Raw genomic sequence first — 72,089 nt, 5'->3', positions numbered from 1 at the left:
TCAGAATTTGGCACAACTCCCCTTGAATCTGTAACTGCTCCAAATTATTACTGAAGATATTTTTAAAGAGCCTAAGGCAACGGCCCCATCACTCGCCTCTCAGAGTCACTCAGCTGAAAGGGGTCCTTCATCCCAGTTGATACCAATGTTTTGCAGCTGACTGGTCTCAAGATGATTTCTATGTAGAGAACAGAATGCTGTCTGTGCATGCACACATACGCCCCACTGCCCTACCCCTGCCCTGGATCCCCTGACTTCCTCCTGAGTATTTGAGAATAAATGAATGACAAGTTCTGGTGCTGCCTGAGAAAAGTTGTCAGTCTTAGCTGAAGTCCTATCCTGGTTTAAAGATACCTAAGCCTTGAACTCCCTTGGAAACCTAGTTCTAACATCTGATCCATTTAAAATTGGGAAAACCAGGGCTGGTATTGTGACACAGTAGATGACACTGTCATTCTAATCGCTATGCCAGTTCGAGTCCTGGCTGCTCCACTTCCAATCCAGCTTCCTGCTAATGAGCCTGGGAAGGCAGCAGATGATGGCCCAAGTATTTGGGCCTCTGCCACCCAGGTGGGAGATCCATATGGAGTTCCTGGCTCCTGACTTTTTAGCCTGACCTAGATCTGGTTGTTGCAGCCATTTAGGGAGTGAGTCGGCATATGGGAAATCTCTCTCTGTCTCTGTCTCTCTCCCTCTCTCTCTGTCACTCTAAATTTAAAATAAATAAACAATTATTTTAAACAAATAATGCTGGAAAACCCTGTATGGAAATTGAGAATGACAGTTCAGCCTACTTTGCTAATAAGCTGCAGGTCACTGCTGTCATACCTATGACTTTCCAGCCTCTATCACTAAAGTTACCTTTCCTCAAAGAACATCTAACAATTGTTGATTTTCTTATCCAAGTTCCTGCAGTGTTTTCTATGTGTCCTTTAAAAATATAGACTTGCATTAGCTGCGACAGTGGGGGTATCCTTTTTCTCATCTGCAAACACAGGTGGCTGGATCTGATCTGGAGACCTGAGTTTGCCAACTGCAGTCTAAGAAAAACAAGTATTCTCTGAGGAGGTCTTAAAATGTATATTATGAAAAAAAACTATATAGAGATTGCAAGTTTTTGTACCAAAATAAAGTTACCCTTTAATTCCATTTTCCATGAACATTTAAAGCAACCTCACAACTCTACGTCTCTGTTCCTGCCTCTGTGTTCAGGCTCAGATTTTCTGAAATGACCAACAGTCACTCAGCAAGTAGCTGGCTTGGAAAGCCCTCATTTGCTTATGTATACAACACACACACACACACACACATACAGTGGTGGTGGGAAGCCAAACTGGCTTTTAATTCTGACTTTCAGGGTCAGTGAGGACCTATAGTTTCACTTGCTGTGTTTATTTTTTTTTAAGATTTTTATTTATTTATTTGACAGGTAGAGTTATAGACAGTGAGAGAGAGACAGGTCTTCCACCCGATGGTTCACCCCCCAAATGGCCGCAACAGCCAGAGCTATGCCTATCCAAAGCCAGGAGCCCGGTGCCTCTTCTTGGTCTCCCAAGCAGGTGCAGGGGCCCAAGAACTTGGCCATCCTCCACTGCCTTCCCGGGCCACAGCAGAGAGCTGGACTGGAAGAGGAGCAACCAGGACTAGAACCCAGCGCTCATATGGGATGCCGGTGCCACAGGTGGAAGATTAACCTACTGCTCCATGGCGCCGGCCCCTCACTTACTGTGTTTATAATGAGAATCGATTTTTAGATTTCTTGGCCCTTATCAACAGCTATGACCACAAGTGAATGAGAAAAGTGTTCTTGACCTCCCTATTCAAGGCATCATGGGCACTTATTAGAGAAGCACAATCTTGGGCCTCCTGAATCAGAACTCACGTTTGAACCAGATTCCTAGTTACCCCTGCACTACAGTTGAGAAATCACCACGCTCCTCTAATAGGCATGGAGGACACGGAGAAAGGCCAAAGAAATGGCTGAGGGGGATGTGGCCGGAGTTAGATGAACAGAGAGACAGGGAAGAACCTTTGGACTAGCAGCAACTGAAGCCGCCGTGAGCCCTGGGGCTGAAAAGACGCGAAAAAAGAAACAGGGACACCGCGTCTGGTCTGCGACAGAACGCAGAGGAGGGGCAGCCTGTGGAGCCCCCTCAGAGAGCCAATGCAGCTTCTGGAGTAGTCAGCGCCGAAGCAGAGAGCTAATGGACAGGAGACACCCGCCCTTCCTTCCTCTGTCCTCCAGGCCCCTGCTCCTGCCTCCCCCCGCCGAGTCAACCCCACCAGAGACAGCCAGAAGCTGTTGGCTGCGGGAACCAGCCAGTTGGGGTTTGGTTTCTCCTGAGCCCTAGGCTGCTGTCCCTCCAGTGGGTGGTTGCCATCTGCCGTGGTCTCCCTCCTGGGTAGCTCAGTTGCTGGCTTTTCCCTTTATCCAGAATGCAAAATTGCTCAGCCTCTGTTATTGCCCAAAGGAAAATACCATAAAATAAGAAAGAAAAAAAAAAAGGTTTTATATCTCTCCACACCATCTCAAGAAAACCACACCTCAAAATTGCTCTTCACTGTCAGGACCTCATCCCAATTAAATTAAAACATCCCTGATGATGCCGCCCAAGCCGAGCTAGCCGACTGTGGGCAGGACTGTCTGCTTTAGCTGCTTTCTCACTTGCACCTGCAGCACATGCTCTGAGACTGTTTTCAAGTAGGACTTCACGTTGGTTGCCTGTGTTTGTCTAGTTATTTCCTAGGAAAAGCTGAGAACCAAGAGTATCACAAAGAATGAAAGGAGGAGGCCACAGGTAGATGCACGAGGGGTTTTCAGAAAGTTTGTAGAAATGCGTCTTAGCAGGAAACTAGGGATGGGTTTCAGAACTGTCTGCACCAACATAAATTTATCTTTTAATTCCATCTTTCCAGGGACTTTTGGAACTACCCTTGTGTAATGAAGCGTCTGCCTCTTACTCACTCTGTCCTTAGGCAAATCACTTCTTGCAGCTTCGATATGTTAAGTGGAGAATTAACATAATTAATTGGGAGGCCATTAGACTCCTGCAGCTCCAGTGTCCTGTTCTTAGGTAAACAAACTGAAACCCAGCCCAGCGTGAATGGCCACATTCTAGGAACCGAAACTCAGCTTTATCTGTCAGAAACCCGCCACCTAACCTCTAACTAGGGACCTTGCCAATTAGAAACCACCAGCCAACCTAAGGACTTTGAAATGACATTAACCAGTCTCAGTGTTTTCTTTGCCCTCCTTCCATTAAAAAAAAAAAAAAAAAAAAAAAAAACCTCCTTTGCCTCCTCCTCCTGAGCCCCAGACCACCAGCCAAACTACCCACCCCACTCCTCCGCCCCTTTATCCCGTGTCAGGTCCCACCCAGATATTTGCTTGAGCTCTAAGTAGGGAGAAAATGCATTCTCTGCTCAAATAACCTCTTGAAATTTTAATGCACCTAAGTTTATTTTTAACAGGAGGTTTCATAATAGGTAATAATAATAGTATCCATCTCACATGTTGAAAAAGAAAAAAATAGCAGAGCCTCATAGGCTTAAAAATGAGCAGATACATAGCAATTGCTGTTTTTGATATTTAATAACGTTTCAAATACGCCTAGAAACATTTCTCAGCCCCCAAATCCAATCTCCACCAGGCTATGGGAAAAGAGACAGTCTTTGATCAATCTTTGCTCAAGGACAACGGGTCTCCTGCTTTTCCTGCCACACGGAGTCATGGGGACAACCTAGAAAGAAACCAGCAGGCCCTTTCCGGTTGCTCTGGTCCAACAACAACAGCCACAGGGACAGATTTCTTTGCATCACGGCCTTCCAGTCTCATCGGACTGCTCAGCTCTTGCAAGGCAAGCCATCTCCCAGGAGCCTCAGCAGCCCGTCCACACTCCACCTCCCACTCTTCTCAAAAAGAAATAGTAAGCATGTCACTCCCTCCACCATCCTTTAGGTTCCCAGCCCATTCTCTCCTAAGAGAGGCTGGAGATCAGGCTTTGGTGTGCCGGAGCTGTGCAGAGGTATTGGCAGGAAAGGCAATGCTGGGAGTCGGAGTTATCTCCACCACCTCCCCGTCTTTTCTGTTTCCAGAGAAATTTGGCCAACCATTTATTTCAACCATTTATTTGCCAAATCCTTCTACCTCCCTGTGTATTTCCCATTGTACATTCCTGTAGGCATTGGTACTACTTGTCTGAAGACATGATGGCATAGTGGGGCTGAAAGGGTTTTATTTATGTATTATCTGACTGCATTGTGTGACGAAAAAGGCAAGAAAAGAGCAGGGCTTGCCGGCGCCGCGGCTCACTAGGCTATTCCTCCGCCTTGCGGCGCCGGCACACCGGGTTCTAGTCTCGGTCGGGGCGCTGGATTCTGTCCCGGTTGCCCCCCTTCCAGGCCAGCTCTCTGCTGTGGCCAGGGAGTGCAGTGGAGGATGGCCCAAGTGCTTGGGCCCTGCACCTGCATAGGAGACCAGGAAAAGCACTTGGTTCCTGCCATTGGATCAGCGCGGTGTGCGGGCCGCAGCGCGCCGGCCGCTGCGGCCATTGGAGGGTGAACCAAAGGAAAAGGAAGACCTTTCTCTTTGTCTCTCTCTCTCTGTCTCTCTCTCTCTCACTGTCCACTCTGCCTGTCAAAAAAAAAAAAAAAAAAAAAAGAGCAGGGCTGTGGACAGACATAGGAGGGGCCTGTGTTGTGACACAGTGGGTTAAGCTGCTGCCTGTGACACCAGCATCCCATATGGGTGCTGGTACAAGTCCCAGCTGCTCTACTTCCAATCCAGCTGCCTGCTAATGCACCTGGGATACCATAGAATAGGGTCCTGAGTGGGCCCCTGTTACCCATGCAGGAGACCGGGATGGAGTTTCTGATTCCTGGCTTCAGCTTGGCTCAGCCCTAGCTGTTGCAGCCTTTTGGGGGGTAAATAAGCAGATGGAAGATCCTCTCTCTCTCTGCCTCTCTGTGTGTCTCTGTCTTTTCCTCTAAGTCTGCTTTTCCAATAAATAAATAAAATGCTTTTTTTAAAAAGAAACACAAAAGAGGGGCCGGCGCTGTGGCTCACTTGGTTAATCTTCTGCCTTTGGCACCGGCATCCCATATGGGCGTCGGATTCTAGTCCTGGCTGCTCCTCTTCCAGTCCAGCTCTCTGCTGTGGCCCAGGTGGGCAGTGGAGGATGGCCCAAGTGCTTGGGCCCCTGTACCCGCATGGAAGACCAGGAAGAAGCTCCTGGCTCCTGACTTCGGGCATCAGCTGTAGCAGACATTTGGGGAGTGAACTAAAAGAAGGAAGACCTTTCTCTCTGTCTCTCTCTCTCTCTCACTGTCTATAATTCTACCTGTCAGAAAATAAAAAATTAAAAAAAAAAAACACTGACTGCCAGGAATAAAACAATAATTAAAAAAAAAAAAGAAACACAAAAGAAAGAAGAAAGCCAAAACTATATGGGAGGAAGGAACGGGAGAGGGAAATGAGGAAGGGGACTTAATTTGATACTGCAAGGCATCAGAACAAAAAAGCAAAATAACAGACTCTTGGAGTTTCTTATACAGATTTTATGCTTTAATATTGGCTTTATTTTAAATCACATTGGAGGAGGTGCTCCCATTTCCACCCAGCCTGCACCCCAAATTATAAAAAGGAACAAACCAGGATTGTACTGGGAAGGCCAAGCAAGATATGCCCCACTTTAAACCCCATCTGCCCTGTTGTGCATGGACATAGAAGGACGAGGACACTCAGTAGAAATCCCCTGTAAGCCCGCCACATACTCAGGGCATCTGGCCATCAAACTAGTGTTCATTCCACCAAAACTTCCATTCCCAGGGTAAGCAGGTGGTATTTGTTTTTCAAAAGTTCAACACAGCTATCAAACTATCAGCCACAAAAATTACCTGAACCGAGAGGAATCCAACTGCTTGCTTTGTTTGCATCAAAGCTGCCTTTCAGAGTGCTTGGTACCAGGAGGTCACATACTTCCTATGTGAAGTAAGGGAGCCCAGGACAAACAGTATTATTTGATGTGTGTGCATGAATTGCAAAATCCGGGCTACCCAGCACAACTCCAAGGAGTTGCCAGGGTCACCAAGTTTATTTGTTAACTTTTGCAAATACGCATTTGACTCATTAAACTTGTTTTCTTTCCTAGATTAGTGTGCAAAAGTCACAGGAAAAAATTACTTAGCAGAAGAATATACTTGAGTGCTGTTTAAACAAGATTTCCTCACCATCACTTGGCAAGAGAAAAACACACAAAATGGGAACCACATTGATCAGTCATCTGCTCCAATAATTTTGGGGCATCTTTTGATTTTTGTTTGTGTGTACACTTGACCAAAAAGTAAAAGTGGATTCTAGAAAAACCAGCAAACCATAGTTTCCATGTTTTCTTCAATAATTATTAAAAATATCTTTTTTACAGTTGTAAAATATACATAACATAATTTTACTATTTTAATTATTTTAAGTGTACGGTTCTGTTACTTTAAATATGTTCACATTATTCTGCAACCATCATCACCATCCATCTCCAGAATTTTCTCATCTTCCTGAACTGAAACTTCATCCTCTAAAACAGTAACTCCCCAGCCCCTGGGAACTGCAGTTCTCTCTCTCTATGAACTTGACTATTCTGCGCATCTCATACAAGTGGCATCATATAATATTTGTCCTTTTATGATTGACTTATTTTGCTTCATTTAATGTTCCCAAGGTTTGACTCATATTGCAGAATGTATTAGAATTTCACTCCTGGGGCTGTCGCTATGGTGTGGTGGGTTGACGCCCTGGCCTGAGGCGCTGGCATCCCATATGGGTGCCAGTTCGAAACTCGACCCCTCCACTTCCGATCCAGCTCCTGCTATGGCCTGGGAAAGCAGTAGAAGATGGCCCAAGTCCTTGGACCCCTGCACCCATGTGGGAGACCCGGAAGAAACTCCTGGCTCCTGGCTTCGGATCAGTGCAGCTCCAGCTGTTGCAGCCAATTGGGGTGCCTCTCCTCTCTCTGTGTAACTCTGACTTTCAAATAAATAAATAAAACTTAAAAAAAAGAATTTCATTCCTTTTAAAGTTGAATAATATCCCATACATATATATACCACATTTTAAAATCCATTCACACATTCTTATCCATGTCTTTTTTTTTTTTTTTTAACTTTTATTTAATGAATATACGTTTCCAAAGTACGAATAATGGATTACTATGGCTTCCCCCCCATACTGTCCCACCCACATCCCTCCCCTTTCCCACTCCCTCTCCCCTTCCATTCACATCAAGATTCATTTTCGATTATCTTAATATACAGAAGATCAGCTTAGTATACATTAAGTAAGGATTTCAACAGTTTGCTCCCACACAGAAACATAAAGTGAAAAATAATAGATGATTTTTTTTAATGATGATGAAATCAGATCAGACCTATTGTCATGTTTAATCCCAGTGAGAGTCAAGTTGGGAGTTGATAGTTTCTTTTCTTTTCTTTTCTTTTTTTTTTTTTTTTTTACAGAGGATCAGTTTAGTATGCATTAAGTAAAGATTTCAACAGTTTGCACCCCCATAGAAACACAAAGTGAAATATATTATTTGAGTACTCATTATAGCATTAAATCTCAATGCACAGCACATTAAGGACAGAGATCCTACATGAGGAGTAAGTGCACAGTGACTCCTGTTGTTGACTTTACCAATTGACACTCCTGTCTATGGCATCAGTAATCTCCCTATGCTCCAGTCATGAGTTTCCAAGGCTATGGAAGCCCCTTGAGTTCTCCGACTCTTATCTTGTTTAGACAAGGTCATAGTCAAAGTGGAGGTTCTCTCCTCCCTTCAGAGAAAGGTACCTCCTTCTTTGAAGACCTGTTCTTTCCACTGAGATCTCACTCACAGAGATCTTTTGCCAGAGTGTCTTGGCTTTCCATGCCTGAAATACTCTCATGGGCTTTTCAGCCAGATCTGAATGCCTTTAGGGCTGATTCTGAGGCCAGAGTGCTATTTAGGACATCTGCCATTCTATGAGTCTGCTGAGTATCTCACTTCCCATGTTGGATCACTCTCCCCTTTATTTATTCTATCGGTTAGTGTTAGCAGGTACTAGACTTGCTTATGTGCTCCCTTTGACTCTTAGTCCTTTCATTATGATCAATTGCGCTTATCCATGTCTTTTAAGTGACACTTGGATTGTTTCTACTTTTTAGCTATTGTGAATAATGCTGCAATGAACATGAACGCACAAGTATCTGTGAAGTCCCTGCTGTCAATTCTTTGGGGTGTACATGTTCCATATTATTTTAATTATATTTGTTGAAGTGCTTTCCTCTATCAAAGAAGACCATTCTTTATTGTTGTTTTATTTGATAGGCCAAGAGACACAGAGGAGAGACAGATAAAGAGTTCCTATCTGCTAGTTCACTTCCCAAGTGCCCACACCAGCTGGAGCTGGGTTGATGCCAAGGTTGGGAGAATATTTTGCAGGCTTTTTCTTTCTTTCTTTTTTTTTTTTTTAGAGATTTATTTATTTATTTGAAAGTCAGAGTTATACAGAGAGAAGGAGAGGCAGAGAGAAAGAGAGACAGGTCTTCCATCTGTTGGTTCACTCTCCAGTTGGCCTCAAGGGCCAGAGCTGCACCGATCTGAAACCAGGAACCAGGAGCTTCTTCCAGGTCTCCCACATGGGTGCAGGGCCCAAGGACTTGGACTATCCTCCACCGCTTTCCCATAGCAGAGAGCCGGATCGGAAGTGGAGCAGCAGGGACTCAAACCAGCGCTCATATGGGATGCCAGAACTGCAGGCAGCAGCTTTACCGGCTACACCACAGCCCTGGCTCCAAGGGAGCCAGGAATTCTATCCAGCTCTCATACATGGGTGGCAGGAACTCAGTTACATGAGCCATTGCTGCTACCTTCCAGGATCTGCATTAGCAAAAAGCTGGAGTTGGGAGCCAGACGTGGGTATCGATCCCAGGCCCTCTGATATAGGATGTGGGCATTTTAACCACCAAGCCAGACAACTGCCCTCCCTGGTGTCTGTGTTTGAGAGAGCTATCACAGGTCTGGTGAGAGAGGAAGTGAGCAGCTCCCCATCCAGCACCAGCTAAGTCGACTCTGGCAATTAGTGGAGTGATAGAAGTTGCAACCACAATATCCCCTCTTTCTTCTTCTCCTTCTTCTTCTTCTTCTCCTTCTCCTTCTCCTTCTCCTTCTCCTTCTCCTTCTCCTTCTCCTTCTCCTTCTCCTTCTCCTTCTCCTTCTCCTTCTCCTTCTCCTTCTCCTTCTCCTTCTTCTTCTTCTTCTTTTTAGTGCGTTTTAATTTTAAGAGTGTTTAAATCCTAGGAACTTCTTTTAAAAAGACAGAGATTGTCTTCACCATGAAAATGTGTGGTGTGAACTCCCAACCGGCACCTCAACAGCAGAAGAAAAAATGACCAGGCTGGGTAGAGAAGGAAGTCTTAGGTGAACGCCCAAGGGCGCTGATGCTCAAAGGGGAGATGCCGGGGAAAGCTGAAGGCAATTTCTTTGATAAACAAAGGCATCTGGGATGAAGAATAAGAGACAGAAAAGGGAGATAAAGGCTCTTAGATACCAGAGAAACGTGATTTGTTTAGGAATTAGGAACAGAATTTCTGCAGGATTCTGAAGCATAGGAATCCAATAATTGATTTTATAGAATAGCCAAAATGATGGGATTTACAGTGAAGCCCTGGCCAAAGACAGAGAGAGAAGATAGGAAGCGAGAATCCAGCTTCAGTCAGTACCACACCCTGGAGAGATGACAAGACTTACAGGAGTTCAGCCAACAGCTCCAGACGGGGGCAACTGGCACGCACGTGGAAAACATTGGCCTTGTCCCAGAGATCACAGATGAGCTGAAGACTGTATGAAGAGCCAGGTCTCAGGGCAGAAGCTAAGTGGTGTCTCCAGGACGTCTGTAGCCTCAGGAGATCCAGCACAGAGCACTAAAATGGAACGCGGGAATGAGTGCACGTAGGATTCTACACCGCTTCCAAAAAATAACCACACCGTGTGAGCTGGACAAGACGTGACGAAGGCCTCACCTCACAAGGTCTCAGGGTCCACTCAGTTTCAGTCCCGGAGACCCACAGGGTCTAACGCCAGCGAGACCTCAGCAGAACATACCATGGGAAAAAAAGGGGTGGGGGCAGAGAAAGTGCCTGGAGCCAGTGAGTTCTTCCTCACATGCCCTCAAAGCCAGTTTCACTTGGTATCATCAAAGGGTGAAACCCAGACCCTGCCAAGCCATAGACAGGATTCCCTGTGATCCATGTGATCCTATTGATCCGTTTGAAGATCTCCCATCTGGCATTGATCTGACAGGTTCACTCAAGGTTGCCTGTCCACACTGCATTGCACCAGGAACACAAATAAGACCATTCCCTGCTCTCAGGGAATTCACATCTAAGGAGAAACAACCAGTGGAAATGGCAATTACAAAAGAGAGGGCCAGGAAAGAAGGAAATTGGGGGCAAATAAAGGCGCCTGGAGCTTTGGAATGTGGGAGGAGTGCATACCCCGGGGATTAGAGCCACTCCACTAGTCTGATTTCTTTCTCCTTCTTGCACAAACCTAGTGACTTAAAACAGCACAACTCTATCTTGGAGTTCTGGAGGTGAGAACGAATGGCAGGGGCTGAACCACAGCGCCGGCAGGACCTGTGCCTTCCGCAGGCTCCACTTGTCGCCTTTTCTCAGTTTCTGCAAGCCGTCTGCCGTCTGCCGCACTGACTCATGCCTTGTTCCCGCAGTGGCGTCCCTCGGACTTCCGCTTCCATCGTCTCCTCCTGTCCTTTGCTGTCATTGTGACCTCCTTCCCTCAGGTTCTGCCACACCTGCCTTCCCCTTAGAAGGCCCTTGTGATTCCATTGGGCCTGCCCAGATAATCCAGGAGATAGTTCCATCTCACGATCCTTAATCACATCACAGAGGTAACATGTTCACAAGTCCCAGGGATTAAGACATGGACTTGGCTGGGAAGGGGAAGTAGGTGACATTAATCTGTCTTCCCTGAAGATAATTCCTAAAAAAACCCTAACAGCCTATGCTTGGCTAGGTCATACTATTATTATCCTCAGCAAAAGGTTGCCTTCTTTATTCCTACTCTTCATTTTATATAGAAATTAGAGAACTCCCATAAATTTTCTTCTGCTTGAAAACTTGCCACAAATCAGCTAAGTAACACATTAAAATTACTATGAATAACATCAGGCACCAGAGGTCTTCTACAAGCCCATGCTTCTTTGGCCACCTCTGGTTTCTAACTTCCCCAGTGTGTCCCTCCGACTCCCCACATGCTGATCGGTCTCATTCTCTAGTCCCCTTTGTCTGTGGTAGAAACCAGTGAATCCCCTGAGGAAGCCTGCCTTTCACAGACTGATAAAATACACAGTAGTCAATATCACTTTAGAAGGTAGGCTTAGGAGGAGAATTTGAAATATTCTTTGAAATTGTTTATTTACATCTATAAAAGAGTATGTGGAAAGTCTAAAAGTCTTCTACTATATTTCTTCAAAAGAAAAGAATCTGACTTTGATTGCAATTTCTTTCTCGACCCATGATTCTAGCAGAAATACAAAGTGTAATCCAGGGAGAACGCTGGTTCAGCCTCACAGACCTACAGTTTGTGCTAGCGTTTCTTTTTTTTTTATCTTTCATTTTTTCTTTTAATTTTAATTAACTTTTAGCAGACTCAATATGACTTGGAGATACAAGTCTAACAACAGTAATGATGGACGGTCTATGAACAGTACTTCCTGTTGGTTAACGTGAAACAGAGGACAGAGAATATGGATGTGACACAGGCTGGGTCCTCGTCCGAACCCATGCCTGGGACTTGATGTCTGTGCAGAAAACGGGTGTTGGGAAGGAAGATCGCCCTTCCTTGAACATCAGAACGACAGGCGTAGGGGCGATGGTGTCAGCGAGAACGTATCTGCCGACAGTCTTTGTGGGTCTCGGGTATGGCAATATGGCGATCCTCTTATTCCTCTCTAGAATTCCCAGAGAGGTTCCTCCAGACCCCCGCGTCCCTTCCAGCCTCTCCTCATAGCCAGCTGGCCTCAGCAAGTACTGTGCAGAAGAGACCTCGTCGTCCCTCACCCATCCCCGTGACATTCCTCCTCCAGATCTCAAAATCACTCAGCTTCTCTTCCTCCTGCTCAGTTCTGAGCCTGTCTTGTTCAGATTCCATCTCGGCTCACCTGCCTGCTTCCCGCAACTCACTGGGTGCACTCCTCACACTGTGTGCAGTTCACGAGCTGCCTCCCTGCCTTGTTCTCCCCTTTCCTTTCACTAAGACCCCTCCACTCCTTTGCACCCATTGCTTTCTCTGCCGGGAAGACCACTTTTCCATTCTTTGCCTGGAGAACTCCTAATCACCCTTCAAAGTTCAGTCCAATGTTGCCCCTTCAGATGCTATTCTTGACCACTGGCTCTTCCCAGTAGAGGTTAATTCTCCATGCCCTGTGCAGTCACGAGCCCCCAGCATTCCTCCTCCAGAGCCCTTAACCCTCAATAGAAGCTGTGCCTGTTCACGTCTCTTCTCCCTTACAAAGTTCAGAGTGCAAGCTCTTTGAGAGCAGAGATGGCTCCTTTTTTTTTTTTTGACAGGCAGAGTGGACAGTGAGAGAGAGAGAGACAGAGAGACAGAGAGAAAGGTCTTCCTTTTGCCGTTAGTTCACCCTCCAATGGCCGCCGGGGGCAGCGCGCTGCGGCCAGCGCACCGTGCTGATCTGAAGCCAGGAGCCAGGTGCTTTTCCTGGTCTCCCATGCGGGTGCAGGGCCCAAGCACTTGGGCCATCCTCCACTGCACTCCCTGGCCACAGCAGAGAGCTGGCCTGGAAGAGGGGCAACCGGGACAGAATCCGGAGCCCCGACCAGGACTAGAACCCGGTGTGCTGGCGCTGCAAGGAGGAAGATTAGCCTATTGAGCCACGGCGCTGGCCTGAGATGGCTCCTTTTATCTGTGGATCTTCAGCACTCGGCACTCTCCTTCCTACTTAGTAAACACCCCATAAACGTTTGTTGAGTGACTGAAAAAGTGTCCCAGTCTTCGCATCCTAGAAAGACAGCCCGTCATTCTGCTTCCTTCTGGAACTGCTATCCAATCATGCATCCCAGCTTCCCTTTCTCACAAAGTTCTCTGAACCCAGTCCTCGGCCCTAGGCTGGCTGATTACTGCTGTCAGCTTGTGCTGGATCCGCTTTCACAATGCCAGACTACTTCCTGGCCACAGAGTCTACGAACTACTCCTCATTTCCACTCTCCTTGCTCCCCTGTGGCACCTGACAGCTTTTATATTCCTGGCTCTTGGGCCACTGCCTTCTCCTATTTTATTCTTATTTTTTAAAGATTTATTTTTTATTTGAAAGTCAGAGTTACACAGAGAGAGACAGAGAGGCAGAGAGAGAGAGAGAGAGAGAGAGAGAGAGAGAGAGAAAGGTCTACCATCTGCTGGTTCACTCTCCAATTGGCCGCAATGGCCAGAGCTGTGCAAATCAGAAGCCAGGAGCTTCTTCCAGGTCTCCCACATGCGTGCAGGGGCCCAAGGACTTGGGCCATCTTCTACTGCTTTCCCAGGCCATAGCAGAGAGCTGGATTGGAAGTGGAGCAGCCGGGACTCGAACCGGCGCCCATATAGGATGTTGGCACTGCAGGTGGCAGCTTTACCCGCTACGCCACAGTGCTGGCCCCTCCTATTTTATTCTTAAGTTTTGAGCTGATCACCTCTTCTACCTTCCCATCCACCCCCAACGTCTCAGCAATATTCTTCTCTCCCAGCTCCTCAGGCGTCAACCTCCCAAAGGTGCTGGCTCCAGCCACTCTCCAGGAGCCCATGGAGTCGACGGATGTCAACTGAAAGAGGCCTCCTCAGGGCCAGCCTCTGAATCGAGACAGAATTAAATGAGGTGATGTGCACCAGGCCCTTAGCACGGGGCCTTAGATACACGAGAAGTGTTAAGCTCTGCCTGGGCAAGCTGGCCTTCGACCCGGCCACTCCTGCCCCCTGTTTCTCATGGGTCTCATTCACCCTAGGCACTGCAGCATTAACAGCATTTTGAATGCAGAGGGCCCATTCCAGGCAACAAGCCATCGGTGAGCGACGCCCACACCCAGCCACGAGCAGACATTCCCCACATCCTTCCATCGCAGAAGGGGAAAGCGAGACAGCGCGCTGAGCTTCCTTCCAGCACCATTCCACAGCTTCACCTAAAGCTTGTGCTCCATCTGACATTGGACGCTCTGCCTTCTGCGCGAAAAGGCCTTTTCCATTGTTACACAATGACAATTCTGTTTTGTTTCTGTATGAGGGTACCTCAGAAAGTTTGTAGGGCTGAGCTAAAACAAAAGTTTATTTTAGTCCCCACCACCACCAAATTGTTAACCTATGCATAAGAGGAGTCTGCAGAAAACTCATGGAAAAATACCTGTTATAAAAAAGTGCATGAAGTCTTTGGTTTTATTTAATTGCACGAAAATAGGAGGCTAGCATTGTAGCTTAACAGGTTAAGCCACTGCCTACAATGGGTACCAGTTTGAATCTGGCTGTTCCACTTCCCATCCAGCTCTCTGCTATGGCCTGGGAAAGCAGTGGAAGATGGTCCAAGTACTTGGGTCCCTGCGCCCATGTGGGAGACCTGGAAGAAGCTCCTGGATCTTGGCTTCATCCTGGTCCAGTCCTGATGATTGCACCCACCTGGGGAGCAAACCAACAGATGGAAGAACTCTCTCTCTCTCTCTCTCTGTCTCTCTGTCTCTCTGTCTCTCTGTCTCTCTCTCCCCCTTTCTCTTTCTGCAACTCTGCTTTTCAAATAAATAAATCGCACCAAAATAAGCTTACCTCTTATTTTTATTTTTCCACAAATTTGTTGAAATACTCTCATTTCAGTATACTCCCTTGGAAAAATAAAGATTTTTTAACTTAAGTAACCTAAATTCTGATTTTGGGGAACTACATATAAAACTGCTGCTGCTCTGGATTTCAACAACCAACCAAATGGACTCTGCATTCTAATCACATTAAATGAGGAGTTTATTACCACTTACGGTATTTTTAAAAGTAAGATACAGGCGGAGACCAAGAGAAACAAATGTGTGATAAGGAAGACCCACTGAGAAATTTGCAGTCTTGTTTCTTTTAAAGAAGGTGCCCTCCATTGTAACACAGAACATTCAGGGGATGGTAGCTTTTTTTCTGATGTGAATAATCTGTGCCCCATTTTATATTTGGAAATCACGCATTCAGCCAGAAATGAGATTTCCTTGGCTGCCACATCTGTCAAGGGAACAGAAAGTCCGGACAACTCCAACAGACTTTCTGTTTATGCACACCTTCCAGTTCTTAATGAGGATTTGCCTTTAGTTTGCCTTTCGTTTTGTAGACACAAGCATACGTATAGCGACTCTCATCAAACACACATGCACATCCAAACACATACGTTAAAGCAGGCAATTAATCATCTTTCCCCCAAGACCATATTTTACAGTCAGAAGCCAATTGTCAGCACACATGCTGCTAAATAAGCCAACACACACACCAGCTAATGGATTAATTCACATGGAGAAGGCGTCGTGGGAAGAAAACCTGTGTTCCCAGATTTCTCAGGCAGGTGCTTTGCCTGTTAACATAGAGATCAGTCCTCCTGGCTCCAACCCCTCGGGCCCTCTGCTCAAAATTACTTACAGTTCCTAACGCAGAATCGATGCTAAGATAGTACTGCGCGCAGAGAGGCTGGCTTGCAGCACAGGCTTTGAGGGTGTTAATTATTGGTGGTGTTTTTTGGTGGTGGTGGTGGTGGTGGTGGTGGTGGTGGTGTATTTTTGTTTTGTGTGGGGCTGGGGTGTTTGTGTGATCACACAGCTAACTTGTCTAACAAGAGATACTCCTGCAGGAACACTCTGCGTTTCAGATGTCTTTGCTGTCACCACCATCGTCCTTTATAGTCCTCTAACCTACTTGTGAGTGGGTAATGCCACAGGTCCTCTGGAAACTGATACCTATTGGGATTCATTTGCTCAAAGGGAGAAGGCTTGCACACATGTGTGCATTCCCATGTGCACACTCACCGGCTGCCTCGCCCCTTTGCGTTTCCAGTTCTGCTGGTCGGGCTTCCCTCTTCCTTAATGGTATCGCTTAAGCTAGCCTTTTATCCCACACAGCCTGCTCTTCTGAATGGCAAGTCCAGCTCTTCTATAATACACCTTTTATTGAGAAAAGGGATCAAAGTCCCAGCAAAGAAAACCTTAGGGTCTATTTCTCTACTGCACCAAACCACGCTTCTCAGAGCATTTATACAAAGGATGGCATGAAGGGCGGGATGAGGTTGGGAGCATTTACATGATACAATATCAGCCTTCCAAAATGCTGCACAAGAAGTTATCCACAGTGTTCTGTAGAGCTGTCACTTGGTATCCAGGGGTATTAGTTCCAGAATATCCCATAAATGGCAAAACTCACAGATGCTTAAGTCCCTTATATAAAATGGTGTTGTATTTGCATAAAACTTGCACACATCCTCCCATGTACTTTTTTTTTCTCCTGTGTATTTTAAATCATCTCTAGATACTTACAATGACCCCTACAGGGTAAACAGTTGTTGTATTGTTCAGGGAATAATGACAAGAAAAAAGTGTCCGTGCTCAGTGCAGACATCGTCTTTTTTCCAAACATTTTTGACCTGTAGTTGGCTGAGTCGGCAGAGGCAGAGGCAGAGGCAGAACCCACGCGGAGAGGGAGGCCAATTGTATGTAGCTGTAGTTTTCATGAACAGAAATCATCCCTATTATTTTCCAAAGAGGATTTACAAAAATGTCACAGTCAGTGGCTGCAAACCTCTCTCAGGTCCTTGGGAAAGAGGGGTTGGGGTGGCGCTGAGGTTGCTCTGGGGGACACCAGAGGGGCAGGATGCTCCCTGGGGGTCTGGGAATCCCAGCTCTGTCCGGAGATGCAGGAAGAGGCTGCCCCCAGCTGGGCACTGCCCTCCGGTTTTGCCTGTTCCTCTACCAGGAGCCTTCAGTAACCCCACCTGTTTTCAAAGCCACCCTCTGCATTGTTCCTAAGGCCCACAGAGGGAGGAAAAAAAAGGATTAGGCTCCTGCAGACCAGCCTCCCTCTTGTTCTGGCACCTGAAGAAGTGGCCGATTTCCCTTCCCTCCTGTAACTGGAGCAAAGCCCCCTCCCTGCAGGGGACGTGGCCCCCGGGGGGTAGCGTTTCCTCCAGAGAGCTGGCTTTTCTGAACAATGCCCCAACTGTCTGTACAGGATGGGAAAACGCAGCTCGCTGGAGCCGGAGCCCGGAGCACACCCTCCTGCAAACCCCGACATGTGCAAAGTTCCTCCTCTCACCGCAGGAAGGAAGACTGGTGGCTTCAGGCATCATTAATCATTTTGAAGTGATTATTCTTAAGAAGAACATAGAAAGCAGGGAAGCAGCTTGAGTTAAGTCATGCCCAATAAAAATCAGAACAAAATCACATTCCCCCGATTCCACGTGGAGTGCTGGCTGAAACGCAGAATCAGCTCCTCTCGTTAGAACTCAGGCGAATATCTGAGATGGGACATGGTCAGATCCCAGACCGAGTGAAGCAATTGGACTTCCTGGCCAGGGATACACACAATCAGGAGGAGGAGAAGGCAGGAACAATGGGAGGTTTTGCTTCCTCCAGGAATCTTCATTTTCCCCACTGCAATTCCATTAAACAAAGTGTGGGACAATCCTCCTTTGTGCTCTAATTTAGCTCCGGGAAGCGTGCAGGGCCCCCCACCCCCACTCCTCCAACACCCCCCACCCCCCACTTCCCCACCCCCGTCACTGGGCCTCCTGGCTCCTCAGAGAGGGAGCCCAGCACCTGTCACTGGGCTTTGCTCACCCTTAGGGAAACATCGCCTAGGCGACACCTTTGAAGTAGAACTTATTTCTCTGGCTAGGGGAAGTGTGACAACTAGAAAATGAAATCCTCAACTCTGTCTTTCCTGAGAGATTGCATTTCCTGCTGTCCCGAGTGGAGAGGAAATTCACTTACATCAGATTGAATTAATTACTTTTTTCTGAAGTCACCTGGTCTTACCAGAAGCCTCTCCTGCGTTGCTGCGTTCTGCCCCAGTCTTCATTTACGCCTTAATCAGGATATCTGGCTCTGGAGTCAAGATCAGAAATCGTAAAATACGGAAAGGAGCCTGCCTTTGCGTCCTTGCTGAGTCGGCTCCTGGCCTAGTCCTGTGTAACTTTCACTCAGATGCTAGCTGTCCTGCAGTCCCCCAGTTGTTTAGCTGAGGTGCAAAGTGGAGGACAGGAGAGGCGCATCAAGAACAATTCCTTTTAGCACTCTACATCTCTCGTAATGTAACACGTATTAGTAAGTATGGTTTTGTCTTTCGGAGCCTGGCTTCTTAAACACTGCTTTGCAAACACCGGAGAGGAGCCTTGTCCTGAATCACAATGAAAATGACCAATAGCCTGAGCAGAGTGGGTGCAGGTTTGAGTCCCAGCTACTCCACTTTCAATCCAGCTTCCTGTTACTGTGTCAGAGAAAGCAGTGAAATATGGCCAAAGTGCTTGGGCCCCGCCCCCCCCCCCATAACTCTGACTTTCAAAATAAATAAATAAATAAATCTTTAAAAATAAATAAAATAATGATTGTTAGTTCATGAACACCTTTAAGGGCAGAAACTGGAAATTCATTCTTCCCCAGCCTGTGGCACACACCCAGTCTAGGTGAGTGCTCAAGAAATATTGGCTGAATTTACGTGTTCAACAAACTTTCTGGAATATAGAAGGAACACAGTCGGCTGGCGCCGCGGCTCAATAGGCTAATCCTCCACCTAGCGGCGCCGGCACACGGGGTTCTAGTCCCGGTCGGGGCACCGGATTCTGTCCCGGTTGCCCCTCTTCCAGGCCAGCTCTCTGCTGTGGCCCGGGAGTGCAGTGGAGGATGGCCCAGGTGCTTGGGTCCTGCACCCCATGGGAGACCAGGAGAAGCACCTGGCTCCTGGCTCCTGCCTTCGGATAGGCACGGTGCACCGGCAGGAGCGCGCCAGCCGCGGCGGCCATTGGAGGGTGAACCAACGGTGAAAGGAAGACCTTTCTCTCTCTCTCTCTCTCTCACGGTCCACTCTCCCTGTTAAAAAAAAAAAAAAAAAGAAGAAGAAGAAGAAGAAGGAACACAGTAAAATGGCTTCCATTAAGGGGCATGCATTTGATTTTACAAACACTTGAAGGATTTATTACACACCAGACATTGTTCTATATAGTACTTTGCAGTAGTTCTATGAGCTAAGTACTATAATATATCCACCTAATGGAGGTGGGAACCAAAGGATGGTGAGGTTATGTATCTTTCCCCAAGTCACACAGGTAACCAGCAGTGGAGCTAAGAGTCAAATCCAAATCCAAGCAGGAGGGTCGCAGAGTGCCCACTCGCAGTCACTTTGCTAGGCTGCCTCTCCAGCATCTCTCTGGAAGAACATTTTAACATTTAAAGTCCTTCCTGTTCCAAGTATTTCTGCATATTCAAAACTTACAAAATAGGGAGCCAGTATTGAACACAATAGCTTTTTCTCTCCCTTGCCTTCTCTCTCCCTCTCAAATCAATAATTATATAAAAATTTAGCATGCACAAAGTAACATCACATCCTTTATTGCATAATGGATAGAACCAGCCCTAAAGAAACCATTCCAGAGCTCAATGCTCATTCTGTTGTTGTAAAACAACCCCTTAACTAGTTGGAGGAGTTGCTATAGAACCCCCAAACCAGGGTCCGCTCCCCCAACATGCAGCAGCAGATCACTGACAATGGGCTGGTGGAAGAAAGTAGGCATTTATTTATAAAGCACAGAACCAGGGGCTGGGCAACTGTTGCTTAATTCCTGGGCTCCTCGAGGAGTTAAGGGTGAGTTAAATTTCTTCGATAGTAAAATTGGGGCTCAGAGGTTCATGTTCAGCTTGTGTCCCAATTCCTGGTTGATCAGTGGTACCCGTGACCTTCCTTTGCTTGGTCAACTTGGGGGAATGTTTATGGCATCCAGGTGGGCTTTGCATGCAGATGGTTACATTCTGCCTCAGACCTGGAATCTCCCCGAGCAGATTGCGAACTTGGAATTCCCCTAAACAAAACCCCTCTGAACAATACTGGTCAACAGCACTTTATCTTTTGAAGAAGAAGTAAATGACTTGTTGAGTTAAATGATTAGAATCCTCTAGGGCTAGCTGTATCGTTGCCTCAATTCACTGAATTCCTTTTGATGAGTAGTTAATCCTACTGGACGGGCAGGGACACCTGGAGCTAAGGGAGATGGATGAGAGGCTGGGACCTCTACGTGCAGGACGTCTGGAGTCTGTCACTGGGAGCAGAGCTTGTCTCCACCATTGCTCTTCACAAAAGTATCAACGGTCCACGTAGACCTTTAGTCCTTAATTCTGTCACCCAGAGTTTACGTGGCCTCAGTTTTCTGGATTGGTACCGACTAATGATCTTTCCTTCCTCTAATTTGCATCAGGATCTTAACTGGAGTAGGTACATCCTGAGGATATCCACAGTAGAGCTAGTGTTTCAAATGGCAAGGAAAGTCCCAGTGACCATGGACTAAGGTAATGGACTATGGCATCTCACCAACATATTTCTCTTCCTACAGAAAGGAAATGACTCTTTGAATCAAATGGGTCTTATAATGGCAAGGACATTTCCATAGTCCCTATTTAAAGAATTGAAGACATGAGAACTTCAAACAGTTAATGGGAAAGGTGTAGTATGAAAAATACTATGTGTGGAGTTCATGTTTTCATGAAAATAAACTTAACGCTTAATTCCATTTTCCTTGCAGTACCTCGAATCTGTTGAGGCCCCCTCATACTCTGTCTTCCCTAGCCTGTGTGCCTCACTGTCTCCTGTGAAATGTGAGAATCTATTGTTTTCTGCACATTTATGGTCTTTCAGGGAATGGAGTTCCCTCAACACCCAGGTGAAGCATTCACTAGAGTCTCATCATAGCAAATGGCTCACAAAAGAAATCTAATAAATAAATATTCTTCTCTGTAATTCAGGCTAGTATGTTGCCTAAGAAAACTATGACATAATGAGTCCTATTTCATGAGCATGACTTCACTATTTTTGTAGGCTACACTGTTATCACAAAATGTATCGCAGGTTTCAGATAGACTTAGAACAAGATCCCTGTTGCCAAATAATCGCTCCTTACATTTTTATCATAGATACTATTTGATCACAGGAACAATGTCTTCCATTTGTTATTCCGCATTTCCAGAGAGCTGAAAGCAGCAAAAATGAAACGGGAAGAAACAAGGCATTCACCCACTCATAAGTCCTGTTTCTTTTTTCTTTTTCTTTTAAAACTAATTTATTTCAGATGCAGAGTTACAGAGAGATAGAGGAGAGACAGAGAGAGAAAGAGAGATCTTCCATCACCTGGTTCATTCCCCAAATGGTACAATGGCCGGGGTGAGCCAGGCCAAAGCCAGACACCAGAAGCTTCTTCCAGGTCTCCCACATGGGTGCAGGGGCCCAAGGATCTCTGCTGCCTTCCCAGGCACATTAGCAGGCAGCTAGGTCAGAAGCAGAGCATCTGGGGCATGAATCGGTGCTTCCATGTGGGGTGCCAGCATTGCAAAAGGTGACTTAACCCACCGCTCCACGATACCTTACAGTAATTTCTTGTTTCCAAGTTCACTTTGCCACTTTGGAGAGAGGTAAGGCATGGTGGTTCGTGTTTTCAGGAGTCGTCCTCACTCATGACTGAAGAGTTGGTGCATAAATACCCCAGCTCCCTTGCCCCTGGAATAGGATAGTTTTACAGGAGCATTGTTCCACACTGGCTGCCGGAATTTTCCCAGAGGAATATGTCACTCACAGTGGTAACTGGCTTAATGACACACCTTTTATTATTGTCTTCTCACTTTCCTGTCTTCCTTCCCCACTCTTATGGTGTCTTCCAAATGAACTACAGCCTTAGATTGCCTACCAATAGTGAGGATGTGTTCTGCTAGGCGATTTTATCATTGTGCAAACATCATGGGGTGTATTTACGCAACCTAGTTGATATAACCTACTACACACTTAGGCTATATGTTGTGTATCATCCTATACATGGTCTGTAGTTAATCAAAACATTATTACTTGAACTTTAAACCTTGCCTTAACATCTTCCCTTGGGGGAACCCAAACTAAACCAATCACTTCCCAAAGAATATGCAAGTTGACAAAAGTCTGTTAGACAAACAGCTGTCCTGCTGTCTCTGTTGTTGACAATTCTCCCACAGAAGAACCACAAAGCAAAAGTCGTATCCAGTCCTTCATTTTGGCCCACATTCTTTTATAGTCTTTCTTTTTTCTCCTCCCTCTGCCAAAGTTCAGTCTCTCAATGGTAGATTTCTTCTTCAATATCCCTTACCCGAAAGTTTTACTTCCTGATAATCTGCTGTCAGAAATGTCCACTGTTTGTGGCATAGACGCCTTTGTTTAATTGGCTTTTATGAACAGTGTACTTATTCTTCCACTGTGAACAACAGATAGAGCCTACCATATGTTTATTTCCACCGGGGTCACCCTGCCATCTGGACTGTGGAAGCTGATGCCCCAGGGAGACAGAGACATAAGCCAATTTACATTAAGACACAGACTCTAGACCAGCTTGGACACAGAGCTGACTCCAGCTGACGATGCCACCAGCCTCTGATTGATTTCACCCACAATACACAGAGGTTCCCATGTCTCATAGTCAGCGGCAAAGACATTATTTACACTGCATGACTAATCTGATCACTTATTCCCTTGCTATATCATCTTTATTTGATCTGAGGGCAATAAGTACAGGATAATAGATTTAGGCACTCCCTGGCCCCTGAAAAAAAAACGCTTATCCAATTCCCTCCTGTTTGATCTGAGAGGGACCCACAGACACTGTGTCAATTGGTCAGTGTTTTCTTTATGGATATTGTTAGCATTTCTGTAACCATTAATATTTTTGAAGATGACAGAGTTGCTCATAATAATACATAGAATGATCACTTAGCATAGTCTCTCTTGCTTTCCACATACGATGGACTATGTGCAGACTTGATTTTGGCGAAGTCTGTAGTCCAATGCAGCATTTCTGCTTTCTCATTTCTCCATGACACTTGGTATGGAAGGACTCTGTCAGCATTTTCAGCAATCCTCTGTCCTCTCCACCCTAGAGCTTCACACAAGACTCTCTGGAGCCCTGAAGCAGGAGGCAGCGCACTCTCCTATCCACAGCCACCATTAGCGAGCTGCACTTCAGGAGTCCTCTCTGCCGATGGAAGATTTGGGGTCCTGTTGCGAGCAATGCTGCTGTTCCTTGTGCCTGGTGCTGATCAGTCTCAGATCCTCGTTGGCACATCTCTCTCTCCAACTGACAGCCTCCTGAGGCAGGAGCTTCAAAAGCTGATGGGTTTTCTTGTTTTCCTTCTCTCGCTTTTACACACACACAGAGTTCAATTTTTTAAACATCCTGGAAAGTTCCACAAGCTTTTTCCAAATCTAATCTTCACGAGGACCTGCTAGGGAGTTTTCTACAGGGCTAAATAAAACCTTACTGTATAGCATAATATCTGTCATATGAGCACTATCTAAGGACTTTTTTTAAAGATTTATTTATTTATTGGAAAGTCAAGTTACAGAGAGAGAGAGGGGGAGAGAGAGAGAGAGAGAGAGAGAGAGAGAGACAGTCTTCTATCATCTAGTTCACTCCCCAGATGACACAACACCCAGGGCTGGGCCAGGCCGAATCCAGGAACCAGGAGCTTCATCCAGGTCTCACATATGAGTGGAAGGGACCAAAGTATTTTGTCCATTTTCCATGCTTTTCCCAGGCCGTTAACAGGGAGCTGGATAGGAAGTGGGGCAGCCAAAACATCAACCAGGACCCATATGGGATGCCAGCATCACAGGCAATGGCTTTACCACTATGTCACAAAGCCTGCCCCTGTCTAAGGATTTCTTATTTTATCTTATAACCTACTTAAAAGAGATAACAAGACAATTAAAAAAGCCTAAACAGAAAAACACCACTCTTTAAACATCAAAAACAGAGTATTACTTTATGTGAATTAGTACAGTAAATTAATACAAAACTAGCTCTTTCCAGCCCCCCCCCCGCCCCCGCAAACTTGATTTCTTGGAGAGCTTGTCCTTCACGTCTGATGCTGATTTAAGTATCTTAAAATGGCTAAAAATGTACAACTATATGTTATAAAAGCAAAGCAAAAAGAGACGATTCAGCTTTCTGATGATTTTGTGTGAAAATTCGGTCAATGGTCACCAAAACTGTGCTTTCATACAAAATGGGGATCCTCCTCTCACAGTGAGAACTGGTGGTTTCTTTGTGTCCTCAACAACATGGAAGCAGACTAGCCTGGGTTGTTTCTGCATTTCCCATGCCTGACTAGTCTCATGCATGGTATCCACTCCACTGGTACAGGAAATCACTGTGTCACACAAGTTAATGTCTTCTAAAGACCTAGGCACCTACTTAGACAAGATGGCCTCTTCAGAATCAGGCCTTTCTGAGTCCAGGATTGAATTTGAAACCAGCAAGGACCCCACAAGGGAAGGCCCAGCCAATGCCTGAAGAGGTTAAGAATGTGGAAGCCTGAACTCCTTGTGTGGACTGGGGCACACTCTGAGAGCTGATGGTTTGCCTACAGGATCAGAATGGAGCTGCTCTCCAAGGGGCTTTCCCTGGAAAAGCACCCTTCCTGGTCTTTCTCTTCCATCTCTTGCACCTCACACTCCCCACACAGGAGAAAAACAAGCTAAACAAAAGGACAGATGCCAGGCTAGAGGCCATGTGCAGACCATGCCATTGCCTAGAAGTAAATCTCAACTGTTCTGCATCCTGTCCACAAACTTGAGCTCTGCCCAGTCTCTGTCTTCCAGGCTCCCTCCTTGAGTCCACTCTGCTTTTTCTGTTTAGGGGAATTCCAAGTCCACACCGGGAGACTCCAGGTCTGGGGCAGAACATAACCACCACCTGCATATAAAGCCCACCTGGCCACCCTAAAAATTCCCCCCAGAGCCCCTCTCCAAGGTGCCTCCCTGGTTACTTTGCAGAATGCCTGCGCTGTGAAGGCAGCACATGGGCTGCTATCTGGTCATTGGGACTTGGGTGACAGCAATTTCCACTGAGCACTACAGGACTGATTGCCAGGAAGAGTGTGTCCGTACCAACCCATTATAGAAGGTTACCTGATTAATTCAGCTTTGTGAGTCCCTGTCAAGTTCATGTGGATAGAGAAAGACTGACATTCATTCTTTCTAAGGTCACCTGGTGTAGCCTTGCAGGTCATCCTGCTCTTCTCTTAGTTTGTTTTGGTTCCATGGGTAGAGAGTAAAGCTGTATTGGAATCTTTTTCTTTTTTTCCTCACTTAGCATGCCCCCTGCTTCTGCTACTATATTTGTGACTGTAACATTGGTAGGGAGGTGTAGCCCATTGGTCCATCTGTCATTTTACCTTCCCTGCCATATCTCTTTTGAGAAAATGTAATCATTCCATCCTTCTGATTGGACAGCAGGCTCCAGGACTCTGGCACTAGGCTATGTTCATGAAATCAGAAGGAAGCATCCACATTAAGGCCAGGAAAATGAATTGGGTTCTCAGGAGGCATCCAGGGAATCATCAGTCTCTATGGGTGCTTGAAATGGGACGTGATGTAAAGCTGAAGTTCAGACAGCCATGTCAGTTCAAAAGAAAATGAAGACCAGTGTGCTAGTGAGAGGAGAGCCAGAGGAGCATGCGGAAAGAGGCAGACAGAAAGTGGCCCATTGAAACAGATTAGTTCTGCAGCTGCGCTGGTCCCTCCAGATGTCTGGCTAGAATCCCTGCTCTCAGATTCCATGGCACACTCCACGGCCTTCTAGTAAATCCCTCTCTTTGCTGACGTGAGCTTGAGTAGGTTTAATTCCAAAAAAGAAAAGAAGAAAGAATTTTGAGCCTTGGTTAGAGCTTGGTGAATACTACCTCAGAGACAAGGAACATTCGATTAATCACTGATTCCTGATTTCTTAGCATTACAATATTATCTTTCATGGTAGGTCAGGAAAATAATCACCTACATTTAAAATCAATTATATAGGCTCTTCTCAGTTTAGGAAATAGATTAGATAGCAAAATTTCTGAATTTCCAGACAACTCAACAGGGTTACATAGACTCTCTATATCTAGCAATTGTTTCTGTCCTGCGTCATGAGCTGACAAACCCCTACAGCTTCAAACGTTACAGAAGAGGGAGGCGGTGGAGAAATACACCTATCTTCTTTGTGAGTTAGCCTCAATTTCAGAACCAACTTGCCAGTGCCAAGAATAACTGATTATTATCCCTGTGATGAAATGTACTTTCCAGCAAGAGTGAGTCCTTCCCACCGGTACTGGGTTACGATGTCAACATGGCTTCATGATTCTTACGCCAATGTGAGGGTTGGCCTCATTATTCAGACACCAATGTGGGAGCTGATTCCTCAGTTTCTCTTCCAGAAAAGAAAGAATGACTACTCTGATAAACAAGATACCCCCTACTGCCAAACATCCCTCCACAAGAGACCACTAACCAAAGCCATGTGAGCTACAATGCTTTCTCTTCCGGAATTTGATGTCACATTTCACACATACATTCAAGCTGGTTGCCAGTCTTTGGCAAGTCCCAAGTTTCCCACAGATTAATGAAAACTCCAGCTGTTTCCAACTATTTGGAACAGAGCTATATGTGATAAAATGAAGAGAGAAGGGAATCTTTATCCAATTTCTCCAGCAGTCAGGGAGATTTGGAACATATTGGGAAGAAAAATTACAAGCTCAATTGTTCAAAGATTTAAAAAAGAAAGAAAGCTTTGTATCACATTTCTGAGAATTCTTTTTATTTACCAAATGGAGAGAACTGAAAAGCTATTCTTTGATTAATCAGGAATGAGCTCATTCTGCCTTCCTCATCCAGCCTGGGAGTAATTTCAGTAAAAGGTAAGCAGCCAGGACTCACATGAAAGACATGTGGAACGCTGGGCCGTACTGCCCACAGAACTCAGGGCAGCAGTTGAAGGAAACTGCTGTGTAGCAATAGTCTGAATACGATTTTGCCCCTGAACTCATGCAGATGTTTACAACCCAAACCCATCAGTTAACAGTACCGAGAGGGTGGGAATGTAATGTGATTAGTGTTTAGGAGGCGGGTCTAGTGGGAGGTTCTTTGGTTTCTGGGGGCATGCCCTCAGAAGGTAGTTTTTGTGAAATGGTTATTATATAAACCCTAGTTGGGCTCGCTTTCTCTCTCTCTCTCTCTCTTTTCCTCTCTCTCTCTCTCTCTCTCTCCTTTCTGGCCTGCCATCTGATCTTTCCCCTGCATTCGCCTTACCTATGTCAACTGCCACCCTCATCAGAGTCTGAACCAATGGGGTCACCTAATATTGGATGGTGAAGCTCCAAAACTTTGCACTAAATAAATCTTTTCTATTTTTAAATTTAGTTGCCTCATGGGGTTGCTATTGTGGCATAGTAGGCTAAGCCTCCAACTGCCATGACAACAACCCATCTGAACACAGGTTCAAGTCCTGGCTGCTCCTCTTCTGATCCAGCTCTCTGCTACAGCCTGGGAAAACAATGGAAGATGGCCCACGTGCTTTGTCCCTGGACATGGGTGGGAGATCTAGAAGAAGCTTCAGATCAGCCCAGCTCTGGCCACCGTGACCATCTGGGGAGTGAACCAGCGGATGGAAGACCTTTCTCTGTACTCTCTCTGTATCTTTCCCTCTTTCTGTCTGTGGCTCTGCCTCACAAATAAATAAATATATTTTAAAAATTATTAACCTCAGATATTTTCTTACAGTGACAAAAAGTTGACTAATATAGTTAGTAGTATTCCTCCAACTTTCCTTGAGAAGAAAACACTTTGTTAGCTAATTTAATGTTTTTCAGGGTATGTTCAATAAATAGTGCTCAAACAATTGGATATTCATAAGCTAAGAAAAATTCCATACTTCCGTCCTTTATAAAAATTAATACATTGGGGCTGGCACTGTGGTAAAGCCACCACCTGAAGTGTCAGCATTCCTTATGGCACTCATTTGAGTCCCGGTTGCTCCACTTCCAATCCAGCACTCTTCTATGGCCTGGGGAAACACTGGAGGATGGCCCAAGTGCTTGGGCCCTTGTACCAGCGTGGGAGACCTGGGTGAAGCTCCTGGCTTCAGATTGGCCCAGCTCTGGCCATTGCAGTCATTTGGGGAGTGAACCAACAGATGAAAACCTCTCTCTCTCTGCCTCTGCCTCTCTGTAACTCAGCCTTTCAAATAAATAAATACATCTTTAAAAAAATTAATGCAAAATGGATCATAGACCTAAATGCAAAACCTAAAACTAAATAACTTCTAGAAGATTCGCTATGTCACCCAAAGCACAACACATAAAAAGAAAAAATGACAAATCAAAGTTCTAGATTAAGAACTTCTGCTCCTAGGTAGACACTGGTAAGGGAATAAAAAGATAACACAAACCAGGAGAAAATATTTGCAAAGCACATATCTGATGAGAGGCTTATATTCAGGATACAGAGAACTATTGCAACCTAATCATGGCAAACAAGCCAAGTTTTTAAATTGGCTAAAGATTTGAACACATGCTTCAACAAAGAGATACAGACAACAAATAATTGCATAAAAAGATGTTCACCATACAAACACAAATTAAAACCATATTGAAATATTATTACACATTTATTGCAAAGATTATAGTTTTAGAAAACCAACAATGGCCCAAGTTGGCAAATCTATAGAACAATTGGAACTCTAATGGTTTGCTAGTTAGAATGCTAGATAGTGCAATCACTTTGAGAAAATTTTTCAGCTTTTTTTTTTTCCAAAAAAAAGCTTTTTATTTAAGGAATACAAATGTCATGCATTCTATAAGTACAACTTTAGGAATATAGTGATTTTTTCCCACCATACCTGCCCTCCCACCCACATTCACAGCCCCCTCTTCCTCCTCCCTCTCCCATTCCCAATCCCATTCTCCATTAAGATCCATTTTTAATTAACTTTATACATAGAAGACCAACTCTATACTAAGTAAAGAGTCAACAATTTGTACACACACACAAAAATGTTTCTCAACAATCGAGACAAGGGCTGTTCAAAGCCATTTTGTCTTGAAGTTAATTTCATTTCTTTTTTTTTTTTCCTAAGAAACTTAATTAACTTTAAAGAAGCACCCAAGAATGATAGATCTTTTGCAAGCACTTAGACATAATTATAATACAACTCTTTGAGGTCAGAGGTCCTGCATGGGGAGTTAGTGCACAGTGACTCTTGTTGTTAATTTAACAATTAACATTCTTATGTATGATGTCAGTGATCACCTGAGGCTCTTGACATGAGCTGCCAAGGCTATGGAAGCCTTTTGAATCCACAAACTCCATCAGTATTTAGACAGGGCCATAAGCAAAGTGGAAGTTCTCTCCTTCCTTCAGAGAAAAGTATGTCCTTCTTTGATGATGACCACTTCTTTTCAGCTTCTTAAAAATTTAAGTGTTGGGGCTGGCGCCGTGGCTCACTTGGTTAATCCTCCACCTGCGGCACCGGCATCCCCAATGGGGGCCGGGTTCTAGTCCCGGTTGCTCCTCTTCTAGTCCAGCTCTTTGCTGTAGCCCAGGAGGGCAGTGGAGGATGGCCCAAGTCCTTGGGCCCCTGCTTCTGCATGAGAGACCAGGAAGAAGCACCTGGCTTCTGGCTTCGGATCAGCCCATCACCGGCCGTAGTGGCCATTTGGGGAGTGAACCAATGGAAGGAAGACCTTTCTCTCTGTCTCTCTCTCTCTCACTATCTATAACTCTACCTGTCAAATAAATAAATAAATAATTTAAGTGTAGACTTGTCATAAAGCCCTGAAATCTTCTCATAGACACTTTAGTGAAATAAAAAGCCTATGTTCATGCAAAAAATAACCCATACACTCAGTGTGAATAGCAACTTTATTCATAATTTCCCCCAGACCAGAAATAGAACAGCCCAAATGTAGCTCAACAAGAGAATTAATTTACAAAATAGCAACAACTGTGGCCCACCCAGGAAATGCTCCTGCACAGCAATAAATAGGAAAAGCACACTTAGTGCACATGAAAACATTGATGAATCTCCAGTAAAAGAAACCGGACTCAACAGACTCCATCATGGACGGATCCATTTAAATGGAAAAGACAGACTGCAGGGACAGAAAACAGGTCGTCACTGCCAGGGGCTGCGACTGGTAGGAGGGGCTGATTACAAATGGACAGAGGAAGATTCGGGAGGGAGGCTTGGCTGCAAAACTGCACCCACTTACCAAAACTCAAACTGAAAAGACTGATTTTTATTGTATATAAACTACATCTTAGTTTTTCAAGTGGGAAAAGTTCTTTTCAGACTATAATTATAAAATACAATGAAAGCAAATTTCTAGTAAAATGAAGCAAAACTATCACATAATACAAGCCCAACTTCTGTATTATTAGATTCAATGAACATAAAATATGTTTGAACGTGTCCTTTCTGGGGCTGGTCGTGTGGCATAACAGGTAAAACCACTGCCTGCAATGTCTACATATGGGCACCAGTTTGTGTCCTGGCTGTTCCAATTCCAATCCAGCTTCCTGCTAACATGCCTGGGAAAGCAGCAGAGGATGGCCCAAGTACTTGGGCCCCTGCACCCACGTGCAAGACCTGGAAGAAGCTCCTGGCTGCTGACTTCGATCTGGGCTGGCCCTGGCCATTGTGGCCATCTGGGGATTGAACTCGTAAATGGAAGACCTTTCTCTGTCTCTTCCTCTCTCTTTCTGTAGCTCTGACATTCAAATAAATAAATCAGTCCTTAAGGGCCGGCGCCATGGCTCACTTGGTTAATCCTCCACCTGCGGCACCGCCATCCCATACGGGCGCCAGGGTTCTAGTCCCAGTTGCTCCTCTTCCAGTCCAGCTCTCTGCTGTGGCCTGGGAAAGCAGTGGAAGATGGCCCAAGTGCTTGGGCCCTGCACCTGCATGGGAGACTAGGAAGAAGCACCTGGCTCCTGGCTTCAGATCGGTGCAGTGCTGGCCATGGCAGCCATTTTAGGAGTGATCCAACAGAAGGAAGACCTTTCTCCCTGTCTCTCTCACTGTCTATAACTCTACCTGTCAAATAAATATATTAAAAAATTTTTTAAAATAAATCAGTCTTTAAAAAAGAAAGGCAGGCCAGCGCCGCGGCTCGCTTGGCTAATCCTCCACCTGCTGTGCCGGTACTCTGGGTTCTGGTCCCAGTTGGGGTGCCGGTTCTGTCCCGGTTGCTCCTCTTCCAGTCCAGCTCTCTGCTGTGGCCTGGGAAGGCAGTGGAGGATGGCCCAGGTACTTGGGCCCTGCACCCGCATGGCAGACCAGGAGGAAGCACCTGGCTCCTGGCTTCAGATTGGCGCAGTGCTTCTCTGTGGCAGACATTTGTGGGGTGAACCAATGGAAGGAAGACCTTTCTCTCTGTCTCTCTCTCTCACTATCTAACTCTGCCTGTCAAAAGAAAGAAAGAAAGAAAGAGAGAGAGAGAGAGAGAGAGAGAAAGGAGGGAGGGAGGGAGGGAGGGAAGACAGGCAGAAAGCATCATTTCTGAGCCCTCTTCTGATCCTGAAGTTACTGCATTACAGACTGAGTAGTAGACAATTTGCCAACCTGCACCAGTCTGCAGACTGCACTTGCAGTGGCCCTTCAACAGGGACTTTGCGGCTGGTCTCCTTGGGATCCATTTCAGCTTCTTAACAGCAGCCTCCTTTCCCTGTGAGCAATGACCTCCCCGCTGCCTGTAGTCCAGCAGGGCTGCCCTCCAAGACCCAGCCCTCCCTCAGGCAATCTACATGGCCTCCCAGGGAAATGGAGCCAATAAGATGTTGTAGCAGTCAGCTAAGGCTGTCACATGAGACGCCACAGACTGAGTGGCATCAGCAGCAGAGGTTTATTTCTTTACAGTCTAGAGGTGAGAAGCCAGAGACCAACAGCCAGTGTAGTAGGGTTCTGGTGAGGGCTCTCTTCCTGGTTTGCAGTCACCTTCTCATTGAGCCTCATGTGGTGGAGAGAAAGTGATCTCTCTCCATATATTCCTAGAAGGGCACTAATTCCATCATGAGGGTCAGACTTTCATGACCTCATCTAACCTTAATTACCTCCCAAAAGCTCCACCTCTAAATACCACCATAAAGGTTAGACTTCAACACATGAATCTTGGAGGAGGCGGAAGGAGCACAGGCATTCATTCTATATTAAGAATGTGTGTGTGTGTGTGTGTGTGAGAGAGAGAGAGAGAGAGAGAGAGAGGTCTTCCATCCACTGGTTCACTCCCCAGATGCCTGCAACAGCCAGCACTGCACTGATCCAAAGACAGGAGCCAGGAGCTTCTAATGGGCCTCCCACACAGTTGCAGGGCCCTAAGGACTTGGGCCATCTTCCACTGCTTTCCCAGGCCATAGCAGAGAGCTGGATTGGAAGTGGAGCAGCCGGGACTCAAACCAGTGCCCATATGGAATGTCAGCACTGCAGATGGCAGCTTTACCCACTACGCCACAGTGCTGGCCCATATGGGGTCTTAATAAATTCATGGAAAATACATATGACACAAAAAATACACATGGATTTTTTAAAATTTTTCACAGAAAATACCTTTTATTTACATTTCCACACCTTTTTGAAACACCCATATGTGTATATATAATGTATGTATGTATATGTATATATGTGTGTGTGTGTACAGCTTCATACATGCACACAAAAATATTTATTTTAAATAGCTGCCTCAGAAGATGTGGAGGCATGAGGAGTCCAAAATGTGAGAGGAAAAGCCATGGGCTGGAGACTCGGGAAGGAGTTGCCATTCAAGTCCAAAGGCAGTCAGCCAGCGAATCCAGGACAAAGGCCTTCTGCTAGAACATTCCTTTGTGCTCAGAATTCTTTCTTTGTCTTAATCTGACCTTCAACCGATTGGATGAGACCCACCCACAATATCAAGGGCACTCTGCTCTACCCGAAGTCCCTCATCCAAAAATGCCCCCACAGAAACACCCAGAATAACATGACCAAATACCTTGGAACCATGGACTAGCCAAGTTGACACATGAAATTAACCATCACAGGTAGGTTTTAATCCTATTTTATAGATGAAGACACTGAGGTTCAGAAAGCTTAAATAACTTGTCAAAAGAGGTAAAACATCTGAGGTGAAAATGTGAGTGGATGGTTGAAGGGATGAATGGAATGAAGTATCTCTCTGGGTAACTGTGGATGCAAAACACAAACATCTCTGGTATTTATTCACCACTGTCTTAGCTTTATACCTAGGTTGTTCAAAAAGAGTAGCCAATAGCTACATATGCATATCAAAAGTAAAATTTTAATACATTAATATTAAAACAAGTAACAATTCACTTCCTCTGTTGCAGTGGTTACATTTCAAATGCTCTGTATCCACATATTGTCAGCAGTTGCATACTGGACAGCACAGATGCACAGTGTTGCTACTGTTGCTCCCATCATAGACTCTCTCATGAAGGTCTCTGTTTTCGTATCCTTGTGCCTGGTGGATGAATTATGAGAAAACTTGTAGCTGTCAACCAACCATCGTCTCACTGGCCAAAGCCTTTCTTACAAGGATCAGTGCAAAGCGGACTCTCTGGAGCCTGTGCCTGCCCCCACAGAGGCCAAGCAACTGCTTGCTTCACTGATCTCTCCATCGACCAAAGGTACCAATGACGTTTGGCTCCGTTCAACCTAAACGCATCTAACAAGCTCCAGATGCACAAGTAGTAGATTTAAAGTCCTGTCAATACGAACACTAGAGCCTGAAATGAAACACTTGGCATTCAATTTGACTAAAATGTTAAACTTACAATTTATTGATTCAATAAAATGTGAATGCTAAGAGCCAATTTTTAGGTTGGAGCTTCCACCTGTGTGTAGAGGGGTGCGTGTGTGTGTGTGTGTGTGTGTAAATGCAATTTTTCAAGGAAAAGCTCATAGCAGAATTAAAACACTGTCTTAAAATAGAGCTTTGATTGTAATATTCATTTTAATGGGCCCAAAACATCATGCATGATAAACATGTTACTACACCAAACCCTTTCTTGTGTTGGGTGGTAAAACAAAATTGCTGATAAACGACACTGTCTGTGAAGAATGAAGGCCCAGATGGCAGAAGAAATTAGAGCTGTCAGGAAATGCAAGCCTGCGACACTGTCTTCCAGGGCTTTCCCCTGGAAGGGCTGCCTGTGAGGCACGAAGCTGCAAGTGGCCAGCCTTGGAGAAGAGAGACAGGGAGAGCTTTGTAGCATGGAGGGAGACTGGAGGGCAGCAACAGTTACACCAATGTGCGACTCAAGAAAAGAGTAACCATGGAAAACAAAGCCAAACTTGCCTTTCTCAGTTAAAAGGAGTTATAAAAATACTTTTTCCTCTGACACCAATTTTATCCTTCCTTATTTAAAATGCAAACATAAGAAGATGGGACAGATGTATTTTCCCCTATTCTTCCTACTAAATACAACACAAAGCCTATATATTAAATAGGAAGTGTTGAAGACTGGACAACACGGGGCAAAGGAAGAACTGTTAGGAACAGTTAAGAGATGCAAGGCACAAAATGGTGGTACATGTCCTGGGTTACTGTCATAATCCAGACTTGGAACTGAAGAGGCTGGCAACCCGTTAATACAATAAGACAGGAAATCTCCTATAAATGCTTGTTCCCTTTTGCCAAAGGAACTGGAAAGCAGCAGCCTACTTAGAAAACACTTAGTCAATAACTGCCCTAATGGAACCAAACACCACAGGAGAAATATGGCCCTAACCCCACCAATGCCGTCCATGTTAAGGGGAGCCTGGAGGTTGTGATGAGGCATCATAGTAAGGAGCTAGGACTTTCATCCTGGCTTATAGCAAGTCTCACTGCCAACCCCAGATGTGGAGACCAGGTTGGGAGGCGGGACTTCCGCACCCACTCTGTGGTGATGTGGCACTCTTCCCTGTCTTGCTCAGATTTGCATCAGAGGATTCCAGTGGAAAGTCTGGATGATCACTACTGACCAGCAAGCCATCTCCCCTCTTGTGCTCTCAATGGAGGTCACATAGGGAGTAGCAACAAAGCATTCCTGCTTGCCTTCCCAGCCAGACAAGTATCCTGCCTGCAGTTCCACAGAGACTCCTTGAGCCTCAAGAGTTAAGGCAAGGGGTGAGGATAGGAGTGCTGTGCCGATAACAGATCAACAGACAGACGTGTGTGGTGACAGAAGCCTTCTGTGCTTGATCACATCTATGTCAACATCCTATTCGTGATGTCCCACTACGATTTTAAAAGATGTCACCTTTGCTTAAAACTGGGTAGTGGATATGTAGGACCTCCCTGTATTACCTCCTTCCAACTGCATGTAAATCTATAATTATTTCAATATAAAGTGGCTAATTAAATACTGTAAGCAATGCACTTTCTAAGGCAACCATCTCCCTAAATTATGACCAGGTATCTAGTGATTTCAGATCTCTTCCTCCCTCCCAAATCTAATATTCATTAAAAACAGTACTTTCTGTTAACAAATTGTGTTAACTACAGCAGAAGCCAAAATTCATTCCCCGTTCAAGGAAACACAGCTCTGTGCTGTGGATGGAGGGCAGGGAGGGACAAATCCAAAAATAAACATCTATACCTTTTTCTAGAGATTCAATTCAATGATGATAATTTGTCAAGTATTTTATAAACATAATCCTTAAGATTCAGCTATCTGTTAACTCAAAAACATTTATTATATACTCATGTGCCTAGGTTTATATTTGCTGCCTTTAATATTTAGACCCTTTGGAAATGAGGGAGTTTGACTGGACTATCCCTGAATCCCCCTGCCCACCCTTTTACTTACCTTTGTAACTCCGGGCCTCCTCCCACATCATCTGCAAACACATGATGAGAGAGGAGTACCGTGTGGCCCTAACCAAATATTGCCTGTTCCCTTAAATCAGTACTGATGGTGTAGTTAGTACCGTGTGAAGCCTAACAGAGATACAGATGGGTTACTGGGTAATGAGAAGGTAAGAATTATTTGAAAATTACCATTTCTGGTTTTACTCATCTCCTACTGCCTGGAACCAATCTGTGTGCTGTACTTGGAAAAACAATAATGGGCCACAGAAATTGTTTTTCCATGGCTCTGGCAACTGTAGGCAAGACCTAGAGAGGGAGAATAATGTTTTCTAAAAGAGCATGTGCTTGCTCAAAAATCCATTCGGAGATTTTACCAAAACAACTGCCTCAAAGTCAACTACAATTACTACAGTCAGGACTCACTTCGTAGTTTCAAACTCAGCCGTAAGCATCACAGCTTGGAATTGGGAGTCAACATTAAGAACCTCCAAATCCACATTTCTTTGTGAGGAGAGAAGGAATAAAATCAATGTGACAATTTAGGAAGGCAAATTCTTCAAAACCATCTTCAAAGACTCTTTACAAAATATAACCCTTATTCAGCACAGCTTTGGATGAATTAAGTGTAAATAAGTATAAAAATGGCTATTAAATTTCTATTCAAATTCATATACACAGGTTTAATACTAATAATTAAGGAAGAAAAGCTGGCAAAACACATGTAAAATTTAGTCAAACCCAAAATTCCTGAAAAATAAATAAAAACTTTCTGAGAACATAGAGCACTACTGGGTTGGCCCATCGCTAGTGACAAGAGGTGGACAAAATAAAACTAATTTCCGTTGAAATATTCTCTGTCCCCAACAGATGCTTTGGTTCATTCTTGCCAAGTGGCACAGTAGACTGGTTCTTCAGTGCCAAGAAGAAAATGCGGGTCTCCACATGCCCCCTTCTGTCAGGTCCTCAGATGTCACAGAGGCGGGATATTTTCCCATGCACCTGAAACCAGGGCTCATATTCAGGCAGAAGCTTTGCTTACACTTGATCCTAATTTTTTACTTCTGGCTCTTGAAGTGTATGCCACACCCAACATTTTGAAGTCAAAATAATGATCAATCCTCTATAGCCCTAGGTTTGCACCTAACCTATTTTAGAGTCCCTTTGGTCATATCAGAAGTCTCAATGTAACTGTGTGATAAGACTGGTGCCCCACACCTGCAATCAAGTCCACATACCAAAGCAGAAGAGGAGGAATGAGGCAGACATGCCACAGATTCTTGTGTGAGAATGTAGGAGGAAGGAAACTATGTAGTCAACCTCTGTTGATTGTGTCTACATAATATTGTAGAGAACTCCACAGTCTATAAACTATTTTCACCCACATTATGTCATTCGAAATTCACAATAACCATTTGAGTAGAGTGTTGTCATTCTCGGGATGGGAAGACCACAACTCAGAGAGGGACTTTCTCGAGTCTATAGCTGGTCAGGGGCTGTTGGTCCACGAATCTGGGGGTTCCAAGCTCAGCGCTGTGCCCACCATCTGTTCTGAAGGAGGCACGAGCCCTTCAGAAGGCTGGCAGAACTGGTAGAACACCCTGACACGACTGACTGCTTCAAACACATAACTTACATGTGCTTGAAAGACCTCATGCTCTCCTGGAACTCTGCTGCCCTGATTCACATTGTTAGGGCAGGAGCGCAGCGTTATCATGGATTTGGGATGTTTAACTTTTAGACAGTATAGACCACTATTCCTGTCTGAAGACCTTAGAACTCCCCCAATGTTTAATTCTATTTTCTACCACAGAAAATCTTAAATATTCTGTAGATATCAAAGTCATCTCTGACAGAATGTTTTTAAGGAATCATGATATCTGATCAACTGAAACTCTTCTATTTTTTACAAACAGAAGAAATAACTTTATGAAATTTTAAAGAAGTTGTATTCTTTCATGATTAAAAGGTACCTAGCCCTTTAATTCGAACTATGCATGAGTTAAGTTGAGGCAGTCATTGTGGCACAGTAGGTGAGGCCACTGCTTGGAACACCTGCATCCCATATTGGGGTGCCTCAGGTTGAGTCCTGCTTCCACCACTGCCTCCAACCCAGCTTCCTTCTGATGCACCTGGGAGGAAGTGGGTGATGGCTAAAGTCATGGCCACTCCAGTGGGAGACCCAGATGGAGCTCCTGGCCCTGGCTGTCGTGGGCTTTCAGGGAGTAAACTAAGGGATGGAAGATTCATTCTCTCTCTCTCTCTCTCTCTCTCTCTCACTCTTTCTTGGTCTATCACACTCCCTTTCAAATAAATTTTTTTTAATGTAATGCCTCTACACCTCCTGTATTTTATGTTTCATGATAATTAGACTATAAATCTAGTTCATTAAAGAAAAGTGCTTTGTTTCACATCAACCGAATAAAACAGTTCTCTAGAAGTCATTTGAATGAAGAATGCTCTACCATGACATGTATCCAAAAGTCAAACCAGCTGATTTGAGGGATATTAAAAAATGGGTTTATTTGTATAACTTGCAAAAATATTTAATTACCCTTCAGTTTCACATACTTTGGAAGCATTTTATTGAATTGAAAAAGTCAAACGTTGAGAGGCAACCAGACCTGCCATTACTGTAAATTCTAGGCCAAACAAAAGCAGTCATATCAGCAAAACTCATGAGAAAACAGCTCTGGCAAAATTTTCAGCCCATTAATCTAATTCTGTGACACAGTAATAGGCCCTGTAGATTGCAAAGAAGCAAACAACATCATATATCTTGATTTAAGAAAGGCTTTTTGATTTAGTTTCATACAACAAAAAGAGTAACTAATTAGAAAAATACTCAGAACCCAAAACTAGTTGGTAGGTGCATAGCTAGTTGGCAGGTTGTATACCAGAAGGAGCAATGAACAGACCAATGTCAGCAAAACATATTTTACATTTGAACCTACTACATAAGTATTTTGTGTGAAAACGCATTCGTCAATGTGAGAAAAACTCATCAGTAGGCTGGGAGACCTGTGCCTCAGATGGGGATGCACAGAGTAGTGAGACACGGCCTCCCTGCCCAAGATTTCCTGGGAGATGCTGGCCAATAAGAAAGGAGGAAGAGCAAGCAGAAGCAGGCAGCAGAGGTGGAAGGAAAAGAAAGAGCAAGGAGGGGGTCACTCAGGGCCCCTTGGGTAACCGTGAGTTATAAGTTAAATACAAATCAACACTACTTCCAGGAGGGATTTTAAAAGGCCCCACAGGCAGTAGGCATTCGGGGCAGTGGTTAAATCACCACTTTGGGTGCCTGCATCCCAAACTGGAGTGCCTCATTCAAGTCCCAGCTCCTCTACTTCAGTTCAACTTCCTGCTAATGTGTACCTTTGGGAGGCAGCAGATGATGGTTCAAGTACTTGGGTCTCTTCCACAACGTCTAGATTGTGTTCCAGGCTCCCGGCCCCTGCTTGACCCAGCCCTGGCTGTTGTAGGTATTAGAGGAGTGAACCAGTGGATGGAAGATCTCTATGTGTCTGTGTGTATGTGTTTCTCTCTCTCTCTGCCTTTCAAATAAATAAAAATAAAAATATTTTTAAATGTTTTAGAAAGGTCACTTGGCTCAGTAGTTATCAAATGCCAGTTTCCATCAGTCTGATGAAACACAGAAAAAAGTGGTACCATTTTGAGTTTTGCACATTATGTCTTATTATTAATCTCTCTCATTCATTCTCTCTCTTCCTCCTCACCCCCTACCCCCCCACCTCCCACCCCTCTCTGTACAAATATGTGGTGGTCATAGTAGGTGGCACTTTGATATTTTTTTAAAATGCTCTTCATGCAGGCAGGAAGGCAACTAACAAAGCTGAGGTCACCAGGGCCTTCCTGTAGCCCCGCCCACACTACCCAAACCCCGCCCCCACTATCCATGCAGCAGAAAACTGCAGCTACCTCGGTTTTGCTGCTTATAACTGACATCAGCTAAAAACCACAATACAGCTACCTGTTACATCCCTGATAGCTCATGTAAGGTAATTCTAATAAAAATACCATGAAAATACACCTACTCCCATCATGCACCTGATGGCATGGCACTCTGAATTTTCTGAAAAAGGGCAAGGAAATGGACAGTACTCAATAACTGCCAAAAACCCCGCCCCTTATGAATACTCAATTAAATGCCACCTCAGAGCCACCCCCTATGCAACCAGCTTAAACGAAGGGACAGACGGGACCTCATGGAATGCGGCTTTCCTGGAGCACACTGAACTCCTTCCTCAGTGTGTACTTTCACTTTGCATGTAAATTAATCTTGCTTCTCTGCCGACCTTTTCCTAAGTCTCATCCTTGAATTCTTTTCTTGCATCAGAGACAAGAACCTGCATCCAGTCATCCCACAACATTCTTACTTGAAAAAAAAAAAAAAAAGAAGAAAAGAAATGTTGGTAATGCGATACTCAATCTCCAAAATTACTTTAAAAATTGTATTGGTCTGTGAAATTGCTCACCCTGTCTCAGGTCCTTTTCTTCTGAGCAAATTAGTCTGTGATGTGTTCCATCAGTTCATTTGAACGTTGTCTGGCAACTCAGACTAAAATTCAGTTGGTCTGCAAACACCTGGCTGGTCCAAGCTTTTCTCAGTACCACGGGACCCTCTGCATGATGTTTTTAACTGAACTGAAAAGGAAAGTCATTCAGATAGTCTAGCTGTATCATAGGACTGAGTTCTCACATACGATTGGGAAGAAGAGACATTAACTTATATCCCTGTGTCAGAAACCAGCAAATTAAAACAAGGAGAGGCTGGTCCAAAGAGGAAACAGCAGGAAATGGTTATTTAGGATTAAGAGTCTTGTTTCTAGACAAGTGCAGTAAAATATTGTCTGGATCAATTTTATTTGCCTCCTTTGATGGAGCAAAATTAACTTAAGCCAACTGTTAGAGGAACTGCTGATGATGGACTGTGCTGTCACATATTTTAACTATTCACCTGGGAGGCTTATTGGCTAAAATACTTAAAACCCAGTTGATATTAAGAATCCCTACAACAATTAAATTCATGAGGAATTATACTTTGGTAGGTTCTAAGCTAGTTGTTAGAGAAACTTAAAACTGAGGAGACATACCCAGGCTCTCCAAGGAAGCTAACTCCACTTTCAGATCCTTAGTTCTAATCAGAGGTTAAGGTCTCAGTGCCTTCCAAGGAGCACCTGTAGGTACCCAGCACTGCAGCAGCAGAATTCACAGGGCTGGGGAACCTGTTTTCTGCCACAGGCCACTTGGATTTTTATATTATCATTCATGGTCCATACAAAAATATCAATTTTAAAAGTAGCCTGCTGGGACTGGCATTGTGGCCTAGCAGGTAAAGCTGCCACCTGCAATGCTTGCATCCCCTATGGGCTCCTGTTCAAGTCCCAGCTGCTCTGCTTCCCATGCAGCTACTTTTTAATGGCCTGGGAAAAGGAGTGGAAGCTAGTTAAGCGCTTGTCTCCCTGCTACCCATGTGGGAGACCTGGAAGAAGCTCCTGGCTCCTGACTTTGGTCTGGCCCAGCCCTGGCCATTGTGGCCATCTAGGGGTGAACCAGTGAAGGGAAGGTCTCTCTCTCTCTGTAACTCTGAGTGTCAAATAAATAAATAAATCTTTATTTTTAAAATGTAGCCTGCTACAGAGTTATTGAATCTCAGTCTTGCCTGTGGCTGCCACGGCCAGAGCAGACTCTGCATCTCTGCTAGCAGGAGAGATGTGAGATTCATGTTGGCTAATTTTACATTAATGGGGATGAGGGATGCCAGATAACTAGTAGACATCATTGCTGGGTGTGACTGCAAGAATGTTTCCGGAAGGGATCAGCATCTGAATCAGTAGACTGAGTCATGTAGGGGTGGGCACCATTCCCTCTGCTCCTCTGAATAAAAGAAGGGCAGAGTTGCTCTGTCAGCTTCAGCAGAGACACCCACTTTCTCCTGCCCTCAACTGTTGGCACTCCCACTTCTAAAGCCCTTGAGCTTGGCCTAGAACTATATCCCTGGGCCACCAGCTTACAGTCAACATCACCCGGCCTCCACAGTTCCATGTGCCAATCCTTCACACGGTGTCTCCCTCCAGATCCGTGCATACCCCATCAGTTCTTTCTGGAGAGCCCTGACTAATACAACTCTTTAATCTGGGGATTAGGTCACATCCAGGCAAAATCACCCTGCCAATCCCTTTAGCCAGTGCTTGTGTAGACACATACACATGTGTTTTTAATTCCATCCTTTTTATGTTCTCATTTCCCTTATAAAAGGCCCAGGCCCAAAGACACACTGGACTGCATGTACACATATATGGCTGTCCATCACCCACACTAGCTGTAATGCATAGCAGGTGTGTACAGTGTGTTGCCACACTACATTACCCACTCACTAGGTGCCATCGTAAAGAGCCCTGCTGGCCAGAGGGGACCCCTTACCCTTAACTGGACCCACTCAGCAGCTGTGTGGCCTCAGCCCTACATCCATCCCTCCAGACCTCTGCTCTCTCATCTATAAAAAGGCAGAGGTGGAACACTGGTGCTGTTAAGTCCTCTTGAAGCCTTAACATTCACGGTTCTGTACAACTACAACTGACTTAATACCCATTACCTATAAGAGCAAGCACAGGCCTCCCAGGCAGAGAGTTTGCAGCAGTTGTGGCTGACTGTAGCCAAACTTAGACTTTAATGTGGGGTTCTTTTTACAGTTAGTGTTGGAATACACTCAAAAACCAAGAGGAAGCTGGATTCCGGTCACTGAATCCGTCCAGCCATCATTTGCAAGGGGAGAAGACAAACCTGCAAGACTTGGGGAGAGAAGCAGAGATGCGCTGCAGAGCACTGTGGATGGGGACCCCTGACCCAGCTCAGTGTCTGAGAACAGAGCAGTCCGGGCCACCAGATTCCCTTGGGCACAGAGAATGAAAGCCCACAGCCCCGAGCTACCCATGCTCACCCGAACTCTGTGAACATCAAGTTGTGCCTTGGACCGTGATAAGAATTGCTGATGGGTTTACAGAAACAGAAAGACTTCCTCCCTGAATGGGAGAAAGCAGTTCTTTGAATAATAAGGCACAGCTTGAGAGTCTGCCTGGGGTGAATGGGAATTAAAATAATCAAAACCAATGGTAATAACTACTCAAGAAGCAGTTCTGAAATGCAGATTACCCACTCAGTACTCAACTCTGTAATGATATTAGATAATATGAAATACAAACGGGGGGGGGGGGACAAACTAAGCCAATTACATTGATTATGCTTCTGACATCAAAAGGTACAGCTGATGCAGCTATATTTCCATATATTAATATTTAAGCCAGTATTGAATAGAAAGTATTACACATAATGAAGACCCCACTAGAGTTTTTGTACTCATAGCTCAAATCTCTAATCAAGCAAAAAAAAAATTTCTAAATGAAAATTAGAAGTAATCATTTTTTAAGTGCAGGATGTTATGAAGTACAAATTGCAATATTAAAATGATGCAAAAAGCAGCATTTTATGTACTAGCTATAGCATTTTAAATGTAATAAACAGAGTGTACTTCAGAGTAGCACTCCCCAGATCTTACTGATAAATGTGCAGAGGAACCAGTTACTTGTGATTGGTGTGATCAAGAGGAAATTGATATTTACCAAAGAAAGTTAGCATTAAGTAAGTAGCATGTTCCCTGCCAGAGTGAAAGGAGGAAAGAAGGAAGATAGGGAAGAGAAACTTAAAATACCCGCCCCCCCCCCCCCAGGCCAGTGCTGTGGAGTAGCAGGTAAAGCTGCCCCCTGCTGAGCCAGTATTCCCATATGACACTGGTAGAGTCCTGGTTGCTCCACTTCTGATCCAACTCCCTTCTACTGCACCTGGGAGGGAAGCAGAGGATGGCCCAAGAGCTTGGGCCCCTGCACCCATGTGGGAGACCCGGAGAAGTTCCTGGCTTCTTCAGATCAGCCCAGCTCCAGAGGCTGCGACCGTTTGGGAATGAACCAGCAGATGGAAGATTCTCTTTCTCTCTCTCTGTCTCTCTCTCTGTCTCTGTCTCTCTCTCTCTCCCTACTCCCCAACTCTGCCTTTCAAATAAATAAATAACTCTTTAAAAAAAAAAAAAACGCTCCTCCTAAAGTGTTTTACTGAAATAAGATAAAACTCTATCAAGGCCTTTCATTGAGTGACTTTTCTTTTGATTGTTCAGTTTTTAAGTTTGCTTTCCAAATAATCATTCGCATGGGACAAGGCAGAATCCCAGCCAATTGTACAACAATACCACTGAAGCCAGCACATTTCTGTTGTGTTACTGCATAGCTTTCATTGCTCCCTTCAGCTGTTGGTAACATACAAAGCATTGCCATTATCTGCAGAAGGAATCAAGGCACAGGAAAGAAAGGTAACTTTCCTACTATCCGGTAGCTGGTCCCTAGGTCCCTAACAAGAAAGGTGTACAAGAAAAATGTGTTTTCACCCACTTTCTTTAAGAGACATTTTGGATAAGCTAGAAATCGAACCAAGCTCAAAAACAAGCATGAAATTGAAAAACTTGCCTGGGTATGATATGGATATTTGATTCCTGAGGTTCCAAAGACTTTTAAAATGTTTATGTATTTATTTGAAAGGCAGAGAGAGAGACAGAGAACTTCCATCCACTGATCACTGCTCAAATGCCTGCAACAGCTGGAGCTGGGCCAGGATAAAGTCATGAACGAGGAGCTTGATTCAAAGTCACCCACCGAATGGCAAGGACCCAACTACTTGAGCTATCACTGCTGCTTCTCGAGGTATTAGCAGGAAGATGGAATCAGAAATAGGGCTGGACACACACACTCCCCCTCCCCCAGTGTTGTAGTGCAGTGGATGAAGCCCCCTCCTGTGACACTGGCATCCCATGTGAGTCCTGATTCCAATCTTGGCTGCTCCATTTCCAATCTAGCTGTCTGCAAAGGCAGTGGAAGATAGCCTAAAGGCCTGGGCCTCTGCTACCTACATGGGAGACCAGAATGGAGTTCCAGGCTCCTGGCTTCAGCCTGGCCCAAGCCCCCTTGTTGCAGCCATTTGGGGGTTGAAGCAGTAGATGGAAGATCTCTCTCTCTCTCTCTCTCTCTCTCTCAATGTTTTTCTCTCTCCCTGTAACTCTGCATTCAAACAAGTCAAATAATTTTAAAAGAATAAATAAATAAATAAAAATAAAATCTGGGGTATGCATTGTAGTGCAGTGGGTTAAAGCACCACTTGGGATGCCTGCATCCCGTAACTGCTTCAAGTCTCAGTTCTGCTTTACTTTCAGCTTCCTGCTATTGCAAATGCTGGAAAGCAGAAGGTGATGGCTCAAGTGGTCGCATCCCACTCACTCATGTGGGAGACTTGGATTGAGTTTCAGGCTCCTGGCTTTGGCCTGGTCCAGTCCCAGCAAAACCATGAATATCCTTAACCAGCACTGATTTATACACTTACAAATGGCTAAGATTTTAAATTCTATTATGTGTATTTTGTAATAATTTGAAAATTAAAAAAAAAAACATGAAATTATACCTGAGACTAAAAATAGATAGGGCAAAATAATAATAATAGTTATTAGAAAAAGTAGATGATTGCAGAGGATATGAATAAGGAATAATTTCTCAGAGGTCTCATTAGTTACCCTCTTGTGTCTGTTTTTTTTTTTTTTTCATATGAACAGTGAACAGAGCTAATTGCTGATTTCACAGTAAGAAGCTGCTTTTCAAATAACTTTTATGCTGCTCGGAGCCTGTGACACGTGTAACTCAGATCCCTTGTAACGATGACTAGTCACAGCATGGCCAGACACACAGCTTCCCCTGTGGCATTCACTCACTTTGCCAAATTGCTTTCGTGATGCCTATTTTTTTCCACACGGTTGTAGATGTTCTTCTACTGCCTGCCCCACACTACACAGAAAAAGATAGCAAGATGCCGTAATTATCTACACAAATGGCTTTACAGATTTTGATGAGAATAGAATTTTGTGGCTAGCTCTTAGGTGACTACAAGATAAAATAGCGGGGCTGGCGCCGTGGCTCACTTGCTTAATCCTCCGCCTGTGGCGCTGGCATCTCATATAGGCACCGAGTCCTAGTCCTGGTTGATCCTCTTCTAGCCCAGCTCTCTGCTGTGGCCCAGGAGGGCAGTGGAGGATGGCCCAAGTGCTTGGGCCCTGCACCCCATGGGAGACCAGGAGGAAGCACCTGGCTCCTGGCTTCGGATCAGCGCAGCGCCGGCCATGGCGGCCATTTGGGGAGTGAACCAATGGAAGGAAGACCTTTCTCTCTCTCTCTCTCACTGTCTAACTCTGCCTGTCAAATAAAATTAAAAAAAAAAAAAAAGATAAAATAGCAAGGTGTGAGCTCAAGCAAGAATTCAAAATGAGGCTTCAAAAATAGCGTGTGTGTATGTGTGGTCAGCCATTTGGCATGGCGGGTAAGCCACCACTTAGGGGGCACTACATTGTGGCACAGCAGGCTAAGCAGCCTCCTGTGACTTCGGCAGCCCAGAGTCAGCTTCCAACCTGACTCCCAGCTAATGCGCCTGGGAAGGCAGCAGAAGATGACCCAGATACTTGGGCCCCCACCTCTCATGCGAAAGAACCAGATGGAGTTCTAGGCTCCCAGCATCAGCTTGGCCCAGTCCTGGTCAACCGTTTTGGGGAGTGAACTAGTGGATGGAAGTTCTCTTTCTCTCCTCTCTGTCACTCTGCCTTTTAAATAAATAAATAAATATTTAAATACACACACACACATATGTATATATACCACTCGGGATGCCCATGTCCCATGGCAGGGTACCTGGGTTCAAGTCCCAACTCCCCTCTCAATTCCAGTTTCCAGCATCCTCCTCGTGTGCACCCTGGGAAGCAGGAAGTAAAGGCTCAGATTTTGGGGCCCTAACCTACCCACGTGGGAGACCAGGACTGAGTTCTAGGCACATGGCTTTGGCCTGGCTCAGCCCTGGCTATTGCAGGCATTTCGGGAGTGAACCACAAGTGAATGAAAGATCTCTCTCTGTTTCTTTGTCTCATTAGTTACTATCCTGTTTGTCTTTCAAATAAATAAATATTTTTTTAAAAAGCAGCCTGTATACACAGCAGATTTTTTTTAAAAAAAAAGATTTACTTATTTTATTGAAAGGCAGATTGATGGAGAGAGAGGGAAAGATAGAGAGAGAGAGAGAGAGAGAGAGATCGTCGAACCTCTGGTTCACTCTCCAAATGGCCACAGTGGCTGGAGCTGGGCCATACTGGAGCCAGGAGCCAGGATCTTTCTCTGGGTCTCCCACGTGGGTGCAGGGGCCCAAGCACTTGAGCCTTTCACAGGCACATTAGCAGAGAGCTGGATCAGAAGTGGAGCAACTGGAAACTGAACAGGAGTGCATGTGGGATGCTGATGTTGCAGATGGCAGCTTAACCCACTATGTCACAGCACCAACCCCACAGCAGGTTAAATCACTGCTCAGGAGGCCTGTATCCCATACTGGAATGCCTGGTATCAATTCCCACTTCTGCTTTGGACCCAGCTTCCTAATAATATGCACCCTGGGAGGCAACATGTACTCAAGTACTTGAATCCCTGCAGCCCACATCAAAAACCTGGATGGAACTCCTGGCTCCTGGCTTCAGCTTGGCCTTGCCCAGGCAGTTGTAGGCATTTGGGGAGTGAACCAGCAGATGGAGCCTGCCTCTCTCTCTCTCTCTCTCTCTCTCTCTCCCCTCCCTTAATTTCTCTAACTCTGTTGCTCTGCCTTTTGAATAAATTATTTTATTTTAAAAACAAAAATACAAATATCAGAATTAAAAGACCAGTTTATTTGCACACAAAAATCTTCTGAAATCCATGCATGGTTTTTTCATAAGATGCATTTTCCTTGAACTTTCTAAAGATGCCTCATATTTAGATTTACTCTCAACCAAAATATTTTAAAAAATGAAGTAAGCTAAAAACAAATACACTGGACAAGTTCTTCTTTTTTTTAAGATTTTATTTATTTATTTGAGAGGTAAGGTAGAGTTAGACAGTGAGAGGGAGAGACATAGAGAGAAAGGTATTCCTTCTGTTGGTTCACTTCCCAAATGGCAACAATGGCCGGAGCTGCACCGATCTGAAGCCAGGAGCCAGGAGCTTCTTTTCATCTCCCACGTGGATGCAGGGGCCCAAGGACCTGGGCCATCTTCTACTGCTTTCCCAGGCCACAGCAGAGAGCTGGATTGGAAGAGGAGCAGCCGGGACTAGAACTGGTGCCCATATGGGATGTCGGCGCTGCAGGAGGAGGATTAACCTACTATGCCATGGCACCAGCCCCTAGTTTTTCTTTTATTGTTTTTCTATTTTTTTAAAGATTTATTTATTTATTTATTTGACAAGTAGAGTTACAGACAGTGAGAGAGAAAGGTCTTCCTTCCATTGGTTCACCCCCCAAATGGCCACTATAGCCAGTGCACTGCACCAATCCGAAGCCAGGAGCCAGGCGCTTCCTCCTGGTCTCCCATGTGGGTGCAGGGCCCAAACACTTGGGCCATCCTCCACTGCCCTCCTGGGCCACAGCAGAGAGCTGGACTGGAAGAGGGGCAGCCAGGACTAGAACCAGGCGCCCATGTGGGATGCCGGCGCCACAGGCGGAGGATTAGCCAAGTGAGCGACGGCACCAGGCCCTTATTGAGTTTTTCTACTTCATACTTTCCAGAAAATTGCTAAGAATAACAATCTGCAAAAGAAAAGAAAGTCATAATCCTCTGGCATTCACTGAGCGTTTATGATACATTCGCAATTCGCAATTTGCTGACCATGGTAAAATTTTACCATCAGGTAAAATTAACATTGCAAGGTTCCCTAAGGAATTCCTTCTTCCCAGAAGACAAAAACAGCTCCAGAAAACCACTGATTTAATACTGTCTGTTCCACTCCGCAACCAGCCTCCACTTTGAAGCTTTGAAGATTGGCCATCCCAGCTTCAAAGCCAGCCGTTGATTACAATTATAAACAACGTCCCCTTCCTTATCATTGATTTGTCTACACAGTATCATCTGCAAAGCTGCCATGCCACTCTAGCCCCCTGGAAGTAAAGGTATTTGGGGAGGGGCTGAAACATACTCACCGTGGGATCTCAGATTATCTGACCGGCTCCGTGAGTCTACGGTGGAACCTGTGTCAGGTCATGTCTGCGGAGCATTCCCTGTAAGACACATCATTCCCGCAAGCTCAGAACAAAGATGTAACCCCACGCTGGAGTTGCAGCCTCACAGATTCCTCTCTGGTCCTCCCTCCCCCAACCCTGTGTGGAGTAGAGTTAGAAAAACCTGCTCCACATTGTGGATGCAGAGTTTAAAGATTCTAGTTCACGGTCTAATAGGAAAACAGATGTATTAGTTACCGAACTATGTGAAGCAAACTAAAAGGGAAGAAGTGACTTCTTCATGAAGCAGTGCTAGGAAAATGAGACTTTTTAAAAGTACAAATGAAATTATAGGGGGCAGGCATTTGGTGTAGCGGTAAAGACTCTAGGATTCACATTCCATATCAGAGGGTCTCAAATCCAGTCCCAGCTCCAATTCAGCTTGCAGCTTCCTGTTAACACACACCTTGAGAGGCTTAAGTAACTCAATTCCTGCCACCCACGTGGGAGATCAGAATTGAGTTCCAGGCTCCTGGCTTGTTTGCTTCAAGTATTTGCAAAGTGAAACAGTGAGGACAAGACCTCTCTTGCTCACTTGCTCTCTGTCTCTCTAACTTCCAAATAATAAATAAATAAAATTGTTTAAATGGAAGAAATCTTTGGTGGGCAGATATGACTTAAATGTATTTACTGCTCAAAAATAGATTTGATCACCTAAAATAATTAAAACATCTGTCAGAAAATATCTTATGTAAAATTAAAATCAAGCAATAAAGAAGAAAATCTGGTTTTGCTGCATCTGTTGCATGAATGAAGACTGCTGTCAGTATTCAGACTGCCGACCAGTGTTCCAGAAAACACAGACATCAGTCTGAACAGGTGCACAGCTCCCAGAGGAACCTTGCAGAGAAACCTGCCACATCAGTGTACGTCTCAGCCTCCTTGGAAATCAAAAGAAGAGGCTCCGGGTTGACAAACGGTGGAGAAAAAGAAGGAACTCCGACCGTTTGTAGTCAGGTACAGAATACAATCAAGGGGATTACCCTGGGCTCCGTGTCACTCACTTCCTGACAACACGGTTATTCAAGAGAATGGATCTCTTGTTGAAATCTGAAAATCCTTGAGTGAAAAGTACATTCGAAGGGTTTGGATGAGACCAGGTGTTAGTTGTTCAATATCTCAGGCTCAGCAAATAAATTAGTCCTTGAAGGAAATGAAATTGAACTTGTTTCAAATTCAGCTGCTTTGTTTCAGCAGGTAACAACAGTTAAAAACAAGGATATCAGGGAATTTGGGGATGATATCCATGTCTCTGAAAAAGGAACAGTTGGGCAGATGAGTAAGAACTGGAACTTGCCAGGCGACAGAAACAAGAACTCCTCAGTGTGAGGCTGATTTGTGGTATTTTAACAGTGTGATGAAAATCTATTGATTTTTAAAAGAAAATATTTTCAAGCAATACAGTAAAAATTGTAATATTATTTCAATTATTTAGTTAATTTTTTATTGTATTTGAAAGGTAGAGAGATAGAGATAAAGAGATCTCCTACCCACGAGCTCACTCCCATGAGTTTGAAGCCAGGAGCCCAGAACTAAATCGCGATCTTCCATGTGTTACTTTGGCATCACCCTCTGCTTCCCAGAGTGTACCTTGCCAGAGTGTACATAATCAGGAAGGTGGAGCCAGGACTAACACCCAAGGACTCTGATGTGGGATGCAGGCACTCTGAGTGTCATCCTTGCTGCCAGGCCCATCTCTACTCCCCTCAACATGAAAGAAGTTGTTAGAAATTAACAAGAGAAATAAGTGACATGCATTACAAAGATAGGCATATGCAATTAGACAATTCTCAGGAAAACACAACTGGCTAATAAACACACTAGAATACAATTAGCCTTACTAATTACCAACAACTAATAATCAGAGATGTGCAAATTAAGACAATAATGAGATTAAAAACTGGTAAGACAATGAGAGATGTTTGCCATCAGGAACTCCTAGTTTGGAATACAAACTGGGTTATATTAAAGCAGATAAGTAAATATATTTTGAACCAATAATTTTACCTCCAAGAATCTTCGCTAATGAAATAATCATATATTTGGGAGGGTTTATATACAAAAAGTTGATTGTAACATTAGTTATAATTGCAAACATTGGAAACAATTTAAATCCCCCAAATAGAAAAATAGTTAATTAAATTCAGATTATCAGTGAGCTGTGGATGTGTGGAGCTTATGCGAATGTGGGACAGAGAAGAAAATACCACACAGTGCTACACAGCGGCTGTTCCTGCATGATGAGTTCATGAGTGACTTTTTCAACTTTATATTTTTCTGTATTTTCCAAACACAACAAACATGTATCCTTTCATAAACTGACAACACATTTTTAATTCTTGAAAGATTACAAATCTCTTGGTTTGGGAGAAGATACTTGTAACCCAGGAACTATGTGAATTTATGGAGTACTTGGAAAAGCCTTCTTGCAATGGTCACTTTTTGAATGAAAAACATTTATGTGGTCCAGCATTGTGGCATAGCAAGTTAAGCCACCCCTGCAGTGCTAGCATCCATATCCAAGCACCAGTTCTAGTCCTGGCTGCTCCACTTGTGATTCAGCTCCCTGCTAATCCACCTGGGAAGGCAGTGGAAGATGGCTCAAGTGCTTGGGCCTCTGCACCGACGTGGGAGACCTGCATAGAGTTCCTGGCCCCTGGCTTCAGTCTGGCCCAGCCCTGGCTATTGTAGCTATTTAGGGAGTAAGCCAGCAGATGGAAGATCTCTCCGTCTCTCTCTTTCTGTCACTCTGTCTCTCGAATAAATAAATGAATCTTTGTTAAACAATGTGATGTTTGCAAGATGGAGACCAAGAGGAGCACCAGGTAGAACTACAAACAAATTCTACTCTGTAACTACAACCTCCTCCTAGACTGTACTCAAGCATGAAAATTTATGTCTTTCATTTTTTCCCTCCAGTTGTGAATTAAATAAAACACATCAGACTCCCACCAACCCTGTTGGCCATCTACTGATGATTGGATAAAGAAATTGTGGTTTATGGGCCAGCATTGTGGCACAACAGGTTAAGCAGCCACTTGCAGTGCCAGCATCTCATATGGAGGCTGGTTCAAATCCAGGCTGCTCCACTTCCAGTCCAGCTCCCTGCTAATGCCTGAGAAAAGCAGCAGAAGAAGACCCATATGTTTGGACCCCTGCCAGCCTTGTGCAAGACCTGGATGAAAGTCCTGGCTCCTGGCTCCTGGCTTCAGCCTGGCCAAGCTCTGCCCTTTGCAGCCTCTGGGAAGTGAAGCAGCAGAGGGAAGATCAATCTCTGACTTTCTCTCTCCCTCCCTCTCTCTCTGTACCTAAATAAAACAAATCTTAAAAAATAATTCTCTCTCTAAAAAAGGAAAAAATTTATATAACAAAAAAAGAAATTGTGGTTTATATGCACAATGGACTACAACTCAGCCATAAAAAAGAATGAAATCCTGTCTTTCACAACAAAATAGATGCAACTGGAGACCATTATGCTTAGTGAAATAACCCAGCCCCAAAAGACAAATACGTTTCCTCTAATATGTGCTAACCAATATACAGAATACAAAAAATATAATGTATTAGTAAAATTGACATTTTAAGATTTGGTTATTGATTATAGTCCTTGTCTATGCTCCTGAGGAACAGTGGTTTTCTACTTACTACTTGCTGAATTCTTTTTTAGTGGAGGATTAAACTTGTGATTCTAAAGTAAATTGAAAAATATAGAAAAATAAGAAAGGAGAGAGGAGGGAAGGTGGGAGCAAGGGAGGAAAAGAGGGTAGATTGGAAAGTATCATTATGCTCTTAACACTGTGTATGAAATTTGTTACCTTTATATAAATAAAATAAATTTTTAAAAAGTACAAAAAAGGGGCAGAGCTGTTGCACAGTAGGTAAGCCTCCGCCTGCAGTGCCAGCATCCCATATGGGTGCCAGTTTGAGTCCTGGCTGCTCCACTTCTGATCCATCTCTCTGCTGATGCACCTGGGAAAGCAGTGGAGGACTGCCCAAGTGCTTGGGTTCCTGCATCCACATGGGAAATCTGGAAGTAGCTCCTGGCTCCAGGCTGGCCCAGGTCCCACCATTGCAGCTATTTGTGGAATGAACCAACAGATGTAAGATCCTCTCTCTCTCTCTCTCTTTCTCTCTCCCCACTCCCCTCTCTCTCTGTAATTCTATTATAAATAAATAAAATTAATCTTCTAAAAATTAAAAAATAAAGCAGGGACAGGCTCTCAGCAAGGCAATTTCTCAGGTTATTTTCTTCTCCTTCCTAATAGCTCCATAACCCAGGGTCTGTGCCAGTGGCTGCCGCCTCTGCCACCAGTCACCGCTCACAGGACATGGGGTGACTCCTGTGCAATGGACAGCTGATCCAGGACCAATGTGCAGTTGACATTTGAAAGGTAGGAGACAAACTGGGCCCCACAGAGTCCCTCTTTGGGTAATATTAACTAAAGGTAAAAAAAAAAAAAAAAAAAAAAAGGACATTTCAGTGGGTTTGGAAAGAGACTGCATGTAGGCCTACCTGGCCCTGAGTATGAAAAGTCAGAGCTTTTGGGGCTCAAGTCTCCAAAGATCCAACTACACAGCCAAGCTTTGACTATGCCGATGGAACCCCTCCCTATAAGGCTTTTCTCTTGATTTCCTTTAGTTCCGATGTCTTCTTCTCTGACCTCCAGGCTTCCACGTCCAATCATCTGCTCATGGTCTCCACTAGGATGCCAGCAGGAACTTCCGTACCTTGAAAACCAAACACTTGATCTTGTACTCCACCTGCTCCTGGAGTCTCCCTCACTCAGTAATGGCCACTGTTGCCTCTGTGTCATTCAGACCCAAAACATGGGAGTCTTTCCAAGTTCCTCTGTCTCACATACACTCCCATTTAATGGTTTGGTTTTTACCTATGAAATGTGCACAGTTCCACTACTTGCATGTCACCTACACAACTACAGGTCTGGTCCAAACCATGATCACCTGTCTTGCCTTATGTCAGAAATCTCCTAACTGGCTTCCTGCTATAATCCTTGCTCAGAACACTCTGATTGCCTGCTCCCTCTCTGGTTCTCATCACAGCCCACTGACCCCTACGTGGTTTGCCCCCTCCCTTCCCCTTTCCTCTTCTGTGGGGAGCAGGACCTGTCTCCCGCAACATGGCGAAATAAGTACTGAGACTACCGAGACTAGACCACTGAGACTATTAAGACTAACTCTATGCATCTGATCTCCTGTCATATGTCGCTGAGAGAGAGTAAACAAATCTTACACAGCTGCCTCGTCAATTAGCTGATTCCTGACCCAACCCCTTAAAAGGGGGAGAGAGACAACACGCGGGCCCCCCTGAGAGAGTTGGTCGGAGAGCTCGCAGGTGCCGCTGCTCCGCGGAGGCGGGGGAGCGGCAGCAAATCCGGGAAGGACCGGGGAGAGAGAACAGCGTCTGGTCCGGTGCTGCTCCTCTGCTCGCGGAGGAGTGACACTCTTCCATTGCCCATCCCACATTAGCTCTTCCACCACGTATCAGTCTCCCTGATGCCAGTAACATGAAGCCGACTCAGCCCTCTCACTGAACATCACTCACACGTGCACCCCAGGGCCTTTTTGCTTAAGGTTTCTTCTCCTTGGGTGCCTGTTCCCTAGACATCTGCCAGCCTTCTTCCCTCACTTTACCAGATCTCTATACACGTCTCACCTTATGAGGCCTTCCCTGGCTAACTTACCCACAGTAGCACTTTTGCTGCCTTCATTCTCTCCTTTGAGGAGTTCCCACTTGTCTTCCAGGAAGTGTGCTACACAACTCCAGGGGGCAGCACTCACATCATAATCACCAAATATTTGCATAGAAATTAAGACGTTGTCCAATGATAAGCTATCCAGAGGAAGGAGTGTCCTTTCTGGTTTGCACAGCAGCCCTGCCCTTCCTCCGTCCTATTGTCTTTTTAGTTCTTCCCACGGCCTGGCCTCACAGGTGCCATCTATCTCACCTGCACCAAGTTCCACCACAAAAGGCATTTTGCTTGCTTTTATTCCCACTATTCATAGAATAGTGCTTGGGAGATATTGGATGCTTAAGATGTTTAAATGAATGAATCAAGTAGTCAAATGATATCTTGTGATTAGAGAAAAATTCACCTGTTTTCAACTCTCTTAAAAGAGTTTATCATCCTTGTGATCACATGACTCCTAAACTAAGGTAGTATCATTATACAGATTTAAAATGTATATTCTGGGGCCATCACTGTGGCTCAATGGGTTAAAGCCCAAGTCTGCAGTGCCAGCATCACAAATGGGTGACAGTTCAAGTCCTGACTGCTCCACTTCTGATCCAGCTCTCTGCTATGGCCTGGGAAAGCAGTAGAAGATGACCCAAGTCCTTGGGCCCCTGCACCCACGTGGGCGACCTGGAAGAAGCTCCTGGCTCCTGGCTTCGGATTGGCCCAGCTCCAACCACTGAGGCCATTTGAGGAGTGAACCAACAGATGGAAGCCCTCTCTCTCTCTCTCTCTGTGTCTCTCTGTGTCTCTCTCTGCCATGCCTCTCTGTAACTCTGCTTTTCAAATAAATAAATAAATAAATAAATTTTTAAAAAACATATATTCTAGATTTCCAATAAATTGCCCAAGGCCCAATAGCTAGTAAGTGGCTTCTACTGCTCCAGAGACCACATTTCCAAAACAGCATCCTGCCTGAAGAGAATGATGTTCCCAAATACAACCACCAAATAATAATGAAGCCCTGCATTTGTTAATGAAGCTAAGCACACAGGAGAAAATTACATGCTTTAATGTTTTGTAGCAGTGAATCACAATGTTTATTAGTAATAATTCCTTAATAATGGGGAATTATAGTAATTTGCCTTTAAACATTGCATCAGAAAGATAACGCAATAAACTTTTATTTTAAGCAAACCGACGAAAGAAATGTCAACAATAATATTATTTATGGGTAAAAAATAGTCACAGGAAAATTAAAATCTGAAGGCTTTATTTATGCATTAAAAAGAATAAGAAGCAGTGGAGGAAATAAGCAATTACAGTACAGAAAGTTCAAATGAGATAATGGTAGATGGTTTTTCCAGCTATTTAATTAGAAGCCTCTGCAGGCTAGGGTGGTTGTTTTGAAGCTCTGCATGAATACAGATGAGCATGTCACATTACAGCAATGTCAATCCAAGAGCACACTAGTCTAGTATTACCATTTTTTTTTTCAGGGAGGGAGAGAACTGCTTTCAATGTACAATGACATGCCACTTATTAATATTTACAGTCACACACCCTCCCTCAGCTTTCCCGGGAAACTCTGGAAGGGCATCTGAGCATAAGTAGTGGCCATCACAGCCACCGTGACAGAAAATAGGCTGCGAGCGACAAGTTCACGGATGCACAGAAAGCAGCCGCCTCACTGGCCTGCTTGGAGGTGCCTACGAAAAGCAACATCGAAACTGGAACAAGAAGGTGGGAATAAACCCAATGCTTCCTGGAGAACCGTCCTGCCCGCCCCAGCGGCCTCTGAGGACACCCCACAGCGCACACACAAGCTCACACAGGAGTGAGCTTAAAAATGATCTCTTGATCTCTTAAAAAATTAAAACTGGGGGCCGGCGCCGTGGCGCAGTAGGTTAATCCTCTGCCTGCAGCGCTGGCATCCCATATGGGCTCGGGTTCTAGTCCTGGCTGCTCCTCTATCAATCCAGCTCTCTGCTGTGGGCTGGGAAGGCAGTGGAAGATGGCCCAAGTGCTTGGGCTCCTGCACCCGCATGAGAGACTGGGAAGAAGCTCCTGGCTCCTGGCTTCGGATCAGCACAGCTCTGGCCACTGCAGCCATCTGGGGAGTGAACCAACAGAAGGAAGACCTTTCTCTCTGTCTCTCTGTCTCACTGTCTGTAACTCTACCTCTCAAATAAATAAATAAATCCTTAAAAAAAATTTAAAACAGAATCTCATAGAAAAGTAAGTGTGGGAAGCAGTATGAGATATGGGTTGTCTCAATGAGTTTCTTTGAGATATGAAGTACTATAACAAAGAAACAGTTTTTTTTTTTTTTTTTAGATTGATTGATTTATTTTAAGACATGGTTACGGAGAGTGACAAGGAGAGACACAGGAGAGAGACCTTCCATCCACTGGTTCATTCCCCAAATGGCCACAACAGCCAGAGCTGGGCCAGGCTGGAGCCAAGAGCCAGGAGCTTCTTCCGGGTCTCCCACATAGGTCCAGGGGCCCAAGCTGTTGGGCCATCCTCTGCTGCTTTCCCAGGTGCATTAGCAGAAAGCTGCATCAGAAGTGGAGCAGCCAGGTCTGGAACCGATACCCATATGGGATGCCAGCACTGCAGGCCTTGGCTGTAACCCACTGCACCACAGCACCAGCCCCAAGAAACATATTTCAAACCCAGTTGTTGTGGGTAGAATTGTCCCCTGCTCCCTAAAAGTTCTAGGCTGAAGCCCCAGCCCATGGTGTGACTATTTTTGGAGATGGAATCTTTAAGGAGATAATAAATGTTAAAAATGAACTCACAAGGGTAGGTGTCCCTCTAAGAAGAGAGACACAAGGAGTGACGGCACACAGAGCACAGACCACATGAGCACACAGAGAAGGTGGTCTTCTCACACCTCACCAGAGAGCACTCCTGTCAGCACCCTCATCTCAGACTTGCAGCCTCCCTAAGGGTTGTTGAGCTGCCCGGCAGCCCAAGCCGACCGACTCACTAACGTTCCCCAAGCTGATTCAAACACACAACACTCGGGTCCCACAGCTCCTCGGAGCGTCTCTCAAAATTAACCTACATATGTTGATAGCACACAGCTGAGCTCTCACTGTTTCGCAGTGGATGTTAGCACTGCCTCACTTTTTTTTTTTTTTTTTTTTTTTTTTTTTTTTTTTTTGACAGGCAGAGTGGACAGTGAGAGAGAGAGAAAGAGAGAAAGGTCTTCCTTTCTTCCTTTGCCATTGGTTCACCCTCCAATGGCCACCGCGGCCGGCGCACCGCACTGATCCGATGGCAGGAGCCAGGTACTTATCCTGGTTTCCCATGGGGTGCAGGGCCCAAGCACTTGGGCCATCCTCCACTGCACTCCCTGGCCACAGCAGAGGGCTGGCCTGGAAGAGGAGCAACCGGGACAGAATCCGGCACCCCGACCGGGACTAGAACCCGGTGTGCCGGCGCTGCAAGGTGGAGGATCAGCCTAGTGAGCCGCGGCGCCGGCCTCAATACTGACTCTCATCATTGGAAAGAGAGGTGAGGAAGTTCTGTCACTTGCAGCAGCATGGATGACATTACGTTTAGTGAAATAATTTGGGCACATGAAGGTGAATGCCACATGTTCTCATGCGTGCAGAAGCTAAAGTTGATATCAAAGTAGTCGAATATAGAATGGTGGTTCCCAGGGGTCCCCAGTGCCCAGGAAAAACGTGCAGAAAGGAGGGGCAGAGAGAGGGTGGTTAACGGGTACAGGGCTGCAGCTTAGTGGAGGAATCACCTCTAATGTTCTTTAGCCCAGTAAGACAAACATGGTTGACAACAATTAATTGAATATTTTTAAATAGCTAGCAGAGAGCACTTTGAATACTCCATCACAAGCACATGATAAATGTGGGAAGTGATACATAAGACAATTACCCTGATCTAAACATTATACATTGTATACATGTATTGAAAAGTCACTCTGTTTCCCATAAATATGTACAATTACTGTGTGCCCATTAAAAATAAAAATATATGTGGTCGGCATTGTGGCGTGGGGGGTAAGGCCGCCGCCTGCAGTGCTGGCAACCCATCTACTTCCAATCCAGCTCTGTGCCCATGGCCTGTGAAAAGCAGCAGAAGATGATCCAAGTGCTTTGTGCCCCCCTGCACCCACATGCAAGATCCGAAAGAAGCTCCTGGCCTTTGCAGTCACTTGGGGAGTGAACTGGTGGATGGAAGATCTCTCCCTCTCTCTGTGACTCTGACTTTCAAATGAATAAATAAAACTTTAAAAATAAATATATTTTAAAATGAGGCAAGTAAGAAATGTTTATATATATATGCATATATATATAAACACCTTACTTTTTATAATGATGTTTAACAGGTTAAACTTCATTCACCTGAAAGTCTGTTATGTAGAACCACTCATTAACAGTATTAATATTTATTAGCACTTCTGCTGGACACTTCCTAAGTTACTGTACTAACCATGTTGCCGGCATGAGCCCATGTGATCTTCCCAACAGCCCTTGGCAACAGATACATGCTTCTGAGAAGAAATAGTGTGCTGAGCAAGCCACACAACCAGCAAGAAATAGCTCTGGGATTCATCCAGACCCTGAGAAACCACTGTCCATATTCTTGTCCATACTGCTCTGTGTTGCCTTAATTCCATTCTTGGGGAACTGGTCTAAATCAAATGGATTATCATGCATTCACTTTGGTAAAATAGTAACAGCCTCCAAGGTCTCAGGATAAAAGGACACACACACACACACACACACACACATATATATGCATTAGGGTAGCATTTTTATCAGTCTTATATCAAATTGTGCACCTGCGCCTTATTGATTAGTAAACAATTTTTTTTTAAAATGCAACGCAATCAGCCTGTGCCTGGAAGCTGAATAAAATCCCTGTCTTTGTCTCGGCTCAGCAGCAAACTCCTTGCATGAGAGGTCCACTCAGGGGCAGGCAGGAAGAGGCTCTGGTGGAAGAATCAGCAGGACTCCTGGCTGGCTCAGGCTGCAGAGCCTTCTGCGGGTCAGGGGCACACCCGGCCTGGCCCAGCAGAGCTCTAGACTGAGGCTGCTGGGCTGGACAGGTTCCTACATCTCACTCTGGCAAAGGTGAACGACTGACAAAATCGTTTTAGTCAGCCATGCAACGTGAATACTATCTGGGTTTCCAATATAAAAAACAAAAAGTCTAACATGCTTTATGCTAATTAATTAAACTTTGGAAGGACATTTCTATAAAGTCTCATGAAGATGCTGTTGCTAACTCTGAAGTGGATATTCCTTATCCGGATGCTTCAAATGATAGTAACTTCTCTAAAAATATGCATCTATTTTAAAGAAATGTTAAGGAATTACCTCATGGGATTATGGAGGCTTAAAGAGTTTAGAATCTGATGGGGAAGCCAGCAGGCTGCAAACTCGGGGAGAAGTTATAGTCAAGTGGAAAGGCACTCTGAAAAGCCAGGAAGAGCCCATGGGGCTCAAAGGCAGGCTGCTGGCAAAATGCATTCTCAGCTGGGGAGGGTCACTCCTTTTTCTGTTAAAGCCTCCAAATGATTGGCTGAAGTCTACCCACACCATGGAGGACATACTACTTGCTCAAAATTCACCTATAAAATGTTAACCTCCTTCAAATACACCCTCATAGAAACATCTAGAATGATGTTCAATAGAAGATCTGGACAATGTGTTCCAGCCCATTTGAAACATAAAATTAACCACCATACAACCCCAATAATAATTATAATAAATTTTACATTCACTTGTGAGAGTAGACTTAAGTTCCTATAACAAATATCCCCGATTCCCAGTAAAATTAATTTCCTGGTGAAATTTATTTCTCCCTTGGGTAACACAGCCTAGGGCAAAGGCTTACCTGTGGTAAGTTGCTCTCTGCTCCATGGACTCACTCAGATACTACCCAGCCCCACAGAAGCCCTGTTAACCTCAACACCAGTTCCCAACTCTATTCTGGCTAACAAAGCACCTGGGTGAGGGGGAGAAGCTTAGAGGATCATGGACCATTGACCAGGCTGCAAAGCCGCCCTTTTTACTGCAAAATAAACTGGATGATGCTGTCTGGCTGCATGCCAGGACAACTAGGACGGCTAATGGTCTCTCCAGCACACACACGAAGATGACAGAAAGTAAAAGTGCCATCAGTGTGTGAACTCAACATCAGTGTATCTCATTTCCTAGTGTACTTATGTAGTCTTCAGCAATTAGAAGGAAGCAAAATAGCCAGTCCCATTGTGAGCTCCTGATCAGGCTGCACGTCGGTTATCCTGGCCCCTCCTCTTAGCTGCGTGACCCTGGGCAAGTTGTTAAGCTCCTGAAGTCTCATTGTTTATTGCCAAAACGGGGATAACATCTGTACTGAGGGCAGCGGTGAGCTACCCATCCAGACCCACTTCAGCATGGATGCAACCAACCCCAACACAGAGAAACATTAACAGCCAATGGCGTTCAGCAGATGAGAGATGGCCTTGCCCAGGGTCGCACCCCTTCCTGGGAGATGGAAAAGCATTGACCATTGGGTAGCTGGGGGCAGGGCGAGTAAGAGCCCAGTTCCTTTCACACATGATGGGACAATCGCGAGGGGCTCTCCAAGCTCCAGCGCTCCCAGAGGCCTTCGCTGTAGCCACTTCACAGGGGAGTTCCTTCCTTTCCCACGGCCCTCCACGGCCCTCCGCGCCCCCTGCGCCTTCACAGGTGTTGCCACTAAATGCATTCCCTGATCAACATCCTGCACCTGCCCATGGCGTGGTCTCACAGGCTGGTGAGGATTAGAGATGAGTCTTCACGCTCAGAGCACAGCCTGGCGCTCGGGAGCATTCAGTGGTCATGCGGTGAGCCCAAGGACTGAACCACGCCTTGTCCATCCCACAGACAGAGCTGTGAAAGAAGAGCAGTGTAAACTGCATAAACGCACTCGAAGTTGCATTGACAACACAAGTGAAAACCAAGTAGACATTCTTTGTAATAAATTTACCACCATGTCTTTCTATAACGGAAAACTCTTCATCACATATGGTTCTAGCTACAAACCGTGCAAGAGGAAAACTGCAAAATCAAGAACGATGCGTTACTGAAAACTTTTCTTTTGTCCTAACTTTAAATTGATTATGTTACGCTTCAGAGCCGCATGGCAACTGTTGAAATGGGAGTTACAGGCAGTTTTGTCAGGCTGTCTTTCTGGAAACCAACGAGCTGTGTTTGATTTCTCACCTTTCCCCCTCAATTCTGATTCTTGCTGCAGACTTGGTGAAGATGTAAAATATCTTCCATCTCTGCAACCTCGCTAACACCGAGGTGACAGACACGCAAATATCTGGCAGGCCCGGTTCATTTTTCTGCCTCTTAGGCTATTTGCAATATTATTCAGGAGAGCTGGCTTCTTCCTTAGAGTATTACCTTTGCTTTCAATCCTGTTCACCTTGGGGCTTTATACTTCATGGTAGTGTTCCATATTCTCCTTATGAAGAAGATATTAAAGTAATTAATTTATTCCCCAGACCACTCAAAGCCATTTTTAAAAGCAATCATGAAGAGAAGGTCTCCTGCCAACTCCCAAGTGCTGACGGCACTCTTGCCTTTGCATTCATTTCCCTCTCATGCAAATACGCACACAGCACACGTGGTAGGAGGCGCAATTACCAGCCTCACCCAGATCAATCCCTTTAAATTGAATGTCAAAGAAACTAGCCAAGTCATCGCCCCTTTGGAGATTAATTCACTGGGGAGAACAACTTCTCAGAGACAGGCATTGCATTTGCATTTACATGAAGCAGAGTGAAAAATCATCATTTTCTTCAGGAGGAAATGACAGTTACATCAAGAATATGCTTCTACCGTCTTAGGCATCACTCAACACTGCTTTTCAAATTACATCCATGGAGAGGACACTTGGAAACGCAGTGCCATTTGTTAAAAAGCACTATTCAAAACCACTCACAAATGCAGCCACCTTCTCCCCTCTTCCAAGTACACCTTGTTTAATTTTCAGTACATGTAAGTCCCTCACAAAATGTATTATATTGAAAACCTCTATCTAAAGGAATCTCACAGAACCTTTTCCTCTGAGGACCTTAAGTAAAGATTGTACATTAAATGGTTTTATAAAAGACCTTGAGTAAATGCTATTATCTACGTGTAACATTCACTTGCTCGATAGCTAATGATCTATTGACACAAAGCCGTTTATTGGTCAATACCTCTGGCCAAGGCATAGACAGGGGTACTTTTCCAGCCATCTGGAAATCTATTATCTCACAGCTAATGCATATGCCTTTCACCTACAAGGATCTGGTTGCAGCTTCATCAGTTAAAAGTGAGTCGGGTGGTCTTGCCTTACGCACTTGAAAGACCTATTATGCAGTTCAGCCTAAGGAAACACCACCGGTCACCGGCATTCATTTAGCAGGGGTCAGCCTAGGCAAAAAGTCTGGTCTGCTAAATATACCTTCTTCTCTGATCACTCAGGCTAACCCTGGGCAAAATTATAAAGTAAGCAGAGGCAGTTTCCAAACTCCAGCTCCAGCTACTCTTCTTCAATTAGTCAAGAGTGCAGAGTGGGAGAACAGGCACACAGGAGTGGACCAAGAGACCAAAGACCTGTGCCCTAGTCCCAGCCCTGACCAAGTCAGCATCACCTCAATGGGGGCTCAGTACCTTCATCTGCAAAATGGGGGTAACAACCACCTCCAAGTCCTGAGTGTTCCTGGAAGGATCAAAAGAGCGCATGGCTATGAGGAGCTGTAAATCACTTGCAAATGCCAGAATTGCCACGATCCTTTCTTGCCCTCCTTGGTACTTTAAAAAAAAAAAAAAAAAACTCAAATAGGCTTTCCCATACATCTACCAATGCTTCTGGGTCATTTTCCTTTTATCACAATTTGGTTAGTCACAGGAAATGCAAGCTAGGATTCATATAAGCATGAATCATTCTGCACTGAAGTCATATCAAAGGAAGTATCCGGGGCCGGCACCATGGGTCACTTGGTTAATTCTCCACTTGCGGCACCGGCATCTTATATGGGCACCAGGTTCTAGTCTCGGTTGCTCCTCTTCCAATCTAGCTCTCTACTGTGGTCCAGGAAGGCAGTGGAGGATGGCCCTAGTGCTTGGGCCCCTGCACCCGCATGGGAGACCAGGAGGAGGCACCTGGCTCCTGGTTTTGGATCGGCGTAGCTCCGGCTATAGCAGCCATTTGGGGGGGTGAACCAACAGAAGGAAGACTTTTCTCTCTCTCTCACTGTCTATCTGTCAAATAAATTTTTTTAAAAGCCTAAAAAACGACAAAATAAATATAAAAATAAAATTAAAAAAAAGTAAATATCCATGTCACTACATGGAGATGTTTTCCTATAAGACCCTGCACACCACTGCACCCCACCTCCACCTCCCTTTAGGAAGAAACAGCATGACCAAAGTCATCCAGTGAGGGCAGAGCAGTTGGACACCTGCCCCCGAAACATACCCATTCCTAAACCATGCTTACAAACAAGATAATTTCTCAAAAGACTATAAGGAGAATATTATGAGGATCAACTAAAAGGCTTTAAGGCCTAACATGGGGCAGCTGACGGGTGCAGGTGCAGAGGGCTGAGGAGGGTTGCTGTGGTCAGCAAGAAAAGAAGGAAGAGGCCGGCGCCGCGGCTCACTAGGCTAATCCTCCGCCTAGCGGCACCGGCACACCGGGTTCTAGTCCCGGTTGGGGCGCCGGATTCTGTCCCGGTTGCCCCTCTTCCAGGCCAGCTCTCTGCTGTGGCCAGGGAGTGCAGTGGAGGATGGCCCAGGTGCTTGGGCCCTGCACCCTATGGGAGACCAGGAAAAGCACCTGGCTCCTGGCTCCTGCTATCGGATCAGTGCGGTGCGCCGGCCGCAGCGCGCTGGCCGCGGCGGCCATTGGAGGGTAAACCAACGGCAAAGGAAGACCTTTCTCTCTGTCTCTCTCTCTCACTGTCCACTCTGCCTGTCAAAAAAAAAAAAAAAAAAAAAAAAAAAAAGAAGGAAGAGCACGTGTTTCCTATGCTTGCACAGATAGGGCCTGAAGGTATTCTTAGCACCAGGGATTTTCCCCCACTGTTGACATTCCTAAGCTGAGGGATGGGTCTGAGCACTAAAAATAATAATAATAATTGGGAAGACTATTAAAAATGCAGATTATCACATCTCAGCCCCAGAAATAGATAAGTAGGTCTGGGTCAGAGGCCCCAGAAATGAATCAGTAGGTCTGGATCCGGGGCTCCGAATTTTTACTTCAGGTTATTCTAATGCAAGTGGCGAAGGAAACCTCACCTTGAGAACCTGGGGCCATGGACCTCACTGAATAGAGCAATAGAGTGACTTTGATCTGAAAGTACTGGGCCTTATGAGTGGGACTCCCACATGCAGCTATGATCCCAGGGGAAGGTGTGCTAAGATTCGAAGAAAGGAGGGTGTGTCTTAAGGGAATGCAGCCAGCAGGTGAGAGCAACACTATGTGTGTACATAGAAGCTGAGACGGTGTTTGATCATTATTCTTAGAGGCTTTTAGAGATGTGGTCTCTGATCCTTGATTGCTTGAAACCCAGGAGAAATGTATTAATAATGACCATAAATAATACAGGTGTTGTCATGAATGCCTACATTTGTCCTCAAAATGAGATGATGTAGACATTTCCCCAACTTAGAAGAGTCCCATTTCTGTATTTTTATTTACTCCCATAAGATACAAATAGTGTTTACAATATTCTTTGTGTTGTACAAGAGATATTTAAAACAAACCTACATTTTTGAAAATATAAAACAAATATCTATGTTGTCCATTCTATCCCATTACCATTTCAAAAAAAAGTATTTCAGAAAAGATTTTGTATTGGAGAAACTCAATTTTGAAAGTACACAAATGTAGTAATATGGACCCAAAAAGGAAATTTTATATTTCATTGAGCTAAGTTCACATAGGTCAATATTGTACACTTAAAAGTACTTCTAATGCTAAAAATACTTTAGTAAGCCATAAAGAAAATAATAGCAGAAGTCTTCAATAGCAAAAAAAAAAAAACTGGAGAAATTTAATTTCTGAGGAATATCTCACTCTTCAGCTATATCCTGGCAACCAAAGATTACTTAATCGAGAGTCAAATTCATTTTGCAATTAAAATCTTTTATGAATCTTCAGCTCAAGAACTATCTCTGGAAGCACAAATCACTACATCTGCCACTGAGTCACATGCATTGTCAGGTTGAATTTTTGTTTTTTAATGATTTTATTTTGGTCTCAAAAAAAAAAGGCAAGAAAGATAACACAAGATAGAGAAGCTGTCAGAAAAATGAGCACATTCCACGAACCAAATAATCTGACTACCAAAAAAAGCATCATTTTCTTTGTTGTTTATCATATACTAAAGTGATTTGCATATTGTTATTTAAGGTGGAATTTTCCATTGCATTTCCATCATCTTAATGGCTGCCCACCACCTCTACTTCTCCCATCTGCCTTGTTGCTATGGAAACGATGATGTGCAGTGAGACAAGGGGCTAAGGTAATCGACTTTATGGGGGGTGGTGCGTGGAACTCGCTCTCCATCAGGCAAAATATTTTGCAAAAAATAATATTAACTACATTTATCACCTGCCCTACAAGGATAATATCTAGCCATAAAGACATTTTAACCATCTTTGTTCCAACTGATTTTAATTTTTTAAAATGAATAACACTCATAGAACCTGTGTTTACATGGCTTGTTCTCTCAAGTGCTAAAGAGCCTTCAGCTTCTCTTACATAAAGTGATTCCTTCAAGGTTGCCACGCTAAATTGGAAAAAGTCATTTCAGATTCCTTTTACTTGGAGAAAAGTTTTTCTGACTCGAGTTATCAAAGGTCATTGCTAACCTAGAAGTCACTACCATCTGCTATGAAAGGTGTGTGTGGCATTAGACAGTCATCTCACACTTCCTAAACTTTTGTTTTCTCCTCTGGAAAATAAGGTAATACTACTTACGTGGCAAAGTTGTGTACAGATGTCACCTACTAAATAGTTTGGCACATGGTAGGCATTTAATGAATGCTAGCCTGCTGGCATTCAGTGTCCTAGCACACCCTAACCGAGTAGAAGGGGCAGTTTAGAGAATCATAGTGAGTGTTAAGACAGTTGGGAGAAAAGGATGTAAATATGCTCTAAATTTTTTTTTGTGAATTACCCATAAAGTGGGACATCCACACAAGCACTGGCTATACATGAAAAAGAGTTCCCCCAACTTACCTGAGATAAAGGTAATTCCAGCTTGTAGTTTGACATCACGTGCTGCTAACTTTCCCCACAGGCTCCGCTACTCACAACACAGAAGTATCACCCTGTGGCTAGGCTATTTAGGAGCAAGGCAACCTCCTCCCTTCTCTCCACCAGTATCCAGACTGCCGAATATTTGGTGCCAGTGGTTATAGTTGATCCCATTTCCAGAAATGCAATGCAGCTGGAAAATATTTTTTCTCCTACTGGAAAAAGGCTGCAGTATTACATATCTTTTCAGCAAACAAGAAAAGCCATTATGATACATGTAGAAATTAGTTTGAATATAATATAAAGCACATAATTCCCCAACCTAAAACAGGAAATGGTGCCCATGTTAGTACTATCATACAAATTTGTCCACATTTCATGTTTTTATTTGTGACTACTGGCTGTAGAGAAAGCTGGCCCTCTTTTCTACAAATGTGGCTGGGTGAATTGGGATGTGTTTTGGGTATGTCAACATAAACTTATTAGCATAAGTCCTTTCCACTCAGTTCCTTCAAGATTTTATGAACAAATCAGAAAATAAGCTGCCACCGACTCTTTATACTTTTGTTGTTTCCATGTTTGCTATGTAGATGACTTGGAGAACTTAACACTAGAAGTTCATTTTAAAAGATTTTTAGAAGCCTTAACACTTAACTTCATTGTTATTCTTCTGGGCTCAAGAAATCTACTTCTAATTTAAATTAATGCATCAGAAGCTTTATTATACAATTTTGTTTATTCCTCACAACAACCCTGTGAAGTTGGTATGTTGCTATTTCACAAAAGACAAAACTAATAACACTAGAATTGTTAGACACAGCCTAGGTCTTTTTCATCCAAGCCAAGTTTCTTTCTTCCAGCACTAGGAAACCTAATTGAACTTCTCTAAACGTTGAAAGTCAAATCTTCCTATTACTTTAGTAAGAGTCACCCAGAGTTGACTTTGGAATACTAGGATGGTATATTATTTTGCCTGTCTGTGGCAGGGGTTCCAAATCTAGGTAGGTTTTTATATACAGGTGCATACTTCTCTATCCTAACCAATTTAATAGAATCTCTGGTGTGAGGACCAGGCCTCTCACTGTTTTGCATCCTCCAGATGATTCTAATGTGGAGTCAGGACTGAAAACCACAAGTTTTAAGATATGTATTGTCCTGACCAATGGGATGCAATTGACTGTAAGTCATATTCCAATTTCAGAGATATTAAATTGGGAACAATAGTTAGGCGCAATTACAAGACACCTACATTTTTAAGTTTATGGCAATATAGTTATTCGCATAAGTTCAATAAGAATCTATTCTCTTTGTAACAAGACACAACTGGGAACTGGTTTTATTACCAGGCGTTGACTGGAATGTGGTATTTTCAGATATGACTTGACAACTTTAAGGAACTAAGGTTGACTTTATGGAGCTAATAAAACTCCTTGGGAAAGAAAAAAAAGAAACTGGCCTAGAACTCCAAATATGACTCCCATACTTGGTTCCCTTATAGGTGAGCAGAGAATATCACTTTCTGGGAGGCCCAGAAACATCAGGGCTTTTGTGGTACCTCAAGGAGAAAGGAATTCATCCAAATTGATAGGTACTGACTAAGAGTCAAAGGGATCACATAAACAAGACTAGTGTCTGCTAATACTAACTGATAGAATAAAAAAGGGAGAGAAGGATCCAACATGGGAAGTGGGATACACAGCAGACTCATAGAATGGCAGATGTCCTAAAGAGCATTCTGGCCTCAGAATCAGCCCTTAAGGCATTCAGATCTGGTTGAAGAGCCCATGAGAGTATTTTAGGCATGGAAAGCCAAGACATTCTGGCAAAAAACAAACAAACAAACAAACAAAAACCTAAATAAAGATCTCTGCGAGTGAGATTCCAGTGGAAAGAACAGGCCATCAAAAAAAGGAGGTACATTTCTCTGAAGGGAGGAGAGAACTTCCACTTTGACTACGACCTTGTCTAAATAAGATCAGAGTCGGTGAACTCAAAAGGCAACTCATGACTAGAGCCTAGGGAGATTACTGATGCCATAAACAAGAGTGTCAAATTGTTAAGTCAGCAACAGGAGTCACTGTGCACTTACTCCCCATGTAGGATCTCTGTCCTTAATGTGATGTGCATTGTGAATTAATGCTATAACTAGTACTCAAATAGTATTTTTCACTTTGTGTTTCCGTGTGGGTACAAACTGTTGAAATCTTTACTTAATATATGCTAAATTGATCTTCTGTATATAAAGATAATTGAAAATGAATCTTGATGTGAATGGAATGGGAGAGGGAGCGGAAGAAGGGAGGGTCGCGGGTGGGAGGAAGTTATGGGGTGAAAAAGTCACTGTAATCCATAAGCTGTACTTTGGAAATTTATATTTGTTAAATAAAAGTTTTTAAAAAAGCCATGTGATCAGTCTCTGCTCTGGCTGCACTTACATAAATGATCCTGCCAGGTTTAAAGAGATGAAACTTATTTTGCATGTAAAGTAGTTTTATCTTCATTATCTTTGGTAGGAATGGGGATAGCTGTAAAGAGAAAAATTTTCAGGAGAAAATTGCAATGCATCTGACCTTGGACTCTAGCCTCGATCACTGTTTCTGGAGTTTCGTTTCTTACCTACAAATTAGCTTGGGCCCTAAATTCTTACAACTTCCTCCAACATCTGGCTACAGTTCTCCAAACTAATAGTTCCCCTTTTTTTCCTCCACTCTTCTGAGGTGGAATCGTTGAAATTAAAACTGCCCTGTTTCTGAAGTCCTAGATGCAAAAGTTGGACAAGTGGCTATGACTTCAGAGAAGTCATTGCATCAGCTCATGCGTGGACAACATGTTACTCAAACTGGAAGCAAGGAAGAACTGTCCCCTTGTCGTTGCCCCGCCACTCCACCTGCAGATGCTGCAAGCTAAGTCAGAGATCTTCTGTGTACCTTCCGGACTCAAACACTGGGTTTACAGTTTATTCTAATCATTAGGCTTTCTTGTCCTTTTTTTCCTAGGGAAATGCCTCTGCTTAAATACCTGATCACTTGCACCATATACAGATCTAACTATAGTGGAAGTCTACGTGCAAGCTGCATTCTGAATTGAGACCCAACCGTCTGTTTGCTGGGTTGGCTGATCAGTGCCATATGGGACAACCCACCATCTAGTTTCTGGACCGTGAAACAGGACAATCATAGGGTTCAGAACACACTACTCCAAAATATAGCATTTGAGAAAATAACAGAAGCAAGAATTTCTCTCTGACCTTCTCAGCATTCCCCACTGATACGGAACATAAAAGAATTCTCTGATCTTTCTCTAAAATAAGTCCTAAGAGTCTCATTACAGAGGGGTCCTCCTTACACACAGAGGAAAGAAATGAAGACACAGACATGGAAAGAATCTGAAGTGTCTTACCTTTAAATCATCCCATTTTGTCCTCCAATTATACCTCTGCACCAAAATAATCTTATCTTTTTTATTTCATTTTCCCAACTCCCACTGCCCTCCAAGGGGCATTAGCAAGAAGCTGGATCTGAAGTGGAACAGCAGCAGGGTCAGGAACCGGCGCCCTTATGGGATGCTGGCATGGCAGAGGGTGGTTTTACCCGCTAAGCCACAGTGCCAGCTCCTGAATTTTAAAAATTGAAAGCAATATGAGATTCATTTTTAGCTCTACAGTGTTTTGTCATTCAGCAGTTTACTAATTTTAGTGCAGTCAAATGTATAAATCTTGGGGTCAGCACTGGTTTTAAGCAGATAAAGCCTCTGCCTGCAGTGCTGGCATCCTATATGGGCAGTGATTCGAGTCCCAGCCGCTACATTTCAGATCCAGTTCCCTGCTAATGCTCCTGGGAAAGCAGTGGAAAATGGCCCAACCCCTTGGGCCCCTGTATCCACATGGGAGATCCAGAGGAAGCTTATGGCTCCTGCCTGCAGATCAGCCCAGCTCCAGACATTGCAGTCATTTGGGAGTGAATCAGCAAATGGAAGATCTCTCTCTTTTCTCTTTCTGTCTTGCTCTCTCTCTCTGTCTCTGTAACTCTGCCTTTCAAAAAATTAAATAAACCTTTTTTAAAAAGTATCAATCTTTTCCTTTATGTTCCTTATATGTTTTAAGAAATACCTTCAGCCAGCGCCGCAGCTCACTAGGCTAATCCTCCGCCTTGCGGCGCCGGCACACCGGGTTCTAGTCCCGGTCGGGGCACCGGATTCTGTCCCGGTTGCCCCTCTTCCAGGCCAGCTCTCTGCTATGGCCTGGGAGTGCAGTGGAGGATGGCCCAAGTACTTGGGCCCTGCACCCCATGGGAGACCAGGATAAGTACCTGGCTCCTGGCTTCAGATCAGCGCGGTGCGCCGGCCGCAGCGCATCAGCTGCGGCGGCCATTGGAGGGTGAACCAATGGCAAAGGAAGACCTTTCTCTCTGTCTCTCTCACTGTCCACTCTGCCTGTCAAAAAATAAAATAAAAAAAAAAACTTCAAGTTCCAATGTCTTAAAATTTTAGTCTCTCACTGTTTTTCCCAAAAAGTTCCTAATTCTATTACTTTTATGCTGGTGAAAGGTACACATTTTTTTTCTTCTTTTCTTCTCTCTCTTTTTTTTAAACCAATACTATTAAACAATTGTCTACAACTGTTTGTAATGCCATCTCTATTACAAACAAAGTTGAATGTACATGTAAGTGTTTTTTAATTGGGGAAAAAAATGACTCTACCTAAAGTTTATTCCAGAGGCACAGTTGTAGAAGCAAAATTAACAGGATATAGGACAAGTGCTAAATAATAAGAGTTGCCTCGATAAGATATCCAAGATTTGTGTTAGCAATGCCAGAAAATATCTGCCAGAATAATAATAATAATAATAAAAGCCACATTTTTTTTTTACATTTGACTTCTTGATGATGCGGAGATAAAATATGAACAAAAACTTTGTAAAAGAGACCTCCCAAATTTTCCCACTCCCCCCCCCACACACACACACAAAGAGATAAAGAAAATGAAGGTTTTGGCAAAACCAGAAGGGAAGCCTTCTCAGACTAAACAGAAGTTCACAGACTAAAGC

At 44.4% G+C, this 72,089-nt stretch overlaps 1 long non-coding RNA gene across 3 annotated transcripts; it reads right to left on the bottom strand.

The window, feature by feature from the left end:
• Nucleotides 1–33,434: 33,434 nt before the first annotated feature.
• Nucleotides 33,435–62,022, bottom strand: LOC127487500 (uncharacterized). 3 transcript variants are annotated; one of them, XR_016220620.1, is made up of 3 exons: nucleotides 60,655–62,020; nucleotides 49,010–49,087; nucleotides 33,435–33,589 (listed from the first exon to the last, which is right to left on the bottom strand). It is a non-coding gene; the product is annotated as an uncharacterized LOC127487500 (long non-coding RNA). The 3 variants fall into 3 exon arrangements; XR_016220621.1 differs by lacking the exon at nucleotides 33,435–33,589 and adding an exon at nucleotides 40,419–40,582 and having other exon boundaries at nucleotides 60,655–62,022; XR_016220619.1 differs by lacking the exon at nucleotides 33,435–33,589 and adding an exon at nucleotides 47,882–48,117 and having other exon boundaries at nucleotides 60,655–62,014.
• Between the last annotated feature and the right edge of the window lie 10,067 nt (nucleotides 62,023–72,089).

The sequence above is a fragment of the Oryctolagus cuniculus genome, chromosome 14 (genome assembly GCF_051225735.1).
Source record: "Oryctolagus cuniculus isolate XC-2025 breed Fujian yellow rabbit chromosome 14, ASM5122573v1, whole genome shotgun sequence".
Taxonomy (NCBI): Eukaryota; Metazoa; Chordata; class Mammalia; order Lagomorpha; family Leporidae; genus Oryctolagus; species Oryctolagus cuniculus.
Note: the sequence above shows the minus strand (reverse complement) of the source record. Positions and strands in the feature narration are given on the sequence as shown.